Source organism: Bidens hawaiensis, unplaced genomic scaffold, assembly GCF_021521415.1.
Source record: "Bidens hawaiensis isolate Kalapana, Puna unplaced genomic scaffold, B.hawaiensis_p1.1 tig00029306_1, whole genome shotgun sequence".
Classification (NCBI taxonomy): domain Eukaryota; kingdom Viridiplantae; phylum Streptophyta; class Magnoliopsida; order Asterales; family Asteraceae; genus Bidens; species Bidens hawaiensis.
The window spans coordinates 125,990-198,078 of record NW_027494839.1 but is presented as its reverse complement, the minus strand read 5'-3'; the positions used below and the strand labels follow the sequence as shown (position 1 = coordinate 198,078).

Below are 72,089 nucleotides of genomic sequence, written 5' to 3'. Positions count from 1 at the left end.
AAAAAAGGTCTGCATGTATGCATGCCCTGTCAGGAAGTTGGTATGGGTTGCCCTCTCAGATTGGTTCCGATTAAAACGAGCAAGTTCAGCCGTAAGATGCTTGAGGTTGTCTTCTCGCTTGGCCATCCTCCGGTCCACATGATGGTGTTCGAAATGTAATGTTTCGACCTTGTCATGCAGCTCCCGTTTACAGTGTTCTACCACCATGTTGATACTGACTATTTCTTCGACTCTCTCACATAAGCACATAAGTTCCCAAACTACATCTATCGGCACCTACTTTGTCTCCCATAGCTGAACCTCCATTTTCTTCTCTCCATGACAAATTCTTGGGATAGAATGTATGAAAATGGATATGTCAAAACAATGGGAAATGATAGACATTTATAGGCACACAGAAGGGCAAACACGGGGCTTGGTGACATAAGCACGGCCCGTGTTGATGAGTGACATAAATATCATGTTCAGAAAGTTTTACGATTGCAGAGATGATGAGCTGTATCAATCCCTAGGTGACCACAGCCCGTGTCGGTTGGCACGATTTATCAAATTTTCTCTCATATAACTACTAATTTTATCTTAAAAATCTAAAAACTAAACATAAACATGCTAAATTTTTTTCGGAGTCTATAGCTTGACTCACGATTATGTCAGTTTAGTACACGGGACGGAGCTGGAACAACTCTGACGAAGTGTCTACAAGTTCTCCTAATTAAATTTTAAGTCGGTGACAGTTTAACTTAAAGTTATGTTCATCTTTTGGAACTAGTTCAACGGTTCCATACTCAAAAACTTCCTTAACCGTGAAAGGTCGGACCATTTAGACTTAAATTTTCTCGGTAATAAACGAAGGCGAGAATTTAATAGGAGTACCCGGTCGCATGCTTTAAATTGTTTTTCACCTTTTAGACGTGCATCGTGAAGTGTTTTAGTCATTTCCATGTAAATCCATGAATATGTATTTCCCATCGGATTGTAGATCAAGGTTTACGCTTTTAAGTGCCCTGTATGCTTTATGTTCAAGCTCGACAGGAAGATGACATACCTTTCCATGCACTTATTTGAATGGTGTTATGCCTACAGGAGTTTTCTAGGCAGTACGGAAAGCCCACAGAGCGTCGTCTAATTTCTCCAACTAGTATATGCGATTATGACTGACAGTTTTTGCAAGGGTTCCTTTGATACCTCGATTGGTAACTTCCACCTGAACACTTTTCTGCGGGTAATAAGGTGTAGAGAGTTGATGGTGCACTCCATATCTTGCTAATAGTTTCCCCATTTTTGAATTGCCGAAGTGTGTTCCTCAATCGATTAAAGTTGCTTTGGGTACCGAAACGAAAAATAATTTCTTCAGAAATTTGAACATAATCCTAGCATCATTCGTGGGTAAATCTTGGGCTTCGACCCATTTTGACACGTAATCTACTGCGACTAGGATGTTTCGATGGCCAAATGATGTTGGAAATGGTCCCATGAAGAAGATGTTCCAAACGTGAAATACTTCGCATACTTGGATTGGTCTTGGTAGCATTTCATATCTGGATGAGATGTTGCTGGCACTTTGGCATGCATCACATGAGCAAACCATTTCATGCGCTTCTCAGTAAAGGTAGGCCAATAAAAGCCGATGTTGAATACTTTTTTGTAGTTGCCTGATGTATATAAAAAGATACATCTTTTTAGCATCAGATAATCTCTAAAAACTGCAACTTCTGTCAAATAATATAGTTCATATGGCTACTTATCATGTTAGGTGAATCCAAGACTCAAACGAAAAAACGAATGAAAAGCCAAAGAAAAATCAAAGTAAACCCAAGAAAAAAGCAAAACACGCCCCATGCTTCATGGAACACGCCCCCATGCTATCATATGCAAGTAAAGACAGAAATCTACAAGAAAAGACAATATACTAGACAGATGGACACGGGGCCTTGCTTCAGAGGACACGGGGCCGTGGTCACCTTTCAGAAAAGACAAAAGAAAATATAACAAGACAACAAAAACACAGGGTCGTGCCTCATGAAGCACGCCCCCGTGGTGAGTCATCATGTACGATCCGACAGAGCATTAAATGCGAGTGGAAAGATGGACACAGGGGCGTACCTTATGGAGCACGGGACCGTGCCTGACCTTCCAGACTGCCTATAAATAGTGGAGCATGTTGCACCAAACAGTGAACCAAACATGAGCCAATATTTCACGCCAACCCTCGAAGGCCACGGCAATGGATAGGCTCCACCTATAATCACCGAAAATTTCGAAATCAAATCATGAATCATTCAGATGGTAGAAAATTCAGTTCAATTTCATGGACTCCTTGACGAAGTCCCTCTTTCGCATATATCTCGATTCTTACGAATCTGCGAAACCTTTAAAATTCAAAATTGTTCAGAAAATCAGATCAAACTCAAACTCTTTCCTTTTTCTCTAAGGGGACAAACCTTAGAATGGATAGAATCTCTTCCTTCTAGTTCCATCACTAATTGGGACCAAATGGTTGAACAGTTTATCCTTAAATACTTTCCGCCTGACAAAACTATCAAATATCGAGCCAGCATTACCGGATTCCGGATGGGTGATGATGAGTCGCACGCAGAATGGGAGAGATACAAAAGTCTTCTGAGAAGATTCCCACATCATGGACTGAGCGTATGGTTGCAAGTACAAACTTTCTGTAACGCACGATCTAATCAAAACAAATAGGCCATCGACCAAGTCGCCGGTGGAGACCTGGGATGCAAATCACCTAGCGAAGCATTTGAAATCATGGAGAAGGAAGCAAAGAAGAGTTTTGCTTATAACTCACCAATATATACACCAACACTTAAAGGAATGCACCATATCTATTCCAACACTCTATTCACCGCACAGCTTCAAGCACTCTGTAAAAAACTCGAGCAAATTTAATCCAAACTACCAAAAAAAAAAGATCACCTGTGGAAGAACACATAAGACGACTGACTATAAACAAGTCCTTATGGCCTTGGAAGAAGTTGACTTCATCGCCCGTCAAAAAAACACTTTCAGTATCAACTACAATCCAAGGTGGAGAAACCACCCGAATTTCAGTTGGAAGGACGGAGGTAACACTCAAACCCTACCCGGATTCTAGAAGATGCTGATGAATCAATCTTTCCAACCAAAACCTCAATTTCAAGAACAAAGTTCCAGTAGCAATCCAAATCCGAGCTAGTCAAGAATTGAAGAAATGTTGACCCAAATCATGACCAAGACAAATGAAGCAGAAAAGAAGGCCGACTTAAGAGCCGTTGATATCAGCGGAGTATTGTTAAAGCTTGAAGCTAACCTAAAAAGCTGTAACAACTCACACTTTTTCGAAAACTATAACTTTAATAAAACCCGAACCATTTCGATGTTCGGGAAATTTTATCCCATTTATCGAGAAAATTAACTATTATTATATTATTATTTAATTAATTATATAGTATAAAGTATAACTTTCACTTTATGGCAAATTCAACCCAAAATAAAATGTTTAACACTTTATGTATCTATCTTTAAACCTTAAGGCTGAAAATGAAATTATATTATAACCCACCTTCAAAATCCGGTTAACCCAGATCTGATAACCCAACCCATTTTGTTTGAACCCGTTTATACAAAATCATGTCTTGGACCTCAAGTTTCGTAATCAAAATGGAAATTGAATCATTAATCCTATTATACATGCCATCTGCGGCCTAACCGACTACCTAATTGAGTTAACACGATCTTGTTAATTCGTTATACCAAGTTTAGCGATGCCGGCCCTAACTCTAAATCGTTCTACATGTAAGCGTTTATTTAAACGCAATTGCACCTGCAGAAACAATAATTCAACCCTAACCACCATTTACCCTCTACTTAATTGAATTGTATTAGCCATTTGATAGCCTGTTTATCACCCGTCGTCTTCGACCACTATTTGTCCTATTTAAACCTTTAGACGTTGTAGTACGAGTTAATTGATTGGTGATCCTTAATCGCCATTGTTTATACATCAAAAGCCCTAATACTAATTGGGTTAACGATCACGGATTTGTACGATTTTTAATCCTAGGGTTTATATGATCTAGGTTAAGTCTGTGTTAGTATTTAATTAATCAAATCCAGATTATAACCAAGTGAGACACCAACCCAATTGGCTGGTGCACACATGGTTAATGTATAGGGAGGGCTGAGACGGGGGTTCGAACCCCGGCCGCCCCATCTTTTTATTTTTAGTATGTTTGCTTGATTTTTAAGTTATTTTAATTAATATTAAACATAACAACAGTAAATAAAATATATATTTTATAAAAAGCCACAATATTTATTGTGTTTTTCACATCTTCACAAAAACTATACTCATGTATATGTATAAGTATACTTAATTAATGTATTTTACAACGATATATTTTATCACCCCGTTTATATATTTTTGGTACCTTTTGCTTTTAAAATCATACTTTAACAACTAATAAATATAATAATCAATTATTTTATTAAAACCCAACTATAATACTTGTGTTTTCTCTCATATTTCGTCCGTATACGTATGTATATGTGTATTTAGATATGCATATATGTGTATATACGTATATATTATATCATGTAAATAAATGTTATTAATTCAATATATATATATAAGGGGTAAATTTTATATATAGTTTATAAACTAATAATATTCTACAAGATGTGTTTTACTTTTATATAATAAAATATTTTAATATACTTTATATATAATTTAACAAACTAATAAATTTTCACATATTATCTTTATATATAATATTATTTTAATTATGATTAAAAATAACATAATATTAACTTAACAATAATTATAATTATCCAGCTTTCTTAATTGATCAAGTTCATTAACTTAGCGTATCCATATTCTATCTTCATAGGCCTTATCGTCAACACGTGATTTCCGCAAATCATCATTCGTAATATTCTCTTTTCACCTTTGCTCATCCATTGAGGTGAGTACCACATTCCCCCTTTTAAACTCATTTTATACCGTTTTGGGGACAAATGAGTTTTAATATTTAATTCCCTACTATTTAATACATAAACTGCAACTATTAGCACTTGTGTTTAACGATTTGTACCTTACTTGTTATGTGCTTATTTGCTTTACGTGAACAGCATTCGGAGAGGTCCAACATAATCTCATAATATTATGATCATAGAACAATCGTAATGGCTTCATGTATTTCTACAGCTCATTTACTTACTCATTGGTTGAATTGCTTAGCTCATTTGACTTTGTTTTCGCATTTGTCAATTATATTTATACACCAAAACTGGTGTGCTACTCACTCAACCTTGTGTTGACATATCTACTTTATTTTTAATATATATGCAGGTCATCGTGTGATGTGAAGTTAGTTCAAGTTTTGGAAGATTGCTTAGGAATAAAGATAGAGAAAATAAACAAGACTTTTGATTCATGATATATGTCTGTTTGGTGAATTGTTTGATTTTGGATATTGTATCGAATATTTGATATTATATGAATTTAATTTAATAGATATTGAAATTTCCAATATTGTATGATAGTATCTTGAGAGCTGTGGGCAATCAGTTCACGCCCTGGCATTCCCGCCTTAGGTTGGGGTGTGACTAAAGCCAACAAGCATCATTGCAAAATTTAGAAACTCGGATCAGACATATTGCCCGACAATTGTCTGAAAGACCACCCGGCGATCTTCCAAGCAACACAATAACAAATCCAAATGCAACAGCAAACGTTGTTACATTAAAAAGTGGTACAACCACTGTTGCCTCACCAACTTCAGAACCAGTTTTGGAGAAGGAAATTCCTTATAAGACGCAGGAAAGACTGGTCCCAACAGGCACCGTACAACCTAAGAAACCAGACGAACGTATGTTCCACCTATTCCATACCCTGGATGGCTAAAACAGGAGAGATTGGAAGCTCAGTATGGGAAATTTTTAGAACTCTTCAAACAACTCCACATCAACATCCCTTTCGTTGAAGCCATTGCTCAAATGCCAAAATATGCAAAGTTTCTAAAAGAAGTGGTGACCAACAAAAGGAAGCTGGAGGAGCTTGCGCATGTCACCTTGAGTGAAGAATGCTCAGCTGTCCTCCAAAACAAGTTGCCGCTGAAAATGACCGATCCAGGTAGCTTAACTATCCCTTGTCTTATAGGAAATTTGTCTGTTAGCAATGCCCTGGCCGAACAAGGAGCTAGTATTAATTTAATGCCTTATGCGTTTTTCGCAAAACTAGGGATAGGAGAACCAAAGCCCCCCCCCCCCCGCATGAGCATTCAGTTAACTGACTGATCCGTTAAATATCTTCGGGGCATTGTTGAAAACCTGCTAGTCAAAATTGACAAGTTTGTTTTCCTAGTAGATTTTGTAATTTTAGACATGGAGAAAGATAAAAGTGTACCTCTGATTTTAGGAAGACCCTTTTTAGCCACCGCAAAGGCTTTTACTCATGTTTGCACCGGAAAAATCACTCTCAGGGTCAATGAAAAGAAAATCACTTTTGAAATAAGAAAATCTATGCAACATCTGCAACATCATGATGACACATTATATTGTGTTGAAATCATAGATTTTATCATGAGTTGCTATGTGTGAAAATCCTCCATCAGTAACACACTAGAAACACAAACTGAAACTATCACCAAACCCACTTCAGAAAACGAAAATCTCGATGCTAACAACAACTATCAAGAAGCATCAGAAGTTGTATATGAGATCACCGATATTAATGAAAAATCAAAAGCATCAATCGAAGAACCACCAGCCTTAGAGTTAAAATAACTTCCGAACCATCTCGAATACACCTTTTTAGAAAAAGACTCTCAACTACCGGTAATTATTTCATCCTCCTTTCTAAAGAAGAGAAAGACAAGCTTATTAGGGTTCTTAAAAACCATCAGAAGGCTATCGCATGGGAGATCACGGATATCAAGGGCATCAGTCTTTTCTTTTGTACTCACAAAATCCTCATGGAGGAAGAATACAAACCCGTGATCAAACATCAAAGACGTCTCAACCCCAACATGCAAGATATGGTGAATAAAGAAGTAATCAAACTCCTTAATGCCGGATTAATCTACCCATTCTCAAATTCACCTTAGGTTAGTCCAGTTCAGGTAGTACCCAAGAAGGGATGAATGGCAAGTTTGCATTGACTACCGGAAGCATAATGATGCCACAAGAAAAGATTATTTTCCACTTCCTTTTATCAATCAAATGCTTGAAAGTTTATCTGGAAAGATGGTCTACTGTTTTCTTGATGGATTCTCTGGATACTTTCAGATTCCCATTGCTTCTGAGATCAAGAGAAAACCACATTTACATGTCTATATGACACCGTTGCCTACCGAAGAATGCCATTTGGACTATGTAATTCTCTTGCCACCTTCCAACATTACATGGTGGCCATCTTTTGTGAAATGATCGAACACTCGATGGAAGTTTTCATGGAAGAATTCTCAGTCTTTGGAGAGTCCTTCGATCACTATCTAAGAAACCTAGATAGAATGTTAACTAGGTGTGAGGAAGTAAACTTAGTACTTAACTAGGAAAAATGCCACTTTATGGTCAAAGAAGGCATTGTTCTCGATCATTAGATATCCCAAGCAGGACTAGAAGTTGATAGAGGAAAAATAGAAACCTATCCAAACTTCCTCCACCAACTTCAGTAAAATCCATTACAAGTTTTCTAGGTCACGCAGGATTCTACCGTCGTTTTATAAAAGACTTCTCCAAAAATACTAGATCTATGACCAAACTTCTGAAAAAAGATGTGCCATTCGTCTTCTCTGAAGAATGTGTTGAATCATTCAACATATTGAAAGACAAACTTGTCAACGCACCAATCATGACTACACCCGATTGGACCCTTCCATTCGAGATCATGTGCGATGCAAGTGACTTTGCAATTGGAGCCGTATTCGGACAACGCAAAGTAAAGCATTTTCACCCAATTTACTATGCTAGTAAAACTCTTAATGATGCACAAGAAAATTACACCACAACCGAAAAAGAGTTATTAGAAGTAGTTTTTTCCTTTGAAAAATTTAGATCCTACCTAGTTCTCTCCAAAACCATCGTTTACACTAACCATGTCGGCATACGATACATCTTCAACAAGCAATATGCAAAACCTAAACTTATCCGATGGATTCTACTACTCCAAGAATTCGACATAGAAGTTAAGGACATAAAGGGAGCCTAGAATGTAGCCGCAGACCATTTTCACGCTTAGAATGCCCAACTTCAGAAGAGCATCACAAGGAAATTATCGATGATAATTTTCCACACGAAGTTCTCAAGCATATCCAAGCATTCATGAAAGAAGAGGATGAAAGTCCTTCGTTTGCCGATTTCACGAACTATCTAGCTTGTGGAACCCTAAGAAAAGGGCTAACTCATCAACGGAAGAAATTTTTCTCCGACCTTAAGTTCGACTTCTGGGAAGAACAGTACTTGTTTAGGATAGGTGCCGATCAGGTTGTTCGTATGTGCGTATCAAGAAATGAAACCTTAGATATTCTCAAACATTACCATGAAGGACCAACTGGTGGACACCACAGTACCGTCACCACGGTCAGAAAAGGTTTTGACATAGGATTTTCTGGCCCACCATATATAATGACACACATGCTTTGATCCAAGCATGTGATGCTTGCCAAAGAGCCTGAAACATCTCAGCCAAGAATGAGATGACTCAAAAAGGCATTCAAATATGTGAAGTTTTTGATGTATGGGGAATATATTTCATGGGGCCATTTCCTAACTCATTCGGAAATAAATACATCCTTGTAGCATTCGACTACGTGTCTAGATGGGTAGAAGCACAAGCTCTTCCCACTAACGATGAGCGGGTTGTTGTGCGACTTATGAAAAGTTAGATGGCGCTTTGGACCATTAGAGACCGTCTCAGAGGTAGTAATCCTCCAAAACCAATAGACATACTAGAAATAGGGTTTGGCCAAGACTCTCATTAAACCAGGCGTTGTATATATGTTTCTTTGTTTTGTTATATATATATATAACACGTGGGCGTGCCTCAGTTAGCACGGCCCCGTGCCACAAAGTGCAAGCGAGAATCTTCGCTGCAAAAATCTCAGCCAGTCTGATTCGTAAAAGAATTGTCAGACTGAAAGCACAGGGCCGTGTTCCAAAGAAACATGGGGTTGTTCCTGGAAAATGTTTGGCTATAAATTTGCATCTCTTGCGAATGTATTTCTGGCACCAAACCAAACACTAATTCTCACCTCTGAGAAATCAAAATGCTAACTGAGATGAGCAATGAAACTCCCGTTCCACGCCAACCGAGAAACGAAACCCGACACGTTTCCAACCGAGCTACTCATCAAACTTAAAGAACTCATGATGGAACTCACCGATATGAATCTCCTCGCAGAGATTCGTCTCATTCAACACACTGAGTCGGCGGAAATTATGAAGATGGAATTATGAGACATCAATGAACAGTTGCAGTTTCAAGTCCTTTGTTTCGCCTATTTTCCTCCACTCGGGCCATTCGTTGGAGGAGACCCATTCAGTGTAATCAAGTGCATTATACAAAAGTTTAGGACTTTCGGGCTTAACCCGACTTAATTTCATGTTTTAGGATATTCGGGCATGCACCGACTCTATGTTTAGGACCTTTTATTAATGTTGGTAATATTCGTTCGTAGATTGTGTTCAATAAGCAAGGATATAATTCAAAGAATCGGGCATCTCACATGGCAAATTCTAACATGCTACTTTATGTAGAAAACACCAAAAAATGTGCTTATTGCAGCTTCCTAAATGCACTTGAAGCATTGTCCAACAAGTATGTAATGTTTTTATTTCTTTCCTAAATCTTGAAAAATTTGACTATATTTTTTCTTGAAAAGTTTGAATATATTTTTTTGTAAACTTGAATGTGGTTTCAAAATTTGTGGTGCAGCCTATAGAAAGTTGTTCCCTGACTCCTTAGATGCCTGTTAGATATATTTGGAAAATATGCCCCTTAGAGAGGCATAATGTGTGTAGATTAAAATGATATGCCTAATCTAATGGTCTGTAACATCCCAAAATTTCAAGTAATAATAATATTAAATTATTCTTAATGGAGGAGTTTACTTGGGTTAATAATTAAAATAATAAAAGAGGGAAAGAGAAGTAGGCTAATTAGATGGGTTAATCATTGACTAAAAAGGAAAGATGGGCCTTAGGTCCATGGGCTTAAGGGAGTATAAATACCCCTTAAACCCTAAATCTTTCCATTTCCATCCATCTTATCCATTTTACACCTTAAATCACACACTTAAGCCAAACAATCCCTCCTTAGCCACCGGCCACCATCCGAATCCCCAACCAAGCATCGTAACTTAGGATCTTCAATCATACAAGCAAGATAACAAGTCCAAGATCGTATATCAAGCAAAATCGTATCCTAGAAACATCAAAAGGTATGTTCTCTATTATTAAAGGTTACATTTTTATGAACGTATTGCCATGAAACTTGACCCTAGAATAGATCGGGTCTAGATGTTTCATAAAAATACAACCTTGATGATTAAAATGAACGAAATGGACTCATAGGTGTAAACGATTCATAAAGGAAACCCTAGATCTAGCCTAGAACGTTTTAACTCTATAAAGGTTTAAGCTTTATGTCTAAAACGGGTTAGATCTTGAACCATGAGGGTAATGGGTGTAAAACGGTTATGAATGATGTTAAAAAGGGGGTTAAATGTTCATGATTTGAACCATAGAACAGTTACTGCGCTAGGCAGAAACATAAAGGTGGATAGATGAGCCGAACTGGGGGTTCTTGGCCAGAACTTAGGGTTCTCGGCCAACCCGTGTTTTCGGCCAGGTATGGGATTTCGGTCAACGCGAGAACTCGATCAACTTGAGTACTCAGTCAATCATCGATTTCGGTGGCCATGTGTTCTCGGCCAAGAACATCGGTTCTCGGCCAGGAACAGGGTTCTCGGTCAACGCATGGGATCTCTGCTGGGAGTTCTCGGCCACCCAGTTTGGCTTGGGCCTGAACCTAGTTGAACCCAGACACTATAATAGGCTGTTGATCTGGCTTAGCTCAGTTCACAAGCTTAAGCCCATGTTCCATATAAAACAAACAAGCCCAACTTAGGGATACTTTGGTTAACTAAATACCAACTTAACTAATTATACGGGTAATTAACAAATATATATTTAACAGTTAGCCGAGCTCAGTTAAAGAAAGGAATTACGATAAACGGCAAGCGCAATAGGATCCAGGTGAGTTTCTAGCCCCATTTATATGTTATGTTTTTGGGGTTGTGTGCATACTCGACATGTTTGTTAATACACTTATCCTAAGTGATAAGTGTATGACTTATGGGATGATGGGAGACGTAGGAATGATTGCTTGTTGGTACGTGAACGATCTTCGGATATTGCACGTACTGTTAGGTTGAAATGCTATGTATAATGTATGTATGATATGTATGCTTACATGTATGAATGTGATAAAGTTAATAAAAGAAGGAAAGGTATGGTTGTATGGTAACAAAGAGGGTACCGAGCCCTAATAATACTCGAAGTATTATGTATGGTTGTCTGGTTACGAAGAGGGTACCAAGCCCTAATAATACTCGAGGAAGGAGGGAATAGAACCCTACTAATATTCGAGAACTAGGGAACCGAACCCTACTAATATTCGAGGTAAGAGGGAACCGGGCCCTAATAATACCCGAGGAAGGAGGGTACCGAGCCCTAATAATACTCGAGGAATGTAGGGCGTAATGCTCTTTATAACGTAAGATATGAATGTAAGTATGAATGAAAGAAAGTATGAAAGTATGAATGAAAGTATGAAAGTATGAAAGTATGAATGAAAGTATATAAGTATGTATGTACCGTATGATGTATGATTAACTAGAACTTACTCAGCATAGCTGACTTTTAGTATGCACGCAGGTGAGTAGGATGAGGCAGCTCGCTTGAGGGAACACTTGGCATTGAATAAGAGGCTGGCATCGGATGATCCAAGACGTTTATTTAGTTATGTTTTAAAGACAGTATGTTGTTTTAAGACAAGTTATGGTTTGTTATGAAATTTTTTATGAAAGTTTTTATTTTCCGCGAATGTTTTTATTAACTCTGATTATTAGAACTATGTGAATAATTAAATCCAACGTCCAAATGTGAGGCACCGGTGACGGGGCCTTACAAGTTGGCATCAGAGCAAAGTTCAAGTGATTTAAGCATCCTACATGCTTAGACTCGAACAGAGAATGAGATTTAAGTAAGAAAAGAAAGAAGATGCCAGTTCAAGAATGCCATGTGTCGCTCAAGCAAGCTCAGTAAAGGTAAGATGTATGATTAAGTGATGTATGCTAAATGATAAATAAAGGATATGTGAACAATAGGGATAGGATTAATTGATTGTTTGATTGACTAACTGTTTAAAGTAGAATCAGCACAAATAGACTCATAAAGGGAAGTGTATAGGACACGGAAAGTAACGTGATCAGCTAATCACAGCTGGCCACTGTTATTATCTGTTAGCCTTACTATCCTTGTACCAAATAGTTTCTTGAGTGACGATGTTTGTGTTTTCCCTTTTAGAATACAATGGCTGGAACGGGAGAAAATGTGGGAGATTGAGGAATTGTGAAAGCTGGAGGTCGCACTGGACGACGTGGCAGGCCTCGTCATGTCCAAGGACCCTCGGTCGAAATAGCTTCCAACACCGGAGATGAAGGAAGCGCAGCTGAAGGAGATCCGAACAACAACGAAGGGGTTCAACTAGACCCCGCAATTCAAGAAGCTACTGTGGAAGCTGTAGCAATTGCTGTGAAGAATGTGAATCCCGAAAATTCTGCTGAGAAGTCTGGGGAAAATAGTAAGAAGGAAGATGAGGAGGAGAAAGAGGAATCAAGTGTGGTTAAGTCGGTGAAAGTAGACGATAGAAAGAGCGGCCGAGGTGGGTGAAACTATAAGTCCTTCAAAGGATGTGGCTCGCCAAAGCTGACTGGTTTGGGAGACGCAATCGCTACTCTCTAGTGGATAACCGCCATGGATAAGATTATCCGCATTAGCGAGTGCCGTCCCGACCATGCTGTGGGTTACGCTACTCAATCATTTGGTGATGAGGCAATGTATTGGTGGGAATCCATTGATCAGAGAAAGAGTCAAGAGGAAATCAAGGCTATGAAGTGTGAGGATCTGAAAGAACTGGTTATGAAGAAATTATGTGCTGACGTCGAGGTTGAGAGGGCGGAGATGAAGTTCCTGAACTTGAAAGCTGGAACGATGACACATCGTGAGTATACCACCGAGTTCAACCGAATGTCTAGGTTGGTACCAGATATGGTCAACACTGAGGCTAAAAGGATCAAGTTCTATGTGAGGGGATTGCCACAGAATGTCCGCATGCTAGTCAGGACAAGTAAACCTGCTATGTTGGACTCTGCGGTCGAACTCGCATAGATGGTTTATGCAGACCTGGCTGCGGATGACGTTGTGGTGGAAGAAGAAAAGAAGGATAAAAAGTGGGTTGCTCCTGTTAAGCAACCCGGTACTCATATATGGAACTCAAAGGATAAGAAACAGAAGGTATGGGAAAACAGGTCGTGTAAGACTTGTGGCAAAGCACACAGTGGTGAGTGCAGGTGGGGTAAGGGTTCTGACGTTTGCTATAAGTGTGGCAAGATGCATGCGGGGGAGTGCAGAGTTGGATCCAATGCTTGCTACAAGTGTGGAAAGACAGGTCATTATTCTCAGGAGTGCAGTGCTAAGCCCGCTTGTTACAGGGGCGGTAAAACAGGTCACTTTGCTAGAGAGTGCACCGATGGTGGGCAGGGGTAGGAGGAAAGAAGGATGCTGAAACAACAAGGCCAAATACTAGAGTCTACATGCTGACCCAAGAACAAGCCAAGCGGATTCCCGATGTCGTCACAGGTACGTTTCTAGTAAACGGTATTTCTGCTTCAGTATTATTCGATTCGGGTGTGAACAAAAGTTTCGTAACTACGCCATTTAGTAAATTAGCTAAAATGAATTGTTGCCGAGTTTATGAAACTTTTATAGTAGAAACCGATAGTGACACCTCGGTTAAAATAATGAAAATGGTTAAGTACTGTAAGATAGAGTTAGAGGGACATGAGTTCCCTGTTACCCTGTATGTCATGACCTTAGGAGGGTTCGATGTGGTTTTGGGAATGGATTGGTTGTCTGAGTACGAAGCTTAGATAGTGTTTAAGAGTAGGATAATAAGGTTAAAGTCCTTGGATGGTAGTGCGGTGATGGTTTATGGCGATAAGGAGAGTTCTGGGTTTAATGTCATTTTGATGATAAAAGCAGAGGGTTTGTTAAGATGAGGGTGCGGGGCCTACCAGGCGTATGTTGTCAACGCTACAGCCGACATGAAAGAAATGAAAGATGTTCTAGTTGTGCGTGACTACCCAGAAGTATTCCTGAGGATCTTCCGGGGTTGCCACCGGAGCGAGAAATAGAATTTCAGATAGATTTAGTACCAGGAGCCCAACCCGTCGCGAAAGCACCTTACCGTCTAGCACCGTCCGAGATGAAAGAATTGATGTCCAAACTGCAAGAACTCCTCGATTAGACCGAGTGTTTCCCCGTGGGGTGCACCAGTGTTGTTCGTGAAGAAGAAATATGGAAGTATGAGACCGTGCATTGACTACCGCGAGTTGAATAAGCTTACGGTAAAGAATAGATACCCTTTGCCAAGGATTGATGATCTGTTTAATAAACAGCAAGGTTCAAGTTGGTTCTCCCGGATAGATCTCAGATCAGGCTATCATCAGCTGAAAGTGAAAGAGGCAGACATCCCTAAGACAGCGTTTCGAACGCGGTATGGACACTCCGAGTTCCTCGTAATGTCATTCGGTCTAACGAATGCTCCTGCAGCATTTATGGACATGATGAATAGGGTGTGTAGGCCGATGTTGGATAAATCGGTAATCGTCTTTATTGATGATATATTGATTTATTCAAAGAACGAGACTGATCATGCTGAACATTTGAGAGAGGTATTGGAGACTCTAAAGAAAGAGAAGTTGTATGCTAAGTTTTCGAAATGCGCGTTCTGGTTAAGAGAAGTGCAATTTCTAGGTCACGTGATAAACCCTGAAGGGATTACCGTGCACCCTGCAAAGATCGAAGCGATAATAAATTGGAAGACTCCGCAGAATCCGACTGACATACGAAGCTTCCTAGGGTTAGTTGGCTACTGTAGGAGATTCATCGAAGGTTTCTCCAAGATAGCCGCACCATTGACCGGTATGACCCAAAATACGATAGTATTCAGTTGGGGAAAGTTCCAAGAAGAAGCTTTTCAGGAGTTAAAGAAAAGACTCACGCAAGCTTCAATCCTTGCTTTACCCGATGGTGACGAGGACCTGGTTGTTTGTACCGATGCTTCGCATCGTGGGTTAGGTTGTGTGTTGATGCAACGAGGAAAAGTGATAGCCTATGCGTCCAGACAGTTGAAAGTTCATGAGAGTACTTACCCGATGCATGATTTAGAGCTAGCAGCTGTAGTGCATGCTCTTAAGATCTGGAGACATTATCTGTATGGCACTAAGTGTGCCATTTACACTGATCATAAGAGTCTAAAATACTTTTTCGAGCAAAAGGAGTTGAACATGAGACAGAGGAGGTGGTTGGAGTTGATTAAGGATTGCGACTGCAACATTAAATACTATCCTGGTAAAGCTAATGTGGTCGCCGACGCTCTAAGTCGTAAGAATGAGGAAGTCCTTGCAACAGTGAAGTCATACCAGCTGATTATGAACTCAATTCTTTTTGAAGAAATTATCAAGGTACAGTCAGAGGTGTTAGTAGATGAAGGGTTAGTGAAGAAAGAGAGAGTTTACGGCCAGCAAGATGAGTTAATGGAAAATACTCATGGTGTTAAGACAAGATTTGACCGCATGTGGATCCCACGCCATGGAGATCTTAGAGGTCGAATTTTAGAGGAAGCTCATAAGTCAAGATACTCGATTCATCAAGGATCCAACAAAATGTACCAAGATTTGAAAAGAGACTACTGGTGGCCAGGAATGAAGAATGATGTAGTGGATTATGTTAGTAAGTGCTTAACTTGTTTACAAGTTAAAGCCGAACATCAGAAGCCTTATGGAAAAATGCAACTGCTTGAGATACCTGAATGGAAATTGGAACACATCACCATGGATTTCATAACTAAGCTACCTCGTACCGCTAAGCATCATGATACCATCTGGGTGATTGTGGACCGTTTGACCAAGAGTGCTCACTTTCTTCCTATACGAGAGGCTATCTCGTCATAAACGTTAGCAAGCTTGTTCATAAAAGAGGTTGTATCAAAGAACGGTGTACCGTTATAGATCGTGTCTGATAGAGATACACGGTTTACTTCAAGGTTCTGGAAGAAGTTCCATGAATATACGGGAACGAGATTGAACATCAGTATGGCATATCATCCTCAAACAGATGGAAAGTCTGAAAGGACGATCCAAACCCTTGAGGATATGCTACGTGCTTGTGTCTTAGATTTTGGTGGAAGTTGGGATGATCATCTGCACCTGGCAGAGTTCTCCTATAACAACAGTTACCATTCAAGTATTGGTATGCCACCGTTTGAAATGCTTTATGGCAGATGATGTAGAACCCCGGTGTGTTGGGATGAGATTAGTCAGAAAGAAATGGGAAGTTTGGAGGTTGTTCTAGAGACGTCTTCAAAGTTCGATCATATTAAAGAAAGAATGAAAGTTGCTCAAGACAGACAGAAGTCTTTTGCTGATAAGCGGCAACGACCGATCGAGTTTAACGTTGGTAACACAGTGATGCTCAAGGTCTCGCCTTGGAAAGGAATCATTCGTTTTAGAAAGAGGGGAAAGTTGAGTTCGAGATACATTGGACCATTCAAAATCATAGATCGTGTGGGTGAAGTAGCTTATAAGCTGGATTTTCCTAAAGAGTTAGAAGGAATTCACTCAACCTTCCATGTTTCTCATTTGAGAAAGTGTCTGGCTGATGACACGTCGCATGTGCCATTGATGGACATTGAGGTTGATGAACAGTTGAACTATATTGAGCAACCGATTGAGATAGTTGACCGCAAGGAAAAGCAACTTCGTCATAAAGTGATACCCTTAGTGAAAGTGATATGGAAGCACCGCAAGGGATCAGATGCCACTTGGGAAGTCGAGGAAGAGAAGCGCAAGTTTTACCCTAGTCTGTTTATGTAATAGTTAGGTTTCGGGGACGAAACCTCTTTAAGGAAGGAAGACTTGTAACATCCCAAAATTTCAAGTAATAATAATATTAAATTATTCTTAATGGATGAGTTTACTTGGGTTATTAATAAAATAATAAAAGAGGGAATAAGAAGTAGGCTAATTAGATGGGTTAATCATGGATTAAAAAGGAAAGATGGACCTTGGGTCCATGGGTTTAAGGAAGTATAAATACCCCTTAAACCCTAAATCTTTCCATTTCCATCCATCTTATCCATTTTACACCTTAAATCACACACTTAAGCCAAACAATCCCTCCTTAGCCGCCGGCCACCATCCGAATCCACAACCAAGCATCGTAACTTAGGATCTTCAATCATACAAGCAAGATAACAAGTCCAATATCATATATCAAGCCAAACTATAACCTATAAACATCAAAAGGTATGTTCTCTATGATTAAAGGTTACATTTTTATGAACGTTTTGCCATGAAACTTGACCCTAGAATAGATCGGGTCTAGATGTTTCACAAAAATACAACCTTGATGATTAAAATGGACGAAATGGACTCATAGGTGTAAACGATTCATAAGGAAACCCTAGATCTAGCCTAGAACGTTTTAAGATTTATGTCTAAAACGGGTTAGATCTTGAACCATGATGGTAATGGGTGTAAAACGGTTATGAATGAAATTAAAAAGGGGGTTAAATGTTCATGATTTGAACCATAGAACAGTTACTGCGCAAGGCAGAAACATAAAGGTGGATAGATGAGCCGAACTGGGGGGTTCTCGGCCAGAACTGAGGGTTCTCGGCCAACCCGTGTTTTCTGCCAGGTATGGGATTTCGGTCAGCGCGAGAACTCGGTCAACATGAGTTCTCAGTCAATCATCGATTTCGGAGGCCGTGTGTTCTCGGCCAAGAACATAGGTTCTCGGCCAGGAACAGGGTTCTCGGTCAACGCATGGGATCTCTGCTGGGAGTTCTCGGCCACCCAGTTTGGCTTGGGCCTGAACCCAGTTCAACCCAGACACTATAATGGGCTGTTGGGCCTGACTTAGCTCAGTCCACAAGCTTAAGCCCATGTTCCATTTAAAACAAACAAGCCCGACTTAGGGATACTTTGGTTAACTTATTACCAACTTAATTAATTATAAGGGTAAACAAATATATATTTAAAAGTTAGCCGAGCTCAGTTAAAGAAAGGAATTATGATAAACGGCGAGCGCAACAGGATCTAGGTGAGTTTCTAGCCTCATTTCTGTGTTATGTTTTCGGGGTTGTGTGCATACTTGACATGTTTGTTAGTACACTTATCCTAAGTGATAAGTGTATGCCTTATGTGATGATGTGAGGTGTAGGAATGATTGCTTGTTGGTACGTGAACGTTCTTCGGATATTGTACGTACTGTTAGGTTGAAATGCTATGTATAATGTATGTATGATACGTATTCTTACACGTATGAATGTGATAAAGTTAATAAAAGAAGGAAAGGTATGGTTGTATGGTTATGAAGAGGGTACCGAGCCCTAATAATACTTAAGGTATGATGTATGGTTGTATGGTTACGAATAGGGTATCAAGCCCTAATAATACTCGAGGAAGGAGGGAATCGAACCCTACTAATATTTGAGAACCAGGGAACCGAACCCTACTAATATTCGAGGTAAGAGGGAACCAGGCCTTAATAATACCCTGGAAGGAGGGTACAGAGCCCTAATAATACTCGAGGAATGTAGGGCGTAATGCTCTTTATAACGTAAGATATGAATGTAAGTATGAATGAAAGAAAGTATGAGAGTATGAATGAAAGTATGAAAGTATGAACGAAAGTATATAAGTATGTATATACTGTATGATGTATGATTAGCTAGAACTTACTCAGCGTAGCTGACTTTTAGTATGCACGCAGGTGAGTAGGATGAGGCAGCTCGCTTGAGGGGAACACTAGGCATTGAATAAGAGGTTTTATCGGAAGACCCAAGACGTTTATTTAGTTATGTTTTAAAGACAGTATGTTGTTTTAAGACAAGTTATGGTTTGTTATGAAATGTTTTATGAAAATTTTAATTTCCCGCGAATGTTTTTATTAACTTTGATTATTAGAATTATGTGAATAAGTAAATCCAACGTTCAAATGTGAAACACCGGTGACGGGACCTTACATGGTCAAATGAAGCATTAGATTCATTAGAGTTTTGCTTTTGATTTCATTTTTTCATGTAAACTGACATGTTTTCGTTAAATTTTGCTTTTTGATTTTGTTTTTCATGTAAACCGACAGGTTTTCACTAAATTTTGTTTTTGATTTCCTTTTCATGTAAACTGATCGGCACTTTTTCACTTGGCATTTTGTATCACGTATTGTAGACCAACACTTTTAAGAAATACGCACGTGAAAATAAGAAAGTACATGCTGACTTAAAACTTGGTTAAGTAATTTAGCAAGTTCATGAAATGCACGGTATGAAAGCTAGGATGCACTTTGGTTATTCTAGTTAAGGATGAGATCAGAACCGTACTCGTACTTATATCCGTACCTGTACTTGAAAGTAACCGTACCTAAAATCAATAAACCTTGGTACCCATACCCGTACCCGAATTATATGGTACGGATATGGGTACCGGTACGGGTACGGGCATAGGTACTTTGGGTATAGTACTCGCTTTGGTACCCCTTTGTTCTTTTAAAAAAAGTCTTCATTAAATTAGGTATCGGTAACGGTACGCTACCGACAATTAATTATCTATAATACCAAAAACGTAATACCGCAACCAAAACTAAAATGGAACAAATCAACCATAGTATAAAATTCATTCCCTTTTTCCTTTTCTTTGTTTATCGTTTTCTCAATTTATATAGAAAAACAACAAAGAAAGTTAATATATGTTATTTAATGATATGCAAAATTATACATACATGAAATAAAAATATACGAATACACAATATATGAATATACACATATAGATTAAAAATGAACTTACTCAACTAATATATATATATATTATGTTATGAAAATCTCGCCTTAAAGTTAAGTTATGAGTGTTGAAACCTAATAAAAGCCCCTGCATATCCTAAATGGGTACCGGTACCTGTAACACTTGTACTCGTACATGTACCCGAAAGTAGCCTTACCTATAATTAGTAAATTTGGGTACCCATACCCGTACCCAATAGACATGTACGGGTACAGGTACGGGTACTGAACAGATACGGGTACATGTATTCGGGAAAAAAATCTCATCCCTAATTCTAGCAAAAGGAAAATGGACTATCTATGAATTTTAAAGCTAAGAAAAAGATTAGGTATTTTAATAAATTAAAACACGAACTATAATGAAAACATGTTTTTATATAGGGTCATGTTATTCTACAAAGGATAATAAAAATAAGAAGTGTGAGAAGCCATAAATAATTGGCATGTGTCAAGTGAGGACCAAAAGAAAAAGGGTATAAAGGTAATTGTACACATTTTCTCTCTTCGCATGCAAGGCACATGTTAATACCCCCAACATTTTAGAACGTTTATAACTTTTTCATACGACATTTTTTTTTTTAAAATATCATCATAATAAAAAACGTTTTTTTATCTTTAATATGAGTATGATTTATGTTATATAAAATTTAAAACAAAAATCACGTCATTGTGTTTTTTCGCACACCATTGTGTCTTTTTTCATCATTGTGTCTTTTTTAATCATTGTGTCTTTTCGCACACTATTGTGTCTTTTTGCACACCATTGTGTCTTTTTTCGTCATTGTGTCTTTTCGCTTATCATTCTGTCTTTTTTCGTCATTGTGTCTTTTTTCCCACACCATTGTGTCTTTTTTCGTCATTGTGTCTTTTCGCACACCATTGTGTATTTTCGCTTATCATTGTGTCTTTTTTTGTCATTGTGTCTTTTCGCACACCATTGTGTCTTTTCGCTTATCGTTGTGTCTTTTTTCGTCATTGTGTCTTTTCGCACACCATTGTGTCTTTTCGCTTATCATTGTGTCTTTTTTTCTTCATTGTTTCTTTTTTTGTCATTGTGTCTTTTCGTACACCATTGTGTCTTTTCGCTTATCATTATGTCTTTTTTCGTCATTGTGTCTTTTTTCGCACACCATTGTGTCTTTTTTCGTCATTGTATATTTTCGCACAGCATTGTATCTTTTCGCTTATCATTGTGTCTTTTTTCGTCATTGTGTCTTTTTTGTCATTGAGTCTTTTTGCACACCATTGTGTCTTTTCGCTTATCATTGTGTCTTTTTTCGTCATTGTGTCCTTTCGCACACCATTGTATCTTTTTATCTAATACATAAAACACAACGCTTAATACATGTTACACAATAACTTGAAACGTAAAACACAACGGTGAATACGTATAACACAATGACCTAAAACGTAAGACACAATGGTGAATAGGTATAACACAATGACCTAAAACGTAAGACACAATGGTGAATACGTATAACACAATGACTTGAAACGTATAACACAATGGAAACAACATATTATACAATGACACAATGAATAACAAAAAAACACAATTAAGAAAACCCATTAATTTTTTTAAAATTTTTGTATAACAATATGATACTCATATTAAAGATAAAAAAACGCTTATTATTATGGTGAATATTTTTTAAAAAAATAATGTCGTATGAAAAATTTATGAAAATTTTAAAATGATGGGGGAATTGACATATGCCTTGCATGTGGAGAGAGAAAGTCTGAGTTATTACCTTAATGTCATTTTCATCAATTTTTATTTATTAAATTAATCTCAGTCATTCAAATCTAAAATCAATGAACTGGATTTGTTTTCACCCTTCTCATTTTTGTTGTCCTTTGTATTTTAACTTTACCCTTTTATAAATTGTTATACTAGAAGCTGTTTCTAATAAACACGTGTATATATACTTCTATAAAGCTTAAATACGATTTTGAAGAAAACTATATAACTTTATCATATAAAACGACAACTAATAAATATCAACTTTTATCTACAAAAGCACAAGATAAAAAATGAGTGAAAAATAGAAATTTAAATATGTTTTGAATGGAAAGTACAACACTTGATAATGATGATAATTTGTAAATAATTATACGAAACGTAAAGATACTAATTATTTTTATGAGCAACGTCAGTGATAAATATAGTCGGTTCAGAAACTTATGAACAGACATACAACTATACTATATTTTGATAAAATATAGCTCGTAGCATACAGAAAGATGATCTAGAATAAATATGTAATATTAATATATATTTATTTATCACTTGAACGAACCAGTCGGTTGTTTTTAAGGAAAACGAAAAATAAGCGAGAGCAACACTAATTGATAAAGGAGTATATTCCTAAAAATGCATAATAATTTATCATTAGCGGGTCCCAAAAATAAAATGAAAAGATTAGTCGGATGAAAGCGATTAGCACAAACCAACTTGCGAGTCGATGATTAGGACTAACTAACCTTATGCGATTAGGACACAAAAACTCTCCAGGATAACGAAGGTAAACGAAAATCGCTATCCAACCAAATCTGAGCTCAACTGGTGAGTTCATGACCCCTTTTACTCTTTTTATTGTTTTTACAATCTAGGGGGAAACATGAGCAAATTGTTTTTATACCATAACTTGAAAACAAGACACTGATCTTTATGGGAATTCTGGAAACATGAGCAAATTGTTTTTATACCATAACTTGAAAACAAGACACTGATCTTTATGGGAACTTGAGTAGACAGGTGCAGTGCCTAACGTCCCGAGGCATGCATACTGTAACCATTAACTACGCTCTTAGCCATAGATTATATGAATAGTACTATTGTATTTGACAACCCCTCTCATGTCAATCTGGAAGATCTAATTATTGCATATACTTCAAACTTATAACCCTGAGGGATTCTAGGGCAATAACTAAGGTTTTGGATTGGTTATAGGCTCACGGATCTCGTATTAATTCGTAGGTTTAGCTAATCTACGGAGGATCAACAATACTTGTTTTAAATTATCATTAACGGTTACTTTTGTTTTAAATATCGTTCAAATTACTCGGTTCAGTTATTATACATACATCAAGTTTTACGAACAAACGTTTTCTATATCGAGTCAAAAAACCAGTGAACTCACCAACCTAGTGTTGACGTTTTCGAGTATTTTTTTTAGGTATTTAAATCAAGATGTAAGGAATCATGAAGACGGGATCTCAATGCATATTTTAGACACCAGTTTGGAGGGATTTAACTAGTATGACGATGTTTGGGTCATATCCGAAAAATCCCCTTTTATGTTTAATTACTTTTGTTTAAAAACTAGCAATGTTTTGTAAACACTTTTAAAACTATTCGTATCCTAATATTCTTTTGTTGGCAATAATCATAACGTCACATGCTCTCGATTCCGTTTTGGCGGGGTGTGACATGATCCCTTTGATATCAACAATTTTCCAAGCGAAGGCTTCTTATAAGATTTAAGGACTTCGAGTAGTCTTTCTTTCTCATCGCCGAAAGGTCGGAATAAATGATGACTACGGTAAGTGACAATTGCCTTCAAGGGAAGCGTATTCGAGGTGTTTGGGTAATTCTTTGAGTTATAAATTAGGCGGATCTTTGATAGAAGGTTTGGCTTTAGGTTCTAGATCACTGTCTACTGTTTCGAATGTCTCCTGCGAGTTGTTTCTTCTTCTTCCTCCTCTTGACAAACAACTCGATTCTTTGAGTTGATGGCATGTGCTTTCTCCTTGATCAGGTGTGTGTCACATGCTTCATTTTTAGTTGTTTTTCGTAGATGACAGCTCACTATTGATTCACACATATCTAGGAAGTATGCGGAATCATCGGTGTACTACGGATGTTTCATGGATTTGCCTATGTCAAAAGTTATCTCCTCATCCTCTACCCTGAGAGTGAGTTTGTCGGTGCAACATCTATGAGTGCTCGACTGGTAGCTAAGAATGGTCTTCCTAGGATAAGGGGTACAAAGTTGTCTTCATCCATGTCTTGAATTAGGAAGTCAACTGGAAAGACAAATATATCGATGTTGACTAACATGTTTTCAATTATGCCTCTAGGGTATTTCACTGATCTGTCGGCTAGACGAATGCTCATACGGGTTAGATTATGTTCTCAAAGTCCTGGCTTAGAGAAAATCGTATAAGGCATTAAGTTGATGCTAGCTCCTAGATCGGCGAAAGCATTGATGAGAAACAAGTATCCTATCAAGCTGCGGGTAATGAAACTTCCAGGGTCAATCATCTTCTTTAGAAGCTTGTTCTGGAGAATAGCAGAGCATTCTTCACTGAGTATCATGTGTGATAGTTTTTCTAGCTTCCTTTTGTTGGACATAACTTCCTTTAAAAACTTAACATATTTTGGCATTTGGGAAATGGCTTCTATTGATGGAAGGTTAATATGAAATTTCTTAAAAGAGTTTTAGGAATTTGACATATTATATCCATCTTTTCCTATTTCAGTCGGGCTGGACAAGAAATGAGTGGAACATATGGTTTCACAGGTTCTTTGACAGGTTTAGGAGTAGTTTGTTTTGGTTGATGATCGAGTGTGTCAAGAACCTCAGCCTCACCTTCAGATTGGATAGGTGTGACTTTTGAATTTTTTGTAGCAGTTCTGCCACTTCTTAAGGTTAGGGCATTGGCTTGACCGTTCGGGTTAGTAACTGTGTTACTAGGAAGAACTCCAGGCTGTCTCTCGAAAAGTAGCTAGATTAACTGACCTACTTGGTTTTCGATGTTTGCAAAGAAACCTTCTGGCTCCTTAGCTCCACTTCGTTCTCCAAGAATAATTATTCGGTCAATTTGTTCGAAGCTTCAATGCTTTCTATGAGTTGCATCAGAAGAGTCTCCATCGTAGATCCTCCATTGGTTGTTGGCTAGGACTTGCATCTTGGTTCTTGTATGGAGGTTTAGATTAAGAGGGTTTGTTTTGATTGAAAGGTTGTTTATCAAAGCCAGGTGGATCTTGATTGTTGGCTCCATACATCCAGATGAAGTTAGGATGATTTCTCCAACTAGGGCTATAAGTGTTGCCATACATGTTATTCCATCGACCTACGAAATCATATTCTTCGATGGTCATACTTTGGCAGTTTTTGACCTTGTGATCTCCCTCATACCTGTCACACTTTACTTTTGCTTTGACCGGCCTAGACTGAAGTTGTTCGAATTTCTTCGAGAGTTCCTCGAAGTGTACAGATATAAAGGTGCTATTGTCAACATGGTGTATGCCTTTGTGTGATTGGATTGATCGAGTTGGGTTATATGCAAAGATTTTCTTGGCAGCTTTCTCCACGATCTCGATTGCCTCATTCGGAGATTTGGTTCCAAGATCACCACCAGCGATCTGATTGTTTGCTTGTTTGTTTTGACTAGTTTAAGCGTAGAAGAAATTTTGGACTTGAAGCCACTTGTACAATCCATGGTGTGGATATTGTCGAAGAATACTTTTGTATCTCTCCTATGCTGCGTGTAGTACTAGTGACTCATCTTCATTGGTTAGGAATCTGGTGATGCTGGTGGCTCGATACTTGGAAGTTTTGTCTCATGGAAAGTATTTTTGAAGCAATTGCTCAACCATCTGATTCCAATTGGTGATGGCACAAAATGGTAGGGATTCAAGTGTAAGGCCCCGAACCCGGTAGCCCTACTTTAGCGTCGGATTTACTCATAAACACAGTCCTTCAAAATCAGAGTTTATTAAAACTTTTCGCGGAATATAAAACATCAATCATTTGTTACAAAACATTAAATCCTTTCTTCGATACCATAACACAAAACTTATATTCAAAACATCTTTACTTCTTTCTTCAGATGCCAGCCGTTCAATCCATGCCATGCATCATCCTCTTGCTAGCTCTGTAATGGACTCACCTGCGTGCATACTAAAAGTCAGCTACGCTGAGTGAGTTCTAGTTAATCAGGCAACATACAATCTATTCTCATATATTACTTCCCGTATCCGAAGACACATATTACTACCTTAACCTTGTATAAATATCCATAGGAGGATCGTCACGTAATATCTATTAAAAGAACCATTACCATTACCCTACCATATATATACTTTCCATAGGAGGAACACTATACTATCCATAGAAGGAGCACTCTACTATCCATAAAAGGAACACTATACCTACCATAAAAGGAACACTATACCTTCCATAAAAGGAACACTATACCTTCCATAAAAGGAACACTATACCTTCCATAAAAGGAACACTATACTATCCATAAAAGGAACACTATACCTTCCATAAAAGGAACACTATACCTTCCATAAAAGGACACTATACTTTATTATTTAATATCCATGTAAGGAGCTAGTCACTTCCCTTGACGATACGTGCAATATCCGAAGATCGTTCACGTACCATCAAGCAATCATTCATATATTTCACATTATCCATATAAGGCATACACATAAAATTATATCCTTTCGTTCATACTTTCTTACTTTCTTTAGTATTATCTTACTTTCATATCTTACGTTATAAAGAGCATTACGCCCTACGTTCCTCGAGTAGTACTAGGGCTCGGTACCCTCTTCGTAACCATACAACCATACGTTATCATTTCTTTCTTCTATTATCTCTATCATGTTCATACACATAAACATACATAACATACTTACCTTATTCTTAGCGCTGCAACCTAACAGTACGTGCAATATCCGAAGATCGTTCACGTACCATCAAGCAATCATTCATATATTTCACATTATCCATATAAGGCATACACTTATCTCTTAGGATAAGTGTATTGACAAACATATTGAGTATGCACACAACCCCGAAAACGTAACACGTAAATGGGGCTAGAAACTCACCTGAATTCTGCTTCTTTTTCTGATAGCTGTAAATCCCTTCTCTATCTGAGCTCGGCTGACTGTACAAGTTACACGTATCAATACTCGTCTGATCTAATCTGGTGGCCTAGTATTAGCTTACTTTAACTTATCGCTTTATAATTTATTTTCTAATCAAACTTGGCTTTAGGCGAAGTTAACCCTCGGGCGAACTTAGCTCTAGGCGAAGTTAACCTTAGGCGAACTTAGCTGTAGGCGAAGTTACGAGCTAGGCGAACTTAGCTTTACAGCGAAGTTGCCATCAGGCGAACTTGGCTTCAGGCGAAGTTATCATCAGGCGAACTTGGCCTCAGGCGAAGTTACCAGTTAGGCGAACTTAACTTTACAGCGAAGTTGCCATCAGGCGAACTTAGCTTGCAGGCGAAGTTCATCAGGCGAACTTAGCTTGCAGGCGAAGTTCATCGCTTGAAGGCGAAGTTGCCCAGATGAAGGCGAAGTTGCCCAGATGTCCACTGTTTCGGTTTCTGATCAACATTTCGGGCGATTTTAACACCCTTGTTAAGGTTCAATACCACCCACTACACTTCCCGACCATTTTCGGTCGTTTATACACTAAAAGCTCGGATCTTTAAACTTCCAAGATCAAGAATCATACCTTTTGAGCTTGTTTGGATCTCGTTTATCTTGGTATCACCACTAATCTTTCTCTCTTACCCGGACCTCGCTCGATCCTTCCTTCTTTCTCGGCCCGGCCGGCGGCGGTTTTGGGTGTGCTTGGTGTGTGTGTATGTGTGTGTTTAGGAAAAATGATGGAAATGAAGGTATTTTGGGGTTTTGGGGGTATTTATATCCCTGAAATCCCATTCTCATTTAACCCATCTCAATTAATCCAAGTCCATAACCCACGTCCATTACCCGACACTAGCCCGACCCATACCAACCTATATTCTTTTATTTATTTCCTGATAACCCGAGTAACTTTCCGTCTATTATTAAATAATATAATTAATATTATTTTGGGATTTTCGGGATGTTACATCAAGCCATTCCTAGGCTTGGCCTCAAAGCTAAAATGAGAATTGTTTAAGTCAAGCTTAATCTTCAAAGCAATTTTAGATTTTGAAAGTTCCACATATTTGAAGGAATCGGGAAATATGAGATAAAGGATCTTCATCGAGAAGTCCATGAAATTGGACATAGTTTTCAATCACAAGAATGGCACTAGATTTGATTTCGAAGTTTGCAAGAATTTCGGGTGGTGCAAAATTATTGTCATATCTGTCAAGTGTCGGCTTCTCATATTGGCTAATGTTTAGCTCATTGTATAGTTCTGCCATCATAGGATCTTCTTGGTTCTCCTCGGTTGTTGTATCTTCTTACGGTTCGTCCTTAACTCCTATGGTTGCTTTTCGTGCCCAAGTGTGTGTTCTTCGGTGAAAGTGGCGTTCGTGTTCAGAAAATGGTGAAACGAGTTTGGAAGTAGATGTAGAGGACATACACTACTAAGGAAAGTAAAAAAGATCTAATAGCACAACTAAAACTAAGATAAACTAAGCAACTTATAAAACTAAATGGATAAAATTAAAAATAAATAAGATAGAAAAATATTTTTATTCTTTCAGATAAGTTTTTAATATATGAAATATAAAAAAATGGTTTTATAAATACTCGGATTGTTTGTAAAAATTCACAGTGTGTCCCCGACAGCGGCGCCAAAAACTTGATGTGTTGCGTGGTGGGTATGAAAAGTTGTTAGTATTTCAAAAGGTTTGTTTCACACAAAATCGAGTTTTAAATTTATAAAAATGATTTTTATATTAACTAAACCACTCACAAATAGGCAAGTGTACCTATCGTATATGCTGTATAATATTGGTAAGAACCAAGTATCGATCCACGGACACACTTGTTTGATTTTTACTACTAAATCGTTGTATTTATTTTAACAGAAGTAGCATCATAGTAGTTTTAATTTTAGAAGGAAATTTAAGAGAAATTTTAAAGCATAAATTAAAAAGCAATATTTTTGGGTTTTTATAGTTTTTAGAGATGATCAATGATATAAGTTTACTATCTCTATTAAAACTCCTCTTGACTTGGTTTAACGGTTAATTGGTAAACATGTGATATAAACTTACTTTGGTAATTAAATGTGGGAATAACACCCTATTTCTAAGTCATGTTATTCTATGATTAAAGGAAGAGATATGCATAACTTAATGATCTCTGCTAAAATATCATCTTATGTAAACAAGTGGTTCATATTAAGTATTTATAAGATAGGTTACTTTAAAGATGAGACAATACCTTACATTACTCAGTGTATTGTTTTTGATATTTTAGTAAACATAACATTTGTATTATACTTAAAATATCAATTAAAATTAGTTAAGTCGTAAAAGCTAAACCTTGAATTAACAAATATAAACCCACACAACTCTTGAAAAATTATACAACTCATGCAATAACCATCCAAGAGTTGTTTTAAATAGATTATGTTGCCCACTCACATCACAAGTAGTCAACCAATTTTAGTGGATTAATGTCAACAATCTGTTTTCACAACATTGTCACATTCTCATTTTAAAGATGATCAATTACCACTAATATTTTATTTTGTCCATGTTCATATTAGGATTTATGTTTCCATCAACCAAGCCTTTACAAGAATAGTAGTCCACCGGCTTATCATTAAGCTCGGTACTTGGCATCTCTTTTAAGATTTACATTTTATCAACCAAGACCTCACAAGATTGGCAGTTCCCCAGCTTATCGTCAAGCTCGGCTCTTGGTGTCTCTTTTAAGGTTCATATCTTATTAACCAAGGCCTCACAAGAGTTGTATTCCTCGAATTATCGTCAAGCTCGACACTTGGTATATCTTTTAAGAGTGTTTTAACATTCCTCATCAAGTAATAATTACAACATAACCTTTACTTTTTATAAACCAATCACATTTTTTACCAATATCATTAAACATCATTAAGATTAATTATAAACCAAGATGGTACTATAAAAGTTTAACAAATACTAAGCATAATGTTATACATCAAAGTAATAGATACAAACATGATCATATTTATTCAATCTAAGCAATTCGGATGACTAATATTTGATGCTAATGACTTCTCCCAAGAGCTTAATCTCTTTGATCTTCAAAGGTTGGATTGATGGAATAATTTCCTTATAAATGGTGGTGAAAGCAAGTGGGTGAAGTGTATTAAGTGATCCTTCAAGTCCCCAAGTGTGTATAGAATGTGGTGGATGAACATTCAATGTATATGCTGAGTTGGGCTCTCAACACGGCCCGTGTTGACCTGGGCACGACTGTGTTGATCCTTTTGTCTGATTGTGTTAAATGCCCGCTATCGAAAACTACAACAAAAGAGAGAACACGGCCCGTGTTGGGAGTCAACACGGCCGTGGGTGATCCTGGAAGCTTCTCTTTTGTCTTTTCCTCTTGTACTATCAACATGGGGCGTGCTAATGTCAACATGGCCGTGTTGAGTTTCAGAATCTTCTATTTTGTCTTTTCCTCTTGTACTTTCAACATGGGGGTGTTGTTGTCAACATGGCCACATTGTGACTTCTGAATTTTGTCTTTTCCTTGTATGTTTGTAACATGGTCATGCCTTGTTTCACCATGGGGTGTGTTACATTGGTTTTCACATTTTTTCCTCCGTTTTTTTTCGTATATAGCTTGTTTTATTCCTTAGGGCTATATATACATGGAAATGGAAATTATTAACATTGGTAGTTATTTATTCTAATATTATTGCAGATATTAAGCTATTTTGGAGATATTTTAGTGTTGAAAAGATGTATAAATTTATATACATCATACACTTCGATATAAATATTATTCAATACATTTTTTTTCACAAAAAACCTTAATTTTATATGAATGCATCCTTATTTCTATTTACGTTTCCTACTTTGGTAGGGTGGTAGGGTGCTTATGGTATTAGATAGGAGGTCAAGAGTTCAATTTATGTGTAGTGTAACATTTAGCCAGTCAAAAGAATTTATCTACGTTTCGATATAATTTTCTGAACACCAGAGTCATCAAAACGCGTAAAAAATTAAACTATAGCAACTTTAAATTTTATCAATATACCATCATGAAGCATTGGTTAACGTGTATCAACGCTCTCACCACAACGCCGGACCATTTACTAGTTCAAAGTAAACATGAAGTTCTTGCATTAATTCTATTAATCCATTGATATATATTATGGCCTTTGTATTACCTCATATTTAATTATATATTATAACATTGGCAATAATTTATAATTATAATAACAATAAAAATAAGAGTTAGTTGCAGTTTATGGTCCCTGTGATGAAACTCAAAACGCAGTTTTCAACCTCGTGGTGGCCATTTTCGAGATAAGGCTCCTTTGGTGGCCCTTTTTCTGCAAAATTGGGGCCCCGCCGTGAACCTAAAGTTAGTTTTTTTGTGAAAGAACAGTTATACCCTTGCAATTTGCAACCCTGTATCTATTAACATATGCAATTTAGACTGTCGCTAATTTATAGAGAAATGAAGAGAAATGAATATGAATAGAGATCACCTTCACCACCCACGCCTCATGAACATCAAAATTGATCATCAAATCGACCACCAAGTCAACTGAAATTAGGGATGAGCATTTTCGATACTGGTACTAATTTGGTACCAACACCGAATCGGTGCCAAGTTTTTAGTTTTTGGTATCGGTACGGTACCGTTATTTCTTGAAATTTACACAAAATACCGGTACTGAACCAAATATTTCGATACCGGTACCGAATACTTCAAATTTTTGGGATCTGGATCTTTGGTATCGGTACTGGTACCATCCCTAGCTCGTCCCTACCGGAAATCAAATGGGGAACGCTGATAACAACTATTACTCACTCAAATCCCCCACCAGATCTCCTCAACTTGTTCCAATTACCAAATGACATCACTATGTTTTTTAACCCAGGCCCAAATTGTGAAAATTCAGTTCAAATAATGTACAACCCAGTGTTATCACAACCTCTGTTGTTCATGGTGTTGTTGGGTTCGCTGTTTGCAATATCCCAACAACAGATCTTGTTGTCGCAAGAGGCTGCAGGAAAAATGTATGACCGGGGTTTGAAACGATCATCTATAAACTTGATTAAACATGGAGAGAACCTATAATATTATTGTAACTTAAATTATATTTTGGTATTGTCGTTCATCATTGGTGTTAACTATCTCGTTTTAATCTTTGACTACATCATAAAATAAAATCATTCCTTCACGCGTATCGTAATTGATAAGTTATATATATATATATATATATATATATATATATATTTGAAAGTTCATTGTCACTCTCATTTTGATACTGTTCTACTGCTATCAGTTTTCATGCATGTTGTACGATTGCTTACTGCGTGCTGATGTTGCCACCTGTTGGGACTCGTGGCCTTCCTCCGTCATTTGTTCGTGCAATAGCAGGCCAACTCCACATGTGTCTTCTTCTGTGTTATACACATAACTCAACTCTCTGGCTTCGTTGACTTGTCAATCGGTTAGTACAGAGCCCCATGTTGGTTACTTGATCATTCTTTAAATTAGGGCTTCTTCATAGTCGATTGAATTTGAATTCTTTCGTCTAGCCGCCGGTCGTATAACGTTGTGCAGTTTCCCGTGGTGACATGAGAGTTGTTGCCGGGAACTGCCGTTTACGGTGGCGGGGAGATTTTCAATTGGGGATGCGTGTTTTAACACTAGCTATTAAACTAGGGTTTGAAGTTTTGCAACAAGAATATTTGAAATGTGATTTGCTGGACCACGGTTCTGGAAATTTATGTTGAATCGGGTGATCTGGAAGATGCTCACAAGGTGTTTGATGAAATGCTTGAACGAAATTAACTTTCTGCATTGGTTGATACCCCATTTAACTTCATTGCGTAAACTGGTTTGGGGATTATCAAATTCATTCACTCTCATTTTGGTACTGTTCTACTCTAACCAGTTCTTATGCGTATCTTACAATCTATGATGATGAGTGTACATTTGTTAAGATTTGTGGTTGCTTGCAATAGATTCCTTTTTTATTAACTTCATTGTGTAGAACTATAAACTATTTTGGGGTTTACTTGAAGTCTTTTAAATCCACGATGATGATGTTTTGTTCTTGGCATGGCAACTGACGTGGCTTGAAAAAAGCAAACAGATGCAGCCATGACTTTGAGTTGTTTAGTATGTTTTATAACATCCCTTACCTGCAAACTCATAACCCGCACCACGATTTGTTATTGAATTACGTTTTTATGTTGGTTCAATGATGATGCGTGTATAGCCATCTGAGATCTATTCCACTTTGATGTTGATTTGTTGACACTGTGTTTGGTTGTTATGTCGGTTTCGATGATGATGAGTGTACACTCATTTGAGATCTGTTTTGTTGCAATAGATGATGCCCTAAATCTATTCCTAATGTAATTGCCTGCCCCATCATCCGGCGAAATCGATAAATCCATCATGACAAAAAGACCATGGAAGCTTCTGCTCAAACTGATCATTCTAGGAATGCATCTAAAGACCTGCTATTGATGTGTAGGTTAATAAATTTACTTAATTATTATGTCTTTTTTGTAATTTACCCTCTTAATTATTATTTTTATTTGTGATTTGTGGTTCAGGAAGATGATTTTCATAAATTATATGTTGATTTGGGTAGATTTGGATATTGCTACTTTAGTATCATCGTTTTTTATATTTCAAGATGTTAGTGAACAATTCATATTTTGATTTGCAAGATCAAGAAGAATAAAATGGGTGTAAAACATGTACCAGAAGTGTACATGGGTTGTACAGAGCCATGAATAGGTACAACACTACAGCAGCAATGTAGATGGCCATAACAATGTATAAAAAAATTGTATTTTGATGTTTTAACATGAATCCTTGGTGTGGGTGACTTAGGTTTAATTTATATATTTGTCTAAACTCACTTAAGCAATGCTAATGGTGTTTAAATGCTATTTCAGGACAATCCATTCCACGGGAAAGATAGCCAAATCAAGAGTCGGTATCACATTTGGGATGGGACGCGACTTCAAACCCGACTTTATTGTATCATAATAAATGGGGTATCACATTTGGGATGGACACTACTTCAAACCCGACTTTATTGGATCATAATAAATAGGGTTATTTAGTACGTAATAGAGCATTTGGGTTGGGACCTTGCTTCAAACCCACCTTTATTGTATCATAATTAATGGGGTTATTTAGTATGTAATATGAATGCAGAACTTACTCTTTTAACTTATCTAGGTTTCTTAAACTTCGGTCATTTTGAATTTGTTATCGGTTTGTAATACTGCAAACGAACTACAAATGCGCATATACTTTGATTCAACCAAGTTGTGTTTTCGTGGCAACACGCGGGGTAAAAAAAGCTAGTGTTCTATAATTAAACTTACAATTTAAACATAATAACTTTACGATATTAAGTTTCTGAGTGTACACAATTTATATATAAGTTCAATATAAATACAAGTCAACTAATTTGTTTAAAACCCAAACTGTATGTTATAAATAAAAAGACAATATATATTCTAATAAACAATTCGTCTAAATTCAATTCATATATCCAATATTGATGTTCTTTTAAACCTGCTAACTAGTTGATAGAGACCTAATGGGTGGTTAATTTGTACATATTTATTCTCGTTTATTTGTTAGTTTTAGTCGTTTATTGTGGGAACTTCGATACTTCATACGTGTTTATTGCATTTCAGATCACAGATGTTAAAGGAGTTAATTTGGACCTTCTGAGGCACGGGATGAAGTCCGGGACGTCCATCACACAAAACTATGCAAAAGAATATTTTATTGCTGGTGAGAAGACCCATCGCGATACGCGATGGGAGTACCTGATGACCCATCGCGTATCGCGATGGGATTTAATTATGATCGTTGACTTTGGTCACGCGATGGGATTTAATTATGATCGTTGACTTTGGTCCATCATGATACGCGATGGAACCTAGAAGACCCCATCGCGTATCGGGGTGGGTGACGAAGACGAGAAAGTTAGGGTTTGTTTTATGTATGATTCTTTTAATGATCGGAGGCTTCCACAACTCATTCCAGGCAGTTTCTAGAGCAAAAACAGGATGAATCCATCACTCCAAATCATATCGAGATCATATCCATGTTCCAATTCATCATAATTAAAGATTTCGTGATATCAAGGCTCGGCTAAATCCTTCGATCATACCCGGGATATAAAGTTTGTATCATTTTCAGTTTTCTCATGTATTAAGAATGAATACTTTGTAACTATTATTGATTAATCTATGAGTATTGATGTTTAGTATTGCTGAGCATTCAGTCGGTTTAGGTTTACGTTGATCAGAATGATTAGTTTGTCGGTTTCTATAATAATTGCTCATAGGATTATTTTGATTAGTTGAATTCAATGAAGCATATAATTGTCCTTAGTTGAGTCACACTAGTAGGGATTGTTTGATAACCAGTGATGTGTGTTAGCGATTGTTGGTGCCTAAGGTTTAGCTCGTTAGTCAGCCTGTGTTAATCAGTGATAGCTAATATGTTAAGTTGCATGAGATTAATGTTTGTGTGCATACTTGAACCCCGGGTGTGATTTTCTTTTGTTAATTTCTAGAATTTGTTAAAGTGTTTAATTAGTATTAAAACTTAATCTTATTTGCTTGTGTGATCAGCACTACCAGTCATACTTCATAACATTAGAAATTGTTTACACGATTACATTAACCACATACTCTTCTTTATCGACACCCTACTTACCCTAGCTTGCTTAGGTGATTAGGAAATTGATTTAATTGTAACTAGATAGCGACAGTCTAGCATCAAGACCCATAGAGTGGGCTAGGCTTCAAGAATAAGAAGAGAGAAACAAGAACTTCTGAAACAATTTTCTAATATTTATTTCTCAAACCAAGGTTGTAATTTATAAGAAAGCAATACATATAAAAGTAGAAAATGAAAACAACTAGGAAACATAATTAGAGAACAATAAGGAAAATAAATACCAGATAAATTTGGATTGTAGCTTGACTTGCAAGTAAAGACTTCTAAATCTTAATCAAGAAGCCTTTTCGGAACCGTCATTACTGGAGTGGGATGGCCCGAGTTCTCGGTTTGGGCATGCATTTTTGACTGACCCGTATCATCACTCCCTTCCCCAAAAATGACCTCGTCCTCGAGGTCCTGCTGAGAATGAGAGCATTCAAAAGAAACTGCATCTTAGTCTTCCCACGTGGCCTTAGTGACATCCCGGTTACGCTAATGAATTAATAGATCAGTGTGACTCTCCGTGTTCTTTCGTTTGTTGAGAATGGCCTCGGGAACATAGGATTCAGCTAAAGTATCATCGGTTGAGTCGGGAAGCGGTTCGGTTACTTCCTCGGTATTATAGCTCTCTTTTAATAGCGAAAATCTTGGAGATAAGTGGCAAATCCAAACGATATGCGACTTTGCCAATTCTCTCCAACACCTGATAAGGCCCAAAAAATCATTTGGATAGCTTATGATGTAAGAGTTTATCAACTGAACTTTTTTGCAAACAAAGATAGACCCAATCACCCAGCAGAAATTCTTTGTTCAAGCGGTGTTGGTTAGCTTGGTTAACCATTCCCGCACGAGCTTTTTGAGGGAAAACTTGAGTTTATCCAACAACTTCTTATGTTCGGTCAAGGTGGAATCAATAGATGCCGTAGTCGTTGCGTTTACATTGTAATCATGAATAGCCGTAGCTTTCTCGACCATAGACCGCGTGAAATGTGGTCATTTGGATAGAAGAATGGTAAAAAGTATTATACCAAAATTCCGCCAAATAAAGAAAACGAGACCACGTTTTAGGGTCTTAATGAATAAAGGCCCGTAAGTATGCTTCTAAAAACCAGTTAACAACCTCTGTTTGGCCATCCGTTTGTGGATGGTATGAACTAAAGTGAAAGAGTCTGGTACCTAATTGTTTGAATAGTTGTTTCCAAAAACAGCTAAAAAATATGGGATCATGATCGGAAACAATCGTCTTAGGTAAACCATGTAGTTTGTAAAACTCTTTAAGAAACAATGACGAAAGCGACGCGATAGTAGGTAATGGAAGAAACCAGAAAAACTTAGCTAGTCGATCTACAGTGACCTAGATCGCGGACTTTCCATGAGATATTGGAAGTCGGGTGACGAAATCCATGGAAACATCTTCCCAGACATGTGGCTGAACTGGAAGAGGTTGCACTTTGTAACTTGACACGCATGACACTGACGAATGAAAGTCGTAATGTCAAATTTAAGGAGTGGCCAAGAATAATATGGTGTAATGCGTTTTTACGTGGCATTGATTCCCAAGTAGCCAACCAGTGTAGAAGAATAAAATTCTCCCAAAAGCTTTCATTTTAATTCGGGAATATCGGTAATAAGTAGCTTATCGTGGACATAAAGAACACCGTTACGAACCGAATGGTTGGGAAGACTGATCGGATTGGAAAGGACCTTGTTGAATAACTCTTTACTGGCTACATCAGTTTGATCGTAATTCCTCCAGCCATGTCGCGACGGGCAATGCAATAGAAAGGAGAACCAGATCACTTACTCGACTTAAAGCATCGACGACCTTATTTTCTTTCATAGGTTTGAAGTGCAGCTCAAAACCGAACCCCAAAATTTTTGTTATCCACTTTTGTTTGTCAAGTGTATGGATGTGTGTTGGGTGAGCAAATGTTTCAAACTATGATGGTCGGTAAATACGCGAAACCATCGACCCAATAAATATTGTCTCCACTTTTTTATAGCTTCAGCGATAGCATAAAGCTCTCGGTTATAGGCAGACTGATTTTGCATACGTGTGCAAAGTTTCTTGCTAAAAAAAGAGATTGCTCAGTCTTGTTGGGACAAGACTTCCACAATCGCTAAACTTAATGCATCGGTTGTAAGGTTGAAAGGACGAGAAAAGTCTGGTAACGCAAGACTTGTAAAGGATGCCATGGTCTTTTTGAATGATTCAAATGCGTCGTATGCCAAAGGGGACTACATAAACTTAGGAAGTTTAAGGACGTCGGTTAACGGCATTGCAATTCGGGCATAGTTTTTAACAAAACGCTAATACCCTGTGAATCCCAGAAATGCGCAAAGGGTAGTCATAGTGGTTGGTGGAGACCAATTATGAAATGCAGAAAGTGTCTCCGGGTCGGCTTTAGCACCCTCAACAGAAATTACATGACCCAAAAAAGGTATCTCAAGTGCACCAAAAATGCATTTGCTAAGTTTGGCATAATAATGACCGATCATAAGTACTTAAAACACAAGCTCCAAGTGTTGATAATGTGATTCCCATGATGGACTATAGTCCAATATATCATCGAAGAAAACTATAACAAATTTGCATAAGGCCAGCAAAAATAGATCGTTCATTGCGACTTGAAACGTGAAGGGAGCATTGGCTAAGCTGAAGGGCATCACCAAAAACTCATAATGGTCATTTATGGTTCAAAATGTTGTCTTAAAAACGTCTGGTAGTGCGACCTGAATTTGATGATAACCGGCTTGTAGATCGATTTTGGAAAAAAAAAAACTATGGACCCATGTAGCTCGTCTAATAATTCATCCACGGTCGGAAAAGGAAATCGATTGAATCGTAATAGCGTTGAGGGCATGATAATCATCACAAAATCTACATGAGGCATCCGTTTTTTGAACCAATAGCATGGGAGACGAGTAAGGACTAGTTCTGGGTTTGATGACCCCTTGTTGCAACATCTTTACGATAAGATCGGTCATTATTTGTTTTTGGAAGTGAGGGTATCGTAGGGCTTGACATTGTCGGGTTTAGAATCAATAAGGGTTGGAATATGGTGGTCATGGACTCACTGAGGTGGTAAGGATAACGATTTGTCAAATAGGGTACTGTAAGTTTGTAATAATTTGAGGATAAGTGGGTTGTCGTTAGATAAAGAGTTGGTGGTTGTGGATTTAGTAGGGTTGTTTTGAAAAACTAACGTATGAAGCGAAGCCACCTAATCTTCCCGAATTATACAATGAAAGGAGCTTGTAGTAACCAAGTTATTGAAGTGTTCGCCTGACAAAACGCAATCAGTACCGTCCACTTTAAACGTTAACTTTGGAATTGAAAAATACGCAACAATTGGCCCAAGAGTACTCAACCGTACTCAACCATCTGATCCATAAAACAATATACGCCCGTTTGACTGGAAGAACATAAAACGGAACCAAAAATGTTTTATGGTTAAGAGTGATAGGTACCTGGGGAAATAGGTGGTACATTCGATGCGTTTCCCATTCTCAGCCATAACCGCGAATGATTCTATTGCTTGAGTGGTTAACTTTAGCATCGTGGCCACACGTGGATGCAACATTTTATGGGTGGAACCGGAATCGACGAGTACGGTAACTTTTTTTTCATGAATTCCGCCCGTAAGCCGAAGAATACAAGAGGACATTAACCCGAAAAATTCGCGTTTGGAGAGTGACAAATACTCAGGTGGGGTGGGTTGTGGTTGTGTGATAGGAATAGCGGCGTCAAGTTCGGTTTCGATATTATCATCGTTATCGACAATTAACAAAAATTTGTGGCCGATTGCACTTATGACCCGAAAGTAATTTTCCGGACAACGAAAACAGAGGCCCACTGATTTTCGTTTTTGAATTTCGTCCGTTGTTAAACGGTTGAAGGGCAGGTTCGTTGTTGGTTTTGGTGGGTTTGGCAGAAATGGTGGCTTGGTGGACGAGGTTGCAGCTAATGACAAAGTGTTAGTTTGGTTTGTAGATGGAATGGCGGTGAGAGCCGGTGTGTTTGAGTATGACAATCGGGTTGAGATTGACTAGCGGTTTCTTGGTATAGCAGCGAGTTTGTCTTCAATAAGTTTTGCCAACCCATACGTCTGATGCAATGTTTGTGGTTTGTGGATAGCAAGTTCGGTCTAAATATCGTGTCGAAGACCCGATGTAACATTCGTTAATTTTAAACCCGAAAACCCGACCCGTTTTAAATTTTTGGTTTTATGTTTATTTATATATATAATTTTATAATGTTATTAATTAATCTAAAGTTTCGTTTCTTGTATTTTATATGACATTAATTAATTTTGAACTTACTCATAATTCACCTTTCAATCATGTGACATTTCTATGCAATTATATTTTTCATCACCCTTTTAGTATTGCATGTTCATGTTAAACATTCTTAATCAAGATCATATATCCATGTACATAATCTCATGCAAATTACTTGAATTATTTTTAAACTATTATTATTATTATTATTATCTTTTCATATGTTATTTAACTAATAAAAACTAATAAATGTTTTGATTCAATAAAATTGATTAAAAGAGTTAAACCTTTTGAAAACCCTATTAAACTATTTTTAATTTGTGTTTTAATTATAAATGTTCGAGTATTGGAAAAACCCGGTTCCGGGTATGGAACCGGTTCGGGTTTTTGGGTATTACCGGGTACAAATCGGGTCCGGTTCGGGTTTTAGTACCTAAATGCATACCCTATCCATACCCTACAGGTAGGGTCGGGTACGGATTCAGGAATTAAAAAACCGGTTCCGGGTTCGGGTTTTTTGCACACCTCTATATTGGGCTATACATTTTTCTATTTGTACACCCCATTAAAAATTAGCCCATAATAAGTCTATATAATGAGATTTTTTATTTTTTTCTTATCATGTTCTTTATTTATCATGATAACACCTAACTAATCTGTGGGTAATAAAATCCTTCCCTTGTCCATTTCATATTTAATATTGACTACCCAATGCTAATGCAATCAACCTTTGAACGCTTGACACATAACAATTGTTAATTATATATATAACAAATGCAAACTTTTTATTGCTTCACAACGTGCATTCAACTTTGTAAGCTTCTCCTGCATATTCTACTTTCCGCTTAGTCATATTGATACAGGCTAAGCTTCTCCTGCATATTCAACTTTGTAACATCTACCACGTATTTCTCATCACCCCTTTCTTCTCTCTCCACGATTTCACAAAACCCTCCTCCTCCTCCTCCCACCACCACCATCTGTAGTGACCGATGTTGTTCGTCTCTCTGGTCCATCAGCCTAGAAATTGTTTGATTGTTGTTGCCGGCGACAGTGGTATCATCGGACGAATAACCATTACTGGTAGTCTATGGCGGCGTCTCTCTCTCTATTTGTGGCTCCGACTGGTTGTTGCGGTGTTATATTTAGGTAATAGGTCTCACTCATCATCTTTTGTTCATCTTCCTTCCAATCAATTTCAAGCTAGATGACTTAGGGTTTCTCAACCGGTAACACGCTCATTTTTAGGGCTCCAGTATTGGTAAGTTACTGCGATTTTACATTATTTTGTATGTAGTTTCATCTTCCTTTCAGTTAGTTTTCATTTAAATTTGCAGATTAGTTGATACAGTGGCTCAGGTCTAAGGACAGGTAATTAGTATATTTTCATATTATAGACGAGACACTAAGGACGTCATGACCTGCAACTGCTTCCAGAATATATTATAGCACCAACATTTTCCCTACACCTGAAACTAATGTGATACCGATTGATGATGTTTGTGGACTACTTTTGTGGAGAGTTATGTTTTTTTCTTAGTGTCCCAACTTTTAACTAATATCTTGGTTTTATTACTAAGTCATGTTGTAAAATGCAGGTTATGTTCCTGTGTAATGAAACCTCGACAGGTATGAAGCTTTGCTCCTATAATTTGGATTGTAATGCTAAATAGTTATTTGACTTGTTGTTAATAGTTGGAACAATATTTACATGTTATAAGTTTACTTAACAGACACTTCACATTGGCTTCAGTTTCTTTATATTCTGGATTGTAAATTTATTGTAATGATAGTTGTTTGATTTGTTGTTAACAGTTGCAGCAATATGTACTTATACAAGGGCTTGATGTTGCTTCATTTGTAAAGGTAATTTCTATTTCGTTTCTGTAGTGACATGTAATTGAATTCCCTTACCTTTACTTTATAAACTAATCACCAACTAAGCTAATATTTTTCAATATGGTAGTGCTGTAGTATGACACATGTGAGAGAGAGAGACAAAAAACGAGTGGTGATGGCTACGGTGGGGTGGTTGTGTGGTGGTAGAGGTCGTATCGCAGGCGCGACGGTAGATGATGGTATTTGTGGTTGATGGTGACGGAGCATATAAGGTGGTTTTGTTTTTCTATATGAAGTCTCAAATGTTATAAATGGATGCAACGTGACGAGCAATGTGGAAATCAAGGAGGAGAAAGTTATGCAAATCCCACACACAATAGATTAAGCTATTAGAAAGGGCCTCCTATCGATACACACACTTGGGAAAGATAATTAGGCAATATACTGCAACAAAAAGGGCTTTTTAGGACATTTGTGTGGGACGCTTGTAAAATAGGGTCCTAAAATCTATTTAATAGGACAAATGAACATTTGGTCCTTTTACAAGATATGCTATAGAACCGGTGTCCTAAAAAGTTATTTATTAGGATGGATGATTCTTTGGGGTCGTATTATCATATAACTTAATAAGACACTTAAAATGTAAATCCTAATAAAGTAATCTATAAGACATGTAGTTGTTGGTGTCCCATTATGTGGTAATGTAATAGGACACTTGATCACTGGAGGTCTTATTATAGCATAAGTTAACATGACACTTTGTACTTAAGTCATAAATGTTCGATGTTATAGAACCATTTCTAGTCGAAGTCATATAAGAACATAACTTAATAGGATATTTTACACTATGGTCTTATAACTTTAACATTTATAAGATGCTTACTCATTGTGGTGTTATTATAATACACTGTAATAGGACATTTGATATTTGAGTCATAAACATCTGTTGTATATGATGCTTATTCGTTAGAGTTTTATTGTAACGTAAATTAGCATGACACTTGACACTTGAGTCTTATAACTTTAACCTTTATAGGACGCTTAATCATTGTGGTGTTATTACAATAAACCGTAATAGGACACTTGATATTGTAGTCATAAAACAACTGTATTATATGACGCTTATTCGCTCACTACAAAAAAAAATGTCATATAGCGGCACACATTTCTAATGACATTTATTTTTTGTGCCACTAATTTAGGTTTTAATGGCACTTTTGTATATCACATTTGCTTGATTGTACTTTTAGTGGCATTTTATATTTGTGCCAAAAAAATTAGGTTTTAATGGCACTTTGTATATGTTATAATTGTTTGGAATACACTTCTAGTGCCATTTAGTATTTTTGTCACTAAAATTTATGAATTTGACGGCATCTTGCGTATGCTATAGTTTTTTAGAACATTTAATTGGCATTTAGCATTTATGTCATATAATTTTATGCTTTTAAAGTCAAGTTGTGAGTGATATTTGCTAGACATATTTTAAACGACATTGACATAAAATTTTTATGATATTTAGCTTGAATGCCATATTTTTTTATTTTATTTTTTATATCTAATGTATTCTTTTATTTTGTTCGTAAATTTTAATTGTGATGGACTATTATGACTATGTATAGTTCTAATTAAAAATTAGCTATGAATTTACTTTGACAATTTTTTGAACAGCTAAACTACACCGAATCAGCCTAACAAGGCTCAAGCTTTAGATCTAAAAAGAACAACACATAACTCAGATGGCTTTCCAAATTAAACCAAATCTCTGCTATAAAATGTGGCTAATGCAACCCATAAATCAAGACCACCGAAACCGAGTACCATGTTAATCAAGAAACCGTAGTGATCTAAACAAAATATGCCTAAATTAAAAAGTTGTAAACAAAAAGATTATAAACCAACAAATCAAAACCATCCAAACTGAGAAACCAATCAAAAACTCATATTAATATGGATGCAAACGAGTCAAGCTGCTCGCGAGCTACTCAAACTCGGATAAATAAAAAGCTCGAAACGAGCTAAGCTTTTTTGAGTTTGAGCCTCAAATAAAGCTCGTTTAGTTATCGATCACAACCTCAAGCGTTATGTATTTATAAGTTTTGTCTTCTTTTGGACTTTTATGTATTAACTAGGTTATGAGACCGTGAAATACACGGGCCAGATAAAATAAATGTTACTACATCAAATTTTAAGTTGTAGTATAGCTGACGATAAATTTTATGCAAAGAAAGAAATTAGATATTACGATACTCCATTCAAATTACAACATGAGAAGTTTTTTCAAAGTTCTAAAATGAAATCTTTATATAGTCACCTTTGTTACTTAAATTGCAATAGTTTGTTTTTTACTTTGTAGTATAATGTTAGTTTGTTGAAATTGGATATTACGTGAACTTTGTAGTATACATTAACAAAAGCAAATAAAACAGTCATAAGAGTTATATAAAATAAAAATTCATGTAATGATGACGGGGGTAGCCCAAGGAATTAATAAAATGGTTTCCACATATTAACGCTAAAAAGGTTAAAAGGTTAAAAGCTTCGTTTCCCGCCCAAACTTGTGTAAACAAGTACCCACGTGCTACAGTACGATGTCAACTCACTATTCACATCACTGACCCTTCTGAGCAAAGGACATGCTCAGATAAAGTATTATTATTTTAATCATGGACCAACGGTCCAAAGCTTCCCGCCCAAAAAGGTCAACTCTCTAAGCAAACTGAAGGGGAATTAGTTTGTACACTAGACAAAAGGCTTGGTCTCTCCTTCCATATAAAGATGACTTAGCCATAAACAGAACACAACAAGATCTGGGCAGATAACACTCTCCCTGATCTTCTCATCTTCCTCGAGAAATAGGTTCCTTGCTTATTTCTATCTTACTACACAAACATCATAGCTTCACCAAGAACTTCATCCAAGAACCGATTCCAAACATCATGGTTCTGGATCTTCGGTGAACTATAACAACTAACAACATACGTTTTGCAAACGTAGAGGGACACCACGACCTGCATTAGGTTAACCTGAACCCTTGAAGCTTGTTAGCGTAACCAGTCCATTCACTATCATTGGTCTTATCTTTGTTGTAGCAACAAGTTGGCGCCCACCGTGGGGCTACGCCGCTTACTTTATCTTAAAGACCAGTAGTGTAGCTCCATTTTCATCAAGTCACCATGTCGGAAGGTGGATCTCCCGATGAAGTCAACCAAGTGTCAAGAACACCGACACCAAGCGCCGGCCAAGAAACTCCGGCAACGTCCATATCTTTTTCCACCTCGGGAGGAACTCCGACGGAACCTTTGTTCCTCGAGTTTTCACCCTTCCGAACTTCAACCCCTTCACGATCTAGAGTTCATTCTCCTCATGCAAGAGTCACGAACACCCCGGAACGTATCGACTTGACGATGGAAGGGGTATCACGGCATTTCTTGCAACTAAGACATCTTCTTAACCAACACGTGAGCCAAGAAGAGAAAAGGGGATAAGACTAAGGCTAGATTATGACGACGAAGAACCCTCACTGTCACTTGGACGACCGCCTTCCCCTTTAACCAGCTCACGACCTGCTGCTTCTCATTTAGAAGCTTGTCCAAGTGTAACCTGCCAACCTTTTAACCCATCTCTTTACACCTGTGGGAGATCAAGCCCAACGGCTTTCCCTTTATATACTTCACAACCCCTAGGGCACGAGACCACTCGAGACCAAATATGGCAGTCACCAGCTTCAAGTGTTCCTCCTACATCCACTACGTGGGAGCAGGCCATGACGTTCTTGCCCTTGGCTCGGAGTGCCGCAATGAGCATCCCCATGAGAACAAGCCAAGTTGCAGCAACCCCTGAAAGCCTTCAAGGCTTTAACCTCATGCCTCAAATGATGGCTCAAATGATGGCACACCTCCCTTGGACCCAGATCATCAACCAAGCGTTGGGTACTCACCAAGGAACAACGAGTCATAATCCTGCCACAATGGTAGAAGAAGACCTTGCTAAGCCCTATAAGCCTGGTAACCTATCATGCTTCTCTCAACAAATCGCCAATTATGACTCTCAAACGAAAATCAAGATGCCACCCCATATAAAAACATATGATAGGACCGAGGATCCTGAAGACCACCTCCAGGTATTTACCGGTGCTGCCAGAATCGAAAAGTGGTCCCATGCTGAATGTTGTTTAATGTTCATGCAAACACTTTTCAGATCAGCCATGATATGGTTCAACGACCTTCCTGCTCAAAGCGTTCGAAGCTTCGATGATCTGAGCAAAGGATTCTTGCCCAACTTTTCACAAAAAAGGAGGTATGTCAAGGATGCCACGGTAATTTTCTAGATAAAACAGAAAGATGATGAAAGCCTTCGAGATTTCATCGAAAGATATAAAAAGAAGGGTTGACATATGTGGGGGCCGACGAAAAAATGAGGGTGGCAGGGTTCATGAACGCCATCACCTCCAAGTACCTCACAAGGGACTTTAACAAGTGCCTACCTAAAACCCTTGAAGAAGCTCTTGAGCAAGCCGAAGCTCATATCCGAGGCGAAGAGGCCATTGATTTCAAAGAACAAAGAAAAAGAGCTCCTAGTTGGCGAGGCAACAACCCCAACCGAAAGAAAGGAAACTACAACCCCTATGATAAATACCCAAGGAGCTCAGATCAACGAAGGCCTGAAGGTCGGAACCCTCCAAGCAGGGAAAAGACTGTGAACTTCACAGCCTTAACCAAAACACCTCAGGAGATCCTTGCCACCGAAGAGGTAAAACACAACTTCCGACCTCCTCGGCCCTTGCCCAAGAGCAAGAAAAACGAAAGCTCCACCCAGTTCTATGATTTTCACAAAGAAAAAGGTCACCACACCAACGATTGCTTTCAACTCAAGAGAATAATTGAGGAAGCCGTTAAGTCTGGAGAATTGGCTCATTTGGTGAAAGGGGTTAAGGACAAGATGGCCGAAAGAAAAGGCAAAGAGGTGAACATGGTAAATATAGACGATGGTGTCTCCCACAAACGACAACGCTTGGAGGCTTGGGAGCTTCAATGTGTCTGCTTCCCACCACCTCAAGGTGACTTACTCTCAAACCCTTTGGTGGTAGAAGCGAACGTGGGAACACTCAAAACAAGCAAAGCCTACATCGAGACAGGGGCAGCCACAGAGATCATGTATGAAAGGTTCTTCAATCAACTAAGCAAAGAAGAACGTTCAAGGCTTCAACCCTCCGGGTCTTCTATAAAAGGTATCGCCGATGTACCCTTGAAGCATTTAGGCCAACTAACCCTTGATGTCTGTTTTAGTGAAGGCAAGATGAAGAAAACCAAACCACTCACTTTTGTGGTTATCAACATACCTTCCAACTATGATGTGATCATAGGAAGGCCAGGACAGTGCGCATTCAACATGGCTGTCTCAGTTGGTCAAGGTGCTGTGAAGTTCCCAATTGACAGGGGAATTGCAACCCTTCAACCTACCCAAGAGGTTTACATGGTTGAAGGGGAAAGTTCAAAAAGTGAAAACGAAGAACAAGGCTTGATCATAAACCCAAAATACCCTGAACAAAAGGTACGGGTAAAAACAAGCCTTTCTAAAGAAACTCTCTCACACCTTGAGAAGCTGTTGATATGTTACAACGATGTCTTTGCTTGGTGCCCGGAAGACATGACCGGCATCCCTTGAAGCATTGCAGAACATGAGCTAAAAATACCACCTGATGTCAAGCCTGTTGTCCAAAAGAAACGGAGCTTGGCTCCTAAACAAAGCTTGGCAGCATGCCAAAAGGTTGAAAAGCTTGTCCTAGCTGGGATCCTACGTGAGGTCAAATATCAATCCTGGGTGGCTAATCCAGTCATGGTTCGAAAGCCTGACAAGTCTTGGAGGACGTGCATTGACTTCAAAGACTTAAACAAAGCATGCCCAAAGGATTGCTATCCCTTACCCGAGATGGACCTCAAGGTTGACTCCTTAACCGGCCATCCCTTCAAGTGTTTTCTCGATGCTTACAAGGGTTATCATCAAATCCTCATGAAGGTAGAAGATGAAGAAAAAACCGCATTCCACACGGACAAGGGTATTTTCTGTTATCAAAAGATTCCTTTTGGCTTACGAAATGCCGGTACAACTTACCAACGTTTGATCGACAAAGCATTCGCTAACTAAATTAGCAGAAACCCGGAAGCTTATGTCGATGATCTGGTAATCAAAAGCAAAACTGAGCATCAAATGCTTGAATACGTAGAAGAAACCTTCCAAAACTTGAGGAAGATCAATATGAAGCTCAACCCTGGAAAATGCTCATTTGGGTTCGAAAAAGGCAAGTTTTTGGGACACATTGTGGGGAAACAAAGCATAAAAGCCAGTCCCAACAAAGTCAGGGCTGTTCTTGAAACTAAATCTCCACAAAGCAAAACGAAGTGGAAAGCCTGAACGGAAAAACCCTTAAAAGGTTCCACGCCTAGTCAAAGTCTTAAAATGTATTTCAAGAGATGTATAATTCTCCTTTTTGTGAACAACAACCTCTTGAATGAATGATAAAGTTTTTGTCATAACTTGTCTTTACTATTCTATAATCAGGTTGAGAACCTAGCAAGAAACTCCATGGCAAGGGCCATGTAAGGGGATGAGCTCCCAGGCCACATCGCTCAATAGGTTCAAGGGTTAAATGAACCTATATAAGGGGTGAGTTCCTATATCAATCCAACTCCATGAGACTTAGAAAATTTTTTCAACCAAAAACTTGTCTCATAGACGGGTCTGAAAGCCTACATAAATTCGTTCCTTAAGCTTTGAAAAAGTTTACGAAACAAACATACATTAAACAATGATACAAAGGATAGCCAACATGTGCTTTTTACCTAATGAAGCCTTGAAGCTAAAGTGACTGCAGCACTAAAACTTCTTAAGGAAAGTTACCTAAAAACACATCAAACTAACAAGATAAGCAACCAAAACATAAATACATAAACAACACAGTTCATAAACAAGGCCATTGCAAGGCCATAACTAACAGCATTCATAATGAGCCAATTAAGGCTAAAACAAGGAAATCACAAGGATTCCCAAGAAAATGTTCAAAGGGCCAAAAAGGCCAAACACAACCACAGGGCAGAAACTTTAAGAGTTTCATGCCAAACCTACATTATTTAAGATTACATAAAATTGTTTAACGGTGCTAAGAAAGCTACAAATCAAGTGTTTAAATATCAGAAACAGGCTTTGAGGTACTAGCCTTACCACCTTTAGCCTTCTTCGACTTCTTGACTTGCGGGCCAACATCAGCAACAGCCGAGCCTTCGAGGCTTGCCACATGAGATCCGTCACTACCCCCAGATAAAGTTTCTTCACTATCACCAGAACTCTAGCTTCTTCGACAAGGACTCTAGCACCTCTTTAACAACTTTATCATCGAGGCCGGCTGGTTTCAAACCCTGCAACACAGAAAGAGGCTTACCAAAGCATGATGAAACTTCACCCACATAAGGGTAAGTGAGCCTTTCCATTGAACGAACTGAATCCATGAAGAGCTTGTAAGCTTCACGGTTGAACAGGGGTGACTTCTCCATAGGTTAGCCAGTCTCATGATAACCAAAGCCAGCAACGAAGCCCAAATGCTTACCATGGGCCAACAGCTTCGTATACACATCGCCCAACACCAAGTTGAATTCGTTAGAATGAAGTAAATAAGTCACAACCTGTTGAAACCCGTGCTCAATCAGCCACTTGTTGTCGTCAGAGGTCTGAGTGACTGAAGCCTTCAAACCTTCCTTCTCCATCTCAAAGGCTTTCCTCTGCACCTCAAAGGCTTCCCGGTCAGCATCCAACTTAGCCTTGTCGGCCTCCATGGCTTTCTTCAACCCTGCCAGCTCAATCTCATGGCCGCGAGACAACTCATAAATCTTCTTAACATAACCTTCCTCTTTCTTCGAAAAACCTTCAATCTCCTTCTTCATCTCCATCATGGAAGATTTCATTCCCTCCTTCTTCTTGGAAAAATCCTCATACTCCCGCATCCCCTTTCTAAAACGAGTCACACCCTCTGCCAAAAGGGCAGAAAGGTTGCAAGAACTCAGGATCAGCTTCGACATCATGGAATCACCTTCCATACCAGAAATAGCCTCACGAACTCCAGGAGGAGCAAAGTTGGCTAACACATCAGCACAAACTTCCGGATTCTTGAAGCTATCACCAACCTTCACATTCCACTCCGGCACATAGATTACATCCCCATCCAACCCTTGAACAATCGGCATCACAACCTTCTTGCCAGTCGACTTCTTCTTCTTGGAAACAACCAATCCCTGCTCTTTTTCCACTTCCCCACTCGGACCTTGATCTTCGACAACCAAAACATCGTCACTAATATCAACCGGCTCATGAGAAGATGACTGACCAGAAGACTTCAACAAACGCCGCGTAGAACGACGAGTGGAAGCCTTGGGACCAGCAACCTTGGTGAACCCTTTGACGTTCAGCACTCCCACATACTCAACATCTTCAAAACGACCCTCTTTCCCTCGAACCACCGAATCCTCCCCAACAACAGCCGCAGCATCAGTGAACCCAACATCCAAGGTATCATCACTTTTTAAGAAATCCAAAGCCGACATAACTACAAAAAGCAAAGGAAACCTATTAGCAAACATATCAACAAAATAAAGCAAATACGGGACAAACAAATGCATACCCTTATTATCCCTCATAAGCACGGGATCCCGATTAGGTTTATCCCACAATTTGCTTATTCCTAACAACACAAGAAGATGTTCGGGAAGAGGGCGAAGACGTGACGGTCATTTTCTAATTGATTTCAAAAAAGCCTCATTCAACTCCGATTCGGCCGGCTCTGGTTCATTTAGAACAGCCTCGGGTTGTCTCCAAACGGGTTTAAATGGAATAATAGAATCGAAAACAAAGAAAAACGGTCCTTCCAAGAACCGAGGGTTGTAACCGTCGAAGAAACCAAACATGTGTCAACCTGTGTGTGTTCAAACGTGTACCAATCACCGTTTTTCGCTAAGCGAAAGAAACAGCGAAAACTCAACAATGAAGGGTCATAACCTAGGGCTTTACATAAAACTTCAAAGTGTAAAACTCTAGCAAGCCCTAACGGATGAATCTGACCGAATGACACACGATAATATTCCAAAACATTCAAAACAAAGATTGAAAACGGATGCCGGAGATTCGAAAACTCAAAGTGACGGCAATAAAGAGCAATGAAGCCTGCCGGACAACGATCGATTGAAGAATCGACCGGCGGAGCAATCGGTTTATACTTTAACCCTATTCCCCATTCAATACAAAACGACTCAACCTCTTCTTGGGTCAATCGGGAAAAACTGACCGAAAGGTCTTTTTTAACAACCATAATTTCGAAGGAAAGATGAAGGATCGAGACTAACCTGATAAAGGATTGCAAGAAACTTGAATATTGTGGAACTTTAAAACAAAAATGAAGGAGAAGGAACAGTTATGCTCATTATTAAGGAGCAGTTATTGGGAACCGCAACCTGCAGTTACCATCCAATCAACTGTCTTGTCAACATTTCAAAAAATAACCAAAACTGAACAAAGCCTCGAAGCCTGCAAGCCCTGAAGCCTTTAAGCAATAAACAAAATGTGTGCAAAAGTCAGAAGCCCTTGAGCTTACCTCTCAAACACCTCTGACTTGGGGGCTGATGACGGGGGTAGCCCAAGGAATTAATAAAATGGTTTCCACACATTAACGCTAAAAAGGTTAAAAGGTTAAAAGCTTCGTTTCCCGCCCAAACTTATGTAAACAAGTACCCACGTGCTACAGTACGATGTGAACTCACTATTCACATCACTGACCCTTCTGAGCAAAGGACATGCTCAGATAAAGTATTATTATTTTAATCATGGACCAACGGTCCAAAGCTTCCCGCCCATAAAGGTCAACTCTCTAAGCAAACTGGAGGGGAATTAGTTTGTACACTAGACAAAAGGCTTGGTCTCTCCTTCTATATAAAGATGACTTAGCCATAAACAAGAACACAACAAGATCTGGGCAGATAACATACTCTCCCTGATCTTCTCTTCTTCCTCGAGAAATAGGTTCCTTGCTTATTTCTATCTTACTTCACAAACATCATAGCTTCACCAAGAACTTCATCCAATAACCGATTCCAAACATCACGGTTCTGGATATTCGGTGAACTATAACAACTAACAACAAACTAGTGAACCTCCTTCTACGTTTTGCAAACGTAGAGGGACACCACGACCTGCGTTAGGTTAACCTGAACCCTTGAAGCTTGTTAGCCTAACCAGTCCATTCACTATCATTGGTCTTATCTTTGTTGTAGCAACATGTAATAAAAAACTAAACCACCAAATCGAATAACAACAAAGCATTTAAAAGCAAACAACCAACATTCATAACAAGAAGTATCAATACAAAATGTAAAATGTAACCTTGGGAACATTGATGGAGAAAAAAGGAGAAAAAGTGTGGCATTCTCTTCCGCCATGGCCATCTCTGAATCCAAACTCATGTTTCGATCTATTGTAATTTCAAGATTAGGGTTGTGTTTTGATTTTTGAATTCAAAGTAGTGGTTTTCGTATTCTAAATTGATGTGTGTAATTATGGGCATTTTGTGAGTCATATTCAAAGTTGGGGATATACTTTGATTTTGGGATTTAATAATTGATATTGATGTTAATATTGAGTCATTAGTTGACCAAAAAGTCAACTTTATGCTTTGTAATATGCATCACTTTCATCGGCTATTTGATTCTGACCCAAAGAATTACTGACCTAATTCACTAACCACAAAATTATAAACATTTTTTCTAAATTTTTAGGAACAAAATAATCAGATAAGTAGACAATCAACCGTGTATAATTAGATAAATATGTATTTGTCTCATTTTTTTATAGAACATGCTTATAGAGATATAATTACTTTAGTCCTAAATAATCAGAAAATCTAAAACATCCACACGATTTGTAGCGACAAGATTTTTCCAAAGCATTATGTGTTAATTAACAACTGAATATCTATCCAGACTTTTAGAAGAAAGGAAAAAAGAAAAACAAATTGGTTGAATAGGAATCCAATCTAGATTACAAATCCTTAAGAATACAATTATACAATCAAAATCAGGAAGTGAATACCTGATGATATTCGATGTTGATGAAATGACGTATGTATGTGATAAGAAGCTTTGTAATTTGAATCAGGTTAAGCAAGTGTGTTGAGGCAGTTTGAAGTTTGTGAATGGAAGCTTTCACAACAAGATTTGCAAAGGGGGTAAAAAGAAATTTCAGCATAGGAGACGTGGAATAGCATACTGCTTCTTTGCTTGACAATTTGGATGTTGTAGTCTTTTATTTTGTAACCGAAAGTTTGGATTATTTTTTACTTGAACAGGGAAAGGAGTTGTGGGAAGGAGATGTGTGTATTAGCATAAAGGGAATTTGGGGATAAGAGGGAAATCAATTAATTTAAGAGGGAAAACGAATAATTGATTAAATAGATAAAGTTATATAAAATTAATTCATAAAACTTATATACAATAGAACTCTTATTTTAAATATTACAAATATATAAACTATTAACTTTATGAGATAGGATCTAGAAAGGATTCCTTTTAAAAATAGAACTAAATAATTAGTTTTAACTTTCTTTTAAAATACTCTCTCAGTCTCTTTACAAGTGTCATAGTTTGAAAAACACAAAGTTTAAGAAAGTTTGAATGATTGTACTTTTTGATTAACAAATGACTATTTTGCCCTTCGTATATATATAAAAAGACAAAATTTAAGAAAGTTTGAATTATTGATTTGTGTAAGGGTAAACTTGGAAATTAGGTAATAAATTTTGAAAATAGACATTTATAATGGGACAAACTAAAAAGGAAATGTGGACACTTTCAAATGAACGGAGGGAGTAATATTTTGCGTTTTTTTTCTTTCCTCCTAATAAGGTGGTATTGTTCCTTAATGTCGATGTAATGTATATGTGCATCAATATCTATTGCATATATAAAATAGTGTCCTATTGCATATAATATAACACAAATGAATTATATAACACACTATTGAATATTTGCAAATACAACACTAATAATTGTATGCAAAACATACTATCGCATATATGTAATACAACACTAATGCACATATGCATTTTATCGATTTTTTAAGGACGCTTGTATGTGTATCAAAAGATTAAAGGTAGGTAAACACATGTTAAAACATTGTAAAAGTGTCATAATATGTTTTTATGGGGACGCCTTTTGGGTTGTTAATGGATATTTTATGCGACCATAAATTGGTTTCATAATCTTATTTGGGATATCAGGACGCTTTTTGAGTTCCGAGACTTATTACGACCCCTTTACATGAAACGTTTTTCTCGTTGGTCCTATTAAATGAAAGGTCCTATAAAATAGCATTTTAGGACGCTTTTGTGCGTACTAAAAAGCCCTTTTATTGTAGTGATAACATCTCCAAAAGTTATGCCCGGGTAATGCTAATTTGTCAAACAAAAACACAACACTATTAAAAACCTGACCACATCACTTACATCACTTTCTAAAGGCACATTAAAAACTTGGTTTGGAGTTTGTTTGCTAAAAAGATTTTGACATGGTTACAATTTTAATTGCAAGTCATGACTAGCTAGGTGCAAACGCTTATATGGTACGTTTTTTGGAATCAGTAAAGAGGATAACTATATAGTTGTGGTGCTAACTGTTAATTTTGTTGCCTTCTACATGTGTAGTTTGGGATTTGCTTAGTGACAACTTTAAGAATTTGCTAAAGAAAATTTAGTGGTGATCAACCGACTCTCGAAATAGAAACAGTATGTACATCTATTTGAATTTTATATAGAAAAAATGGTTTCTATGATTTGGCTTAATGTGAAACATCGTTTCATTAATTCTTTTTGTTATATTGAACAATGTAAGATAATGGCAAATTTTGCTTATAGTTCACACTAGAGGTGTTCAAAAAAACCGGTTACGGAACCGGTTTGGGCGGTTAACCGGAAAACCGGTTTTTTAAAAACCGGTTTTTTTAAAAACCGGTTTGACCGGTTTACGTAACCGGTTTACGTATCGGTTATACTTTTTGGAGCCAAAACCGGTTTTATAACCGGTTATAAAAAAAACCGGTTTTTTTTAATAACCGGTTATTAAAAAACCGGTTAACCGGTTTTTAAAATAACCGGTTTATAGCCGTTATAAAAAAACCGGTTAACCGGTTTTTTAATAACCGGTTAACCGGTTAAACCGGTTTTCGAACGTTACCAAACGGCTTTATAGCCGTTTTTTTTTTTTTTTGCCCGTTTTTTTAGCCGTTTTTTTGGTTTTTTTACCCCCACAAACATCTATATATAGTTTAGGTTGGGTATTGGTTAGATCACACTTGATTATACAACTCCAAAAGCTCTAAACGTTTATTTCATACGCGATTATAACTCCAAACGCTCTTCTTTCGTAGTCGTTTATTTCATACTCGAGTATACCACTCTTAATTCGTAGTCGATTATCATGGCCTCCCAAAGTGCTGCTTCATCGGTCAACATGGGTGCCTCGAACACGGGAGAAACCGTCGTTCGGGTCATCCCCACGAAACGAAACCAAGATATTTGGCAACATTTCGACCTATGCGAAATGTCTAACGGAACCCAAAAAGCTAGATGCAAACATTGTTTGAAGTTTTATAACAAAGAAGCAAACTCCAGTTTAAGAGCTCATGTAGAAAGGCCCTCTTGCAAGGTCTTGAAGGACGAATCCGGAAGTAGTTCGCAGCCGGAGATGACGAATCAAGGAACGGTGTTTACGTACGACCTTGAAGCGGTACGTCAACAGTTTGGCAACTTTGTGATTCAACAATCACTTCCTTTCAACCACTTCGACAACCCTCAATTCACGGAGATGATGCAAAAGTATGTTCAACCACGCTACCAACACGTAAGTCGTTCGACCCTTAGAAGAGATATGCTTAAAGCATGGAAAAACGCTAAATCCGAACTAATTTCATACTTTTCAAACTTACAAACTGGTGTGAACTTAACAACGGATGTGTGGTCGGTACCTAATGGTTCGCCCGACTCATACATTTGTGTGACGGCTCATTGGGTTGACCCCCGGTCGTGGCAAATGATGAAACGAACCGTTGCGTTTCAATTGTTTGATTACCCGCACACGGGTAGAAATATTTTTAAACTCTTGGATAAAGTCATTCGACAATACAAGATTGAAGATAAAATCTTTTCAATATCGTTTGATAACGCGTCCAACAATACGGCCGCGGTTGGCCATTTAAAATTAAAGTATAAACCTATTTGTGATGGAGCGTTTTTTCATAGCCGATGCATTGCACATATTATCAACTTGGCCGTGCAAGATGGGTTAAACGTGATCGAAACGCAAAGAAACAATTTTAAAAGAATGTTACGAGATGTTTTTAGCAACAATAAAACATTTTCAAGATACAAAAAATTTTGTGATGAAGCTAATTGTCAATGGTTGGGGCCCAATTGGGATTGTCCAACAAGATGGAACTCGACTTGTGATATGTTTGAGAAAGCCATCCAACAAAAAGAATCACTAGTTGCGTTTCATCAAATAATGTCAAGTAGGGGTAAATGTGCACCGTACGATCCTAGAAACTGGTTATTGATTGAGATCGTTACGGAGGTTCTTCAAATTTTTAAATCTTGCACAACTAGTTTATCCGGGGTTTACTATCCAACAAGCCCCATTGCTTTACCAAAAATTGCTGTCATGTGCACAAAGTTGACTGAAATTCATTGTAGGGGTGCACCTTATTTTGATATGGGTGCAAAAATGAAAGAAAAATTTATAAAATATTTTCAACAACTACCCGCTGTTTTGACCTGTGCGGCTGCGTTAAACCCTTGCATCAATGTTGGTGGTGTTGAAGCTTTAATAGAAAAAATTTGTGATGAGCTAGGGTTAAACGACGATCAAAACCCCTATTATAGCCAAACTTTAAAGAATGATTTCAACACCACATTGGCAAACATGTATGATGTTTACCTTACAAAACACGGGTCGTCTTCCCAAATTCATGACTCGTTAAGAGCTGTTGCCCAATCCCAATCCCAAACCGACCTAGAAATGGGGATGTACTACATGATTTGGGAAGACGCCGGTAAACGTCAAAGGGTAAACACCCCAAGCAGTGAACTTGGAAGGTATGGTGGTACCAACTTTGTGAAACACATGACTCCGGATGAATTTAGAAGTCTTGATTTGCTGGCTTGGTGGAGAGGTAAGGAGGATGAGTTTCCGATCCTCGCCGCCATGGCCAAAGATTTACTAACGGTCCAAGCTTCCACGGTAGCTTCGGAGTCTGCTTTTTCTGTTTCTGGCAGGGTTATATCGATTAGGAGGACTCGACTCACTCCAGCAGCTGTAGAGATGTCGATTTGCTACAAGGATTACTTGGACTCTTTAGACAGGGCACAACATCAACGCTCACTCGAGGGGGAAATGGACTATGAGGCGGCCTTGTATGAAGACGAGGTCAATCAAGGACACATTCAACCAATGACCGATGAAGAAGCCGCGTACGACGATTACCTAAGGAATAGCTCGGGATCGGGTAGCGAAGAAAATGAGTAACAAACATCAACTTGTTAATGTAATCGTGTCTAAGCATTCTTTAATGTTTGTATTTTTGAGTTACGAATATGCGATAACGATTTAATGTTTGTATTTTTAATGTAAAAGCTATAAATGAAAGTTATGTGTTTTTAATCTTCCAAGCAAAGAATGCTAACAACGAAACCCTAAACCCTAAACCCTAAAGAAAAAAAAAAAAAAAAAAAAAAAAAAAAAAAAAAAAAAAAAACCGGTTAACCGGTTAGACCGGTTATTAAAAACCGGTTATAAAAAACCGGTTTAATAACCGGTTCTAACCGGTTTTTAAACCGGTCCAAACCGGTTTGGCCGGTTTGAGTTTTCAGCAATAAAAACCGGTTAATAACCGGTCCGGTTATTAACCGAACCGGTTTTTTTCTGGATAAAAAAAACCGGTCCGGTTAATAACCGAACCGGTTTTTTCAAAAAAACCGATTTGTGCACCTCTAGTTCACACCCCCGCAACGCGGGGGGTAAATTACTAGTTAAATAGCTAAATATAAAGGAAAAAAAAAACAATTGATAAAAATTGTACCTTGCTTATTAACCAAAATCCAACTTACGACATGTATTGCAGCAGGCACATAGCTGGTAGCACGGACTGCATGAATAACAAAACAATAAATATATTTTCATATTTGCAAATGAAAGCAACTGATTATTATATATAATAAAAACCAGTATAATTATAATAATTAATTTATTTACCATATAAGTCCTAACTCCTAAGTCCTAAGGCTATTTGTAGTAGAGGGGCTATAAATGGAGGCGAATTATGACACGTGGCGCCCAGTTAGCAAAAGGGATGAATTTGTTTTTGGGGTGTAATGGTGTAGGGGTTACAAATTGGGTCCACAATATCTTTTTTTATTATTATTTTTTATAATTAAAATAATCAAATAAAAACCAATTTCTTCAAATAATTAAATAAAAATGCATTAAAATTAAAAAGAAATACAAAAAAAAATGCATAACTAAAAATATAAAAAAACCTATATTGTAGCTCGGTTGGCGTACATGTTTAGGTTCGGGTCGGGAAATTGAAACAGATAGCTCGGTTGGTCTAGGTTTATCGGGTCCATTGTAAGTTCACGTTCGGTTGGTTTTGCGAACCATGGTGTTGACCGAAAGGAGGGAATGGGTGGTTCGGGTTGTTTCTAGGATTCATTTTGCATATACATGTATACACACACACAACATATATACATATACATATACATACACACACACAACATATATACATATATACATATATATACACACACAACATATATACATATATACACACACACAACATATATACATACAGGGGTGGGTTATAATAAAAAGAGATAGTTTCCTAAGAAGAGTAAAAATAAATCTAAACTCTTAGATCTATGATCTAGTGGTTGAGATTGATAGTTTTTAAACTAACAAATAGTTTCCTAAGATATAGAATTTAGGCTACATAGTTTCCTAACTCTAAATTTTATATCATTCCTACTCTTCCTACAAAACTATGTCTTTTTATTTTAACCATTTTCTATACACACACACACACACACACACACACACACACACACACACACACATATATATATATATATATATATATATATATATATATATATATCACACACAACATATATACATATACATATACATATATACACACACACAACATGTAATAGAATAATAATATTTCTTCTTCTTCCACGGCGACAAAAACAACCCACCCCCACCCCTTTTCGCCCACATATCATCGGGGGGGGGGGGAGGGGGTGTTTGCGCCCAATTTCGCCCATATGTCGCCCACGCCCACTACACTCAGCCTAAGGATTATGATGTGCTTGTAACACTAAAAAAAGTACATGATATGATATCCAAGCTTCATTTAAACCATGGCTTGCAGCAACCAATGCAAGTTATACACGCCTCTCTGTTTGTTTCTGAATATTTTAGAGTGAACAACGGTTTTCGTCTATGTAGTTTGTTTAAATTTGTTAATCCCTCCAAAAGTTTAACATTTGTTATTTTCGTCCCAAGGCTTCATTTTCGTTGCAACTTTCGTCCATCTCGTTAACATAACTTGGACTTAAATAGCATATTTTAACAAAACCACATGGACTAAAATCGCAATGAAAACTAGGCCTTATGGACAAAAATTGCAACTTGAATGAGACCATATGGACGTAAATAGTATAATTTAAACTTCTAGACTTAAATAGCAAATTTGAACAAACCATAGAGATGAAAACCGCAGTTCTCTCTATTAAATATATTATTATTTTCTTTTATTGTTCGGGTAATTGGTATAACACTAGGGGTGTTCAAAATACCCGAACCCGATTAACCCGACCCGACCCGAACCCGAATAAGCTAACTCGGGTCGGGTTAAATAGGGTCAAAAAGTATTAATCGGGTTATTCAGGTTAACCCGAATTATTAATAGGGCTGGGTTCGGGTTTATTCATGGAAAAAAGTCGGATTTCGGGTTAACCCGAATAACCCGATTAGTGGTGATACTTAACTTTAAATACAATAATGAAATGGTGAAATAAGCACTATAAAAGCAATATTGTAAGCTTTATAGATGAGTTAATTATTCTGTCTGTTCATGAGAAGTTAAGCGAAAAGTTCATTTATGTCGTGTTCATTTAATTAAACGAATGAACATGAACACATGTTTCACTCATTCATTTATGTTTGTGAACGTTTGTTTATAATCGTTCATTTAAGTTCATTCATGTTCGTTTACATATTAATAGAAAATTATTAAATATTATTTGTATTTCGAAATTATATCACCATAATATGTTTTATATTTGTTTGTTTGTGTTTATTTAAATGCATTCATTTATGTTTGTTTATGTATATTTGTGTTCGTTAATGTATGTACATATGTGTTCCTTCATGTTCATTTATATTTGTTTAATTATGGTTGTGAACTATTCGTTTAGATTTTAAATAAACAAACAGGAACATGTTTAGTTTTTAACTAACAAACATGAACACAAATATTTGTTCGATTAAGTGTCGTCTTTGTTAAAAGTAAAATGAATCAACATGGACATGCATTTATTCATGTCGATTCGATTCGTTTACAGGTTTATTTATCATTATAAGACAATTACTTGTAAAATAATTTGAAAATTGAGTGGAATGAGAAATTTCGCAACCTATAATTTACAAACACAAAAAACAACTTAAAATTATAAAGTAACTTGGTTAACCTGATTAACCCGACTAACCGTACCCGACTAACCAGAAACCCGAACCCAACTAATCCGAACCTTAATAGGGTCGGGTTGCGGGTTAGATATATTTTAAGGAAAACCCGACTAACCCGACCCGATTAACCCGAAACCCGATCGGGTTGACCCGATTAACACCCCTATATAACACCCCGATTATATTTTCTATTTTTAAGTGTGTTAATAATATTTAATTACATACGTTTATACTAAATATATAAACTAACATACCCCTCCCGACTTCCGTTAAACCCCTTTTTTATGGTTGAGAAAAAAAAATGTGTCTACGTCTATAGTCTAGGACCACCATTTATTTCTCATCCAAATCTCCAACAAACCCAATTACACATGGCGTTATATTAGTCAGATACTAATAATTATGCATGGAAAACAGAGTAAAGTCAACCCATAGCCACTTGTGTCGTTTTATATATTTTCGCTTCATTCGTAACCAACTTGGTATACCTTACCGTCACATTCATTCATATCCAGAGTGTAAAAGTAGAATGTCCGATGAAAAATCAGTAGCCGGGGAAATCCAACCCATTGTGGTACTTAATGCCGACGGTTCATACACTCGCCTCGTATCCTTCCCCAGATGTAACCATCAACGACACCAAGAAAACCGGCGTTCGAATATATATCCCATCCCACTCTTAGTTTACTACCACGGGGGTCGCTTTGTTGTCATGAGTGCGGCTACAACCATAAATCATGACTTCTGTAACTAGCAGCATACCTCCGGGTTGTGGTGGTGAGCGTTGACTACCGAAACGCACCAGAGCACCGCCTCCCAGCTGCCTATGACGACGGGGTGGAGGCTCTGCATTGGATCAAGTCAACCCAAGATCCATGGTTGACCGAGTTTGCTGACTTCTCTAACTGTTACCTAATGGGAAGTAGTAAACCTAGTCTACCATGCAGCGCTACGTGTATCCCAACACCTTGCTGATCTTGAGCCCTTGAATATTAAGGGTTTGATCTTGCACAATCTGTTCCTTGGAGGAGTGGAAAGGACGGAATCAGAGATCAAACTGGCGTCCACCGGGTTTCTCCTTACGTTATCCTTAAGCGATTCGATGTGGAATTTGGCACTCCCCGTCGGTGCAACTCGTGACCATGAGTATTGCAACTTGACGAGGGGCAGTCTGGACGATATGGTCCGGATCAAAGACGTTGGTTGGCGGGTGATGACGGTCATTCGTGATGGGGATTTGATGATGGATCGTCAGATAGAGTTCGCAAAGGCTTTAGAGTTGAAAGGTGTAGAGTGCACATGTTTCCGCAGTGATGGTCATCACGGGGTTGAAGCTACTGACAAAGCTAAAGCCGAAGAGCTGTTACAAGAGATATCGCGTTTCATGTCTTCGGTTAATGGTACCAAATCCAATGCAGTATCTGATATATACACCGACAATTAATAAAACATTAATTGCCAATTTTTATTTACATGCTGCACAATGTACGCAGTGTGTGTGAGTTTGTAGATCATGATATTGTTCTTGAATGTTTGATAAAATAACTGTAAGGCTGTATTTTTACAATTATAATAATATACTAGTTTAAGGCGCCTTGCGAGGTCACAAAATTTGAAATTACTTTGATGATACAGTTGTTTATGTTAAATAGTACAGTTGGATTTAGGTATAGTTTGACCAGGCTTAGTCAATTGTTGGGCTCACAGCCACAAACTTAATTTTTTGTGGTGCGTCTTCGAAAAATAGAAGTTTTAGATGGCGTTTCTAGGTTCTTGTCTTGATGTAAATGTTGTGGAACGACACAAATTATTTAAGCTAAGATTTCAACAGTTTTCACAAGTGGAGAATCTTTGAATGCTTCATACCACTAATAAATGAGATTGATTAGCGAAGTTCTTGACGTTGGAGTCAATTGTCAAATGCCAAAGTTCAAATATAATGAATACGATTTAACTTCTTAACAACTCGGATGGGCTTCCTCTGTAGGAGAATCAAAAGTAACGAGAGTCTGAATATAACCACATTGGAAGAAATACATGAACAACTTTAAAGCTACGAGAGATTCCGCCATAATATGTTTTCGTGTTGAGTCACACAATTAATCACTGATGAAGAGAGACAAAGAATAAATGAATAAACCGAGCGATGAGATTATAGCTCCATAACCCAAACATATATAGTTCATGTTTATGAACATTTATGTTCCAATGAATGCATTGCTCTAGTTTTTATGAAACGGATGAGTTCAGAAGATAAACGACGAAACGAAAAGGAACGAACTTGCGTGCAAGGGAAAAATTGACTTTTTTTAAAGAAATGAAAACTCTTAAATAGAATTTGAATATTAAACGCAGTTTTTAGTACACAACTTGAGTAGGAAATTGAAAGAGGCAATAAGTGAAACGCCAAAACTTCAAATTAATGGCGTAACCGGAAATTTTTTCCTATAGGTTCGGAAAATTTTGAGGGACAGACGACCGATTGTCTATCACTCAAGTTTGGATATTCTATGAATACAATGTTGAAATTTCTACTTATACGAAATCAAAATACATGAATATTTAATGTTAAAAAAAGTTGCCTACACCTCTGCTTCAAAGTAAATTAGATAGCAGAATTTTTCAAATTAAACAACATCTTGAAAATTACGTTGAATAACAAAGATCAACCCGTCTTAAAAATCACGGTGTTACTCAAGTTGACGTCTGTGAACCCGTTTCTCTTGCTTCAATGAATTGATTTGAAAGATTTAAGGATGGTGTATGAAAGATTTAAGGATGGTGTAATTTCTATCAGTATCGATGATGAGTCGACGCGAATTCGATGTTGGTAAAATACAAGCGTTATGATGATGAGTCGACGCGAATTCGATCAGTATCGATTACACTTGTTAGGGTATAGACATTGCTGTTAAAGTTTGATCGTTAAAGTCAAAAAATTAATTCATCAAATTAACATATTATAAAACAAAATATCTAAAACAATACTCATTTGATCAGCAAACCTAGACCGCACCAAAGTTCTAATTTATATATAACAGTACTAATAAGAAGTTATGAAAAGAATTGTTTTTTATATAATATAATAAGAACAATTATAATTATATATTTAAAATTCGTAATAATAATGGTAAAAGATAGAATTTTTATGGTTGAAAATATGTATTGTTGGTCGTAATAATGATAGTAGAAGATAGATTTGTATGGTTGGAAATATGCAATATGGTTGGTGTCGTAACATTATACATATAGATAAAGATGAAATTTTGGTGCCACAACTTCGAAACTCACTTTTTTATGTGTATAGACATCATTTATTTTTTATCTTTTTGTTATTTATCACATCACATTTTTTAAAGGCATTTCAATATATATTATTTTCAATGTTTCTTTTAAGTATTATTGAGTTTTAGATTTAATTTCGGTATCGTAACGAATTTAAGCGATGCTAACTAAAAACGCAACGCATAGTCGCCGCAACACTATTGTTATTGTTTATTCAGTTTCGATACCGTGTTATTGTTTATTCAGTTTCGATATCGTAACAAGCCTACCCAATAACGAAATTAGTTTTTATGTTTACTTATGGTAAATCGTTACCGACCCAATGTATGTTAACTCGCCACTGCAACTCTCGTGTTTGTTTGTTTTTTTTAAATATGTCAATTTTTCAAAATTATTTTTTAGGTTTAGTTCCATTGTCGTGGCGAACCTATAGATGCCAACCAAATTTTCGTCACAACTCCTGTCATTTGCCAACCGAATAAACGTCGTTTTACTTATATTATTTTGTGTGTCATAAGCTATACGTTTACTAATTTATTTTTCTATCAGATACCAACCGTATATTGTCTCTTTCATCATAAGTTGTACGCGTGCTAACACTATTTTGGGCGTTAACATGTATTTTTTGATTTAGTGCAGGTGTCGTGACGAATTTAACCAATACCAACCGAATTTGGGTCAAGCCACCGCCGCAACGCGGTGGGTTTAAACCTAGTTTTGATTAAAAGCCACGTGGTGGGACGCCAACGTATTTTATTGCTTTAATTTTGTATGTTTTTCGATGTCGTCTTTTTCCAACGAATCGTGTCAGTTCGCTGCGACGACATGTTTTGTTTATATATGTTAACTAGTGCTTCACCCGGCGTGTTGCGCCGGGCAGGTCGGTAAAACCATAATAGTAGTAAAACTCAAGTGTTGTCGGTCAAAAGTGCTTCACGCCGACTCGAAAGCGGTCGGTTTTCGGTTTCATGAGTTATAAAACAAAAAAATATAAAAATTGAGGTGGAGCAATGTGGGTGGCATCGGCAGGTAAACTCTACATAGAAAAGGTGTCACACCCCGACCAAAGGCGGCGGAACATGCAGGGGTTCAACGATTGCTCATAAGCGCATGATACTGTTTAAAGCGACAATATTTAACAAACTCATTTCATTTCATAACATCGAAAATGTCACATAACAATATTTATAAGTCAAATACAACAACATATAACAAAATATAGCAAATCAAATATTGTTCATTTTTGCTAATATCCTAGAGGTATTTGTGACGTTTTCTTCTCCGAACTCATTAATCAACCTAGATGCAAACCTGTACCATTTCATAAAATAAAGTTTATCAACACAAAGGTTGGTGAGCAATTCATAAGTTTGAACATATAAGTATATAGTAAGAAAAGCCACAAATCTTGTATACGAAACAATAAATAAAAGCAATAACTTGGATAAATAGATAAAATCGCTAATAGAATTACGTTAGCGACACCTTGCTATGAGGGGATGCCAAATAGTCTAGGATTTTATAGTTATCGTTAATTGCATTACGTTAACGACACCTTGCTATAAGGGGATGCCAAATAGTCTAGGATTTATAGATCAACCAACCAAAAGCGATAAACACATAGGCATATAATCATAGAACACCAAATCGAGCATTTATTTAAGTAAGGTATACAATAACGTGTGTGGTTTAAGACCCAAGTATAAAAATTTAGTTTAGATAAGATGAAATGTCACCCCCAAAACAAAAGATGGAAAACGGGGTACGAAAGTACTCACGTTCAAGTAATAAACTTGAATAATGGATGATTTGGAGTTTAACCGGAATGACGGGTTTAACGTACGAAGCTTAAATAAAAGAAAGTGTTGAATTAAAAGATTGTCTTGAAGATCTTTAAATAAAATAAATGTTGAGAAAAGTAAACAATTTAAAGTTAAAGGTTTAAAATGTAACTATTTAGGAATTTATAATAATAACCCTTTAAAAATGTAAGTTTGCTCGAAACCGGGTTAAAGTATCTAACCTTAATTTTTTACTTAACCTATGTTAAGTAATAGGGGCATTTACATATATCCCCTTCCTAAGTTCTCTTATTACATATTTACCTAACCCTTAAAAATCAATTACATATTTCCCGTTTTTTAAAACCTGTATATTACATATTTGTCCTTTTCATTAAAATTAACTCATTGATTGACTAATTTACCCTTATTCAAACAATAAAAAATAGAAAATAAATTCAAGATCTTCCTCAATATCAAAAGAATTCTTACTATTAAAACCACTACGTTAATACTTTAACCATATACACATTTTGTATGGATTTTGCTTTTTAAATAAATATAAAATCCCTTTGAAGTTCTGGTCTTCCCCAAGCTCATCCTACAAATTGTTTTACATCATCATCGTAGCTCTGTACATCACGATCGTACACGTTGTCCCGATTTCCTGTTGCCACGCTCCATCACCATCTTCAATCTTCCTGGTAGGAGGTCGATGGTGATTATAATCTCAGATCTGGGTTGAGAACGAAAGAGATAGATCCGAGTTGATGGAAAATCATTTTGGAAAATTGGCTGGCTTTGGGCGTTAACCTACAGTGGGTACGGTAGTCCACAGTGGGATAAAATGGAGAAGAAAGGTGATGGTGGGTCGTCAGCGATGGTTCTTTGGTGACAGACGATGGTTGAGGTGGTGGTTCTATGGTGGTGTTTCAAATAAGATTGAAAGAGATTGAAGTGTTAGGTTGTGGAAATGTATAAACTGAACAAGGATAAATTGGTAATTTGTCATGGAAAGGGGAAATATGTAATTTGGTTTTAAAGGTTGGGGAAATATGTAATTAAAGGTTTTAGTAAGGGATATATGTAAAAATCCATAAGTAATAAGGTAGAGAAAATGCAAAAGTGCAAGTTCCTTTAGGATAAAGATACTAAAACGGGTCTTTAACGAGTGTTCGGGATGTTGGTTCGGGTCTTGGTAATTGGTCAAACCCAAAGTCAACTTTCCAAAATAATGAATGTTATGAGATAACTCAATAAAACTTAATAAGACTTAACCAAGTATGTAGTTCTATTGTTGTGGATATAACAACGCACGTTAAGTGAGTGTTTGGTTTTGTTGGTCCAAACTATGTTATGAGATCAAGTTGGATCCAACAATTCCAAGTACTTAAGAAAATAATTAAAATCAGTTTGTAAACTATTATAAAGAAATATACAAGTCTTGATAGCTAAAAACACACTTGTGTCTTAAGCGAGTAAAAATCGGATTGGTTCGGTTTCCATTTCACAACAAGTTCATAGATGGTTTCCACATGCCCAAATATCAAAGATCTTGTATAATAATGTACAAATGAAAATACTTAAGTTTTACAACCAAAAAGTTAACAACAAAGTCTTTTAAACAAAAGTTCGGTTTGGTTCGGTTTCCATCTCACAACGAGTTCATAGATGGTTTTCACGTACCCAAATAACCAAGAACTTGTAAATATGATAAACAAACTAAAATGAGCAGAAATTAAGCAAGATTAATATGTATAAACAAGTTATATAGATTGTTTTGGATAAAAATCTGCTAAGGATAATGTATCCAAATTCGTTTAGTGAGGATTAGTGCTATGATGATGAAAACAAGTATGTATCGATTGCAAACACAAACACACGGATTTGTTACGGGGAAAAGCCCTTGATCTGGTTCAGATCGCCGGCACAAAAACCCCGGGCTATGACAACTCGTCGACCACCACTTTATTAATATAAAAAATGAGGATACAAGGTTGGAGATTATGATCAGTATTACAACGAAAGCTATGTGCGTGTGTGTATGTTGCTGAATTCTAGTGAGCAGAGTGTGTTGTTGTTGTGTTGGGTGTGTTTTCCTAGCTGATCATAGCCTTTATTTATACATAAAAGATAATAACTCAATGGAGTTATGAATAATAAAGACTATTAACTAATAATCCCTAAAAATCCGCTATTGCCTTCAATATAATCGTAACTGCCACTTTGACCACGTGCTCCATCACTCAGGCTGCGAAATAGAGGGTAGACCAGGTCTTGGAGCCGTTACACTTGATAAATATCAGCCTTCATACAAGAAACAACCGTTAATAGCACCAAATACCGAGGATCCATGATCCTGACATAGCTCTGGAACTCTTCAGAAAGATAATTGATCTGGACACGTCAATATCTTCTTGACTGCAAGTTAGTGGATAGACCGAGTCTTCTAACCGTTATACCTGCTAAATATAAGACTACACATGAGAACAACCGTTAATTAGTAATAAGTACTGAGGATCCTTGATCCTGATACGATTTGGAATACATACTAAGGATAACTTATCCAGACCTATGTCAGGATAACGTATCCACAGTGTCAAATTTTCGTGCCTTAACAATTGCCCCCTAAATGGCGGTTGTGATAAGATCACATCTGTCATTTTGCCTTTGAATTCAAACTTCCTGCATAAATAGATGATATTTGACAAGCTAGAAATAATTATCGTATATCTACAGAGTTTCCTTGGGAACTTCCCTTTCGGTTGTATATCCTTCTCCCTGTAAATCATGAACAACTAGTAACACCTGTTTAACCCGGGTGGATGGCCCATTTTTTGAATGGTGAAATCCGGGTTAAGATTTTTGGTAATTGCAAGTAAGTTTAATAAATAGTATCTTTTAACTATCTGTTGATTGTCTGTTATTTTGAAAGTTTGTCTGATATAGCTTTAGACTTGTTGAAGTTTTGAGAAATATTCTTTAGTAAAAAGTTTTTAGGATAAAATATCCTTGCAAAAATAAACCAGGATCTTAAATCCTTATAAAAATAGATTGAGAATAATGAATCCTTATATCTATAAAGATATAAACTGAAATTAAATAAGTGTAAACCGATAAACAGAAATCATACCGTAAGGTCTGGTTAGACCTAAGTTACCATAAGTATTGATCCTTTTGCAATCCTTAGAAAACTGAATTAAAGGATTTTAAATCCTTAAGTATTGATCCTTCGGTGATCCTCAGAATCTAATTTATGATACCTGATGCAAATAACTTATGATATTATCTGAGATTAAACCCAATAAACCGGGGACAAGCCCATAAAATAAACTGGGGACAAGCCCGTGCAACTGGGGACAAGTCCATATAATCTGGGGACAAGCCCGTGAACTGAGGACAAGCCCAAAACTGGTGTTAAACTGGGGACAAGTCCAAACTAGGGACTGGCCCAAAGATACGGATGTCAACTGGGGACTCGCCCAAACCGGGATTTAGCCCAAACGTGAGATAACGTGAAAATGTTATAAACCTTGGTTAACATGTAAATGTTAGAAACCTTTGTCTTGAGATAACGTGAAAACATTATAAACCGGTGGTATGGTACGTCTACCATAAATCGTAGGATCCTCCATATAACCGAAGACAACGAAATTGTCAGCCACTAAGGGTGTACTGGTCTCGCTGCCCCGGACTATACGTTGGATAACGTGCGCTCCAGGCGAGAGTGTAGAAACTCTATTTATAAGAAAGGTGAAAACCTTTAAACCTTGGAGGGTATGACCATCGGGGGTCATACCCAATCGTGGGCTAGGCCAAGGAAAATAACGATGTACCTTAAGCGAGAGGGAGAGGTGGCCAACCTCTTAGATATTGAACCTATTATTGAAACCTGCATTGCTACTTAAAAACTTGGAAAAGACAAACGTTAAAAATATATTATCCTTAAATTAATAAGAATCTGAAAAGGATAAGTGATCAGATAGATGTTACCAATTTTAGGATCCTAGATCATTTAAGGATACTCAATCCTCTTAGGATACTTGATCCTGATCCGAAAAAGTACTTCTTGAGGTGGATAGCATTCCATGCTCTTGGTAACCTGTTGCCCTCCATAGTGAGAAAATGATATGCCCCTTTCCTGCCTCCGACTCGATCTGATAAGGACCTTCCCATTTGGGTGCTAACTTCCCATCAGCTGGATTGGTTGTATTTTGGAAGGCTTTCCTCAAAACTAAATCTCCTTCTTAAAATATTCTGATCCTTATATTTTTGTTGTATGCCCCAGCTACCCTTTGTTGATAAGCTGCCATTCTGATCTTGGCTAGGTCTTTGAGTTCTTCAACAGCATCCAAGTCTTCAAGAAGGATCTCTTCGTTGGCTTCAGGATCACGGATGCTCGTTCTTGCTGTAGGAACCACCATCTCTGTTGGGATTACTGCTTCTGATCCAAATACCAATGAAAAGGGTGTTTGGCCTGTTGCATTCTTGGGTGTTATCCTGTCGGCCCAAAGAACATATGGTAGTTCCTCGGCCCACTTTCCCTTCTTGGATTCTAGCTTTTTCTTTAAATTGTTGATGATGATTTTGTTGCTAGACTCCGCTTGACCATTAGCTTGAGGATGCACTGGTGTTGAAGTAATCATCTTTATGCCCCAGCTGTCACAAAAGTTAGTTGTTCTTTACCCAATAAATTGGGAACCATTATCACGAATAATTTCAAAAGGAATACCGAATCTAGTTATAATATTCCTTTTAATAAAATATATAACTTCCCTTTATCGGACTTGTACGAATGCTTCTGCCTCAATCCATTTAGAGAAGTAGTCCGTCATGACGAGCATAAAGACCATTCCACCTGGTGCCTTTGGCAGCTTCCCAACAATGTCCATTCCCCATTTCATGAAAGGCCATGAAGAGGATATAGGATACATTGGTTCTGCTGATTGATGAAGGATATTTGCATGCCTTTGGCAGACATCACACTTCTTCGAATACTCTACTGCATCCTTCTTCATTGTCGGCCAGAAGTACCCAGTTCTAAGTATCCTGGAGAATAACGCTCTCCCTCCCGTGTGGTTGCCGCAATCTCCTTCGTGAAAGTCTTTGAGTACTTCTTGGATTTCAGGATTCTCGATGCACCTCAAGTATGGACCTGCAAGAGATTCCCTGTATAGCATATTATCTAATAAAATATATTGTGATACCTTAAGTTTGAAGGATTTCGGATTCTCCGTAGCTGGGATCTCTCCAGTTTGGATGTACTTTTTGATTGGAAGGATCCAGGATCCTTGATTGTCTGAGGATAATGGATCCCAAAGTACAATCTTCTTATCATTTGTTATTTCCCCAAATTCTTACTCTCCTATCGCTGGCGAGAGTATGTGAGTAATTGGGATCTTCGTATCTTCTGGGATTTTTAGGGATGAGGCTAAATTTGCTAAGGCGTCTGCCCCAGCATCTTCCTCTCTTGGTACCTGTACTATACTAAATATTTCGAAGGATTTTGCTAATTCCTTCACAATTTCTAAATATTTGATCATATTTTCACCTTTCACGGTATAAGAACCGTTAAAGTGGTTAGTAATAAGTAAAGAATCCATATAAACTTGAAGATGCCTGATCCTCATACTTTTGGCTAAAAGTAAACCTGCTATGAGTGCTTCGTATTCTGCCTCATTGTTGGTAGCTTGAAATGCACATGCAATGGACTGGGGTATTATGTCCCCCTGTGGCGATTTCAGTAGTATGCCCAATCCCGTTCCTCTTACGTTGGATGCTTCATTTGTGACGAGGATCCAAGGATCCTTGGTTACATCTAGTTGCTGAACCTCTAGGTCGGTTTCTTTCTGCATGTCACTGCTGAAATCAGCCACAAAGTCTACGAGTGCCTGTGATTTGATAGCTGTCCTAGGCTCATACTGAATGTCGTATGCACTCAGTTTTACAGCCCACTTAGCCATTCTACCTGACAATTCTGGCTTTCTAAGAACATTCTTAACAGGATAATTAGTTTTCAAAATAATAGTATGGGTCTCAAAATAATGTCTTAATTTAGTAGAGCCATAATTAAAGCAAGAATTAATTTTTCAAGGTGAGAGTACCTGGCTTCTGCATCTAACAGACTCTTACTTACATAATATACAGGGTGTTGTTGACCTTCATGATCCTTGACGAGAACAGCACTCACTGCATTACCTGAAACTGCTAGGTATAAATACAAGGATTCTCCATCCACAGGC

At 37.4% G+C, this 72,089-nt stretch overlaps 1 long non-coding RNA gene and 1 pseudogene across 1 annotated transcript; both read left to right on the top strand.

The window, feature by feature from the left end:
• Positions 1-41,070: 41,070 nt before the first annotated feature.
• On the top strand, positions 41,071-42,379 carry LOC143578618 (uncharacterized). The gene is made up of 3 exons (XR_013143307.1): positions 41,071-41,396; positions 41,475-41,969; positions 42,078-42,379. It is a non-coding gene; the product is annotated as an uncharacterized LOC143578618 (long non-coding RNA).
• Positions 42,380-61,310: 18,931 nt separating this feature from the next.
• Positions 61,311-62,371, top strand: LOC143578615 (carboxylesterase 1 pseudogene; annotated as a pseudogene).
• The last annotated feature ends 9,718 nt before the right edge of the window (positions 62,372-72,089 follow it).